General features: G+C 37.1%; 5 protein-coding genes across 5 annotated transcripts; all 5 read left to right on the forward strand.

The window, feature by feature from the left end:
• Nucleotides 1-10,394: 10,394 nt before the first annotated feature.
• TAAR1 (trace amine associated receptor 1) lies at nt 10,395-11,414 on the forward strand (the record flags this gene model as incomplete). Its single annotated transcript, XM_079147350.1, has 1 exon — nt 10,395-11,414. The coding sequence occupies one exon, from the start codon at nt 10,395-10,397 to the stop codon at nt 11,412-11,414; it is 1,020 nt and encodes a 339-aa protein (XP_079003476.1).
• Nucleotides 11,415-31,845: 20,431 nt separating this feature from the next.
• Nucleotides 31,846-32,766, forward strand: LOC306665912 (trace amine-associated receptor 2; the record flags this gene model as incomplete). Its single annotated transcript, XM_079147580.1, has 1 exon — nt 31,846-32,766. One exon carries the CDS (start codon nt 31,846-31,848, stop codon nt 32,764-32,766), a length of 921 nt encoding a protein of 306 aa, XP_079003706.1.
• Nucleotides 32,767-42,668: 9,902 nt separating this feature from the next.
• Nucleotides 42,669-43,700, forward strand: LOC306666578 (trace amine-associated receptor 3; the record flags this gene model as incomplete). Its single annotated transcript, XM_079148742.1, has 1 exon — nt 42,669-43,700. The coding sequence occupies one exon, from the start codon at nt 42,669-42,671 to the stop codon at nt 43,698-43,700; it is 1,032 nt and encodes a 343-aa protein (XP_079004868.1).
• Nucleotides 43,701-49,802: 6,102 nt separating this feature from the next.
• Nucleotides 49,803-50,846, forward strand: LOC306665697 (trace amine-associated receptor 4; the record flags this gene model as incomplete). Its single annotated transcript, XM_079147351.1, has 1 exon — nt 49,803-50,846. The coding sequence occupies one exon, from the start codon at nt 49,803-49,805 to the stop codon at nt 50,844-50,846; it is 1,044 nt and encodes a 347-aa protein (XP_079003477.1).
• Nucleotides 50,847-58,841: 7,995 nt separating this feature from the next.
• On the forward strand, nt 58,842-59,855 carry TAAR5 (trace amine associated receptor 5; the record flags this gene model as incomplete). Its single annotated transcript, XM_079148616.1, has 1 exon — nt 58,842-59,855. One exon carries the CDS (start codon nt 58,842-58,844, stop codon nt 59,853-59,855), a length of 1,014 nt encoding a protein of 337 aa, XP_079004742.1.
• Nucleotides 59,856-72,089: the final 12,234 nt, after the last annotated feature.

Genomic DNA, 72,089 nt, shown 5'->3' on the forward strand with positions numbered 1-72,089 from the left:
ACAAAAACTTCTCTGCAAGAAACATTTTTTGTTTTTTCAAAAAGAACACATGGTGCTCTATTTTATGGGTCCCTGAATATGCAAGACAATCTTTCATAGTTGTTCAAAGACATATCTTCCACATTAAACATTCTCCAGTTTCAACACTTTCCTTGCTCTGTATAGTGTGTTCCATTAAATTAAAGGATATGGTGTTCCTGTGAAGTTCTATGTCAGTCTATTTGCATTCCTGTTACCCATTACTTTGGAGCTATGGATCTGTAGGAAGAGATCAAACTGCATTTAACGTGAAGTTACATTCCAGATTGTGATAGCTTCAAGTGGAAGTACATACCAGCTGTCCTTCATTAGATTAGAGCACGAGAGCTACACCAAGCACGGAAGACCAGCACATTTCATCCGTCTGAATTTCCAGCAATGTTAGAAGGTCCACACTGCAGTTTACGACACTCAACCAGGGTAGGGTTTTACAAGATTTGCAAGTTCAGCCGCGGCTATACCTGTTGCTCTTTCAGTTGGGACTTGAAACACCTTTTTAGGAGATCTTGTGCTAACATTTATTCTTCCAGATAAGGGCATATTAATATCTGGAGGTTTTCCTTGTTCTGAACAAAACACAGTCAACTGATTTCCAGCACCATCTGCAGAGAGAGAGAGCAGCTAGGGACCAGTGTCTCAGAACAAATGTTTTCCATACTGGACTACTTAATAGACTCATCTAGTGTGTGTGACGTTTTTTTCTACGTGCTTTAAATTATTTGTTTCCTTTGAGCATCAGAGATTCATGGGGTTCCATAACATTAATAAGTTGCCTTGGCTGCCAATGTTTCCTTTATGATGCTCCAATGGTTACCAATGGTCAAAAACAACTCAAACTTTAAAAGTTTACAAAGTGTGAGTGGAATACTTTCTGTAGATTCAAAAATTTTTTAAAAATTCTCTAGAATAAATAAGAAATAATAAAATAATATATATGGACTTAAAGTTTAGTTTCAGTTTTGGCCCATGATACCTTTAAAACCTGCTCCCCTCCACCAAATCAATTAGCGCATCTGATGCTTTACTTATGAAATTTCTTATGAAAGCAAGTACAGAATAGCCATAGAAAGTCCTAGAGCAAAAAATGAAATCCTTGCATCAGTCATCATGCCCTATATCTTTGTCTCAAATTTTGTGTTATGTGGTAATGACAAAATTACCACACAGAAAATCAGAGTTACTTAGATACACACACAGTACAACACAAAAGTTCAAACAAGTCAACCAGATACTGTATTCTAGTTTCTGTCTGGATCAAGAACATTTGTTTGTTCTTGGTTTCTTTTGAAATATGAAGTGGTCCTTGTTAAGTAATAGTTAGCAGTGAGCAGTGAAATATGAACCAATAATGTAGCAGGGTCACAGGGTTTCTTTGAATTGCCTTTAATGAAAAAATGATTAATTTATAGATAAACAACAGGTGCACAAACTTGGAGGACAAATAGGTGAAAACAAAGAAAGCCAATTAGAAAATATGTCAAGAAGGAAAAAATTGATGAGGCTAACCCATGACAGGGTCTATTGGGGTCATTGTAAAATTAGGATTTATGGCCACAGGTTTCTCAGTGTATTTCAGAAGAGACAATTCTTTAATAACATTACACCAAGGTAAATTCTGTCCAGGCACTAACCCCAATACTGACATTAACATGAGATTGACTTGTAGATGAAGTCCCCCAAATAGGATGGTCACCATGACTGCTCTGGAAAGAACCAAGTAGGGTTAAAAACTCCCCCATCCACAGTGAAGAGGAGATAAACATATGATTGGTAAAGACTGTAGAAGTCAGAACCTAATTCTCCTGGTAGACAGCAAACAACAATGAATTTGGAAGAAGCATGGTTTCTTTTGTCATTCTCCATTCAAATCTCTCTCTCTCTCATTCTTTGCTTAAGCCTTACTGTACTTTCACTCACAATAAAATTCTCTCGATTGACCTTTTGAGTCTGTCTTTAAATATTCTTTTGTCAAAACACAAGAACCAAGATTGGAGCTTCAGTTCCCCATTCTGTCAAAGTCCCTACCTTGAATACCCTAGGTATTTAATATAAAAATATGGTAAATAACAATGAAACTATTGCAACAACATGATACATGATACTCATTCCCCCAGTCAAGACATCTTCCAATTAGACCACTCTTATTTTCCACTCTTCTCTCAAAGAGGAGAGTTCGTACAAATTTGTACTACAGATGGGACAAAACAAAACTGTGCTAGCAGGAATTTAACTCTGCACATTTTCTGCTGGGGGACTGCTTTTTCATTTCTATTTGGAGTCACATAAGGACACATCACTGATAGGATCTGCACTGTATCAGCTCCAGACTCTTCTGCTGTCATTTCCTGGAAGGGCTGTCAATCTCCTTGCAGCTAAGGACAAGGGTCTTAACCTTTCACTGATCTACATTAGAACAGAAGTGACTTTTCCTGGAGAGTTTGAGCATGCTCAGAAGCTCTTATTGCAAGGAGGCAAAACCCTGGTCTCTCCCAGGCTCTATTGACAGCTGCATAGTTTTCAGAAGACTCACCCCTCTATCACACCCTGCCCTGACTCTGTGATTGCCTTTTTTTTAACGGACACTGGGGGCCTTCTTTCTTTTAACTTTATGACTAATTTACACACCCGATTGCAAAACAGAACAAATTTAGCCTCTGTTCAACATCATCACCAAACATATTCTTGACATCTTCCATGAAATTTATTCCCAGTCTTCACTTGTCATACAAGAATGAGGTGGAACAAATGCAGTCCTTCTTGACTTGGAAGTTGTATTCTCCAGTCAAGAATCTAAAGTAAGTCAGAAAAGGGAGGGGGAAGTAAGCAATTTCAGCTGGTCAAATATATAGCCTCAGAGAAACTTTTTTTTTTTTTAATGTCTCTAACCCATCGAGGTTGTCTTCCTAAAAACAATCCACCTGACATTCAGAAACATTATTATAACTTTTTTAGTTTTTACTTGTAAGAGCAAAATTATTTCACAGACCCTATACCCTAGATATCAGTGAAAAAAAAAATCACCTACCTTGTACAAGTCCAGAACTCCAGATTGTTAATTCTTTGTGGCCTTATCTATAAGAATAGCAATAGTAGCTCAATCTTGTTAAAATAGAGTCACTCGTAGCTGAAAATATAAAAACTTGATATATCTAAGATTCCATATCAGCAGGATGAAATCTCACACATGCACATTGTGGGATGAGATCAAGGTCTTCACACAGGCAGGAATAGATGCAGCATATGACAATGCAGTTTCCCTTGTCCTCCAACCCCCAATGAGGACATATGGCTGCCAGACCCCAGTATTGGCTCTGAAAATGTATTTTGTGCTATTGCTTCTTTATTTCTAGGAGAATTGACAGTAAAATATATGTGCTTCTGTGATAATTTTGGCTGCTGTGTTGGGGATATCCTTTGTGGGGAGAAGAGAAGATGAGAGGAATCCACTGGAGAGGAGAGGTTATTAAAATTATCTGGCAGTTGTTTGCTTGGACCAGACAGTCATACTAGAAATAATTACTAATCTGCTTCTAGATCTATTTTCAATGAAGAGCCAAGATGACTTACTGATAGATCAGATATTTTGTTGCATCTGAGGTCAAGTCCTCAAAAGGACATTCAAGAATGGAGCTACCATCTTCTAAAAGTGTAGGGAAGAGGAGGCAGAGCTAGGTGTATGTAGGAAAGAGATCACGGGCTTCCTTAGACACATTTGGAGGCGCTAACCTCTAGCAAGCAGGAATTCCTAGTCCAGCGTTTAGTGGTGAAGTCAAGGCTGGAGGTTCATAGGAGACTCACCAGCACAGCGAGTAATTCAAAGCCACAAAACAGGAAGAGATCACCTTGGAAGTAGTTACAGAAGGGAATCAAGGCCTGAGCTTCAGAACAGGTGAGATGAAGGACCAGGAAGAGTGCCTGACTGGGGCCTGTGAGGTGTCAGAACTGTGATCTGGAATAACTTGATTAAGATTTGTTCTGCTAGAATGTTAATGTTGAAGACAAAAATGTCATCAAATTAGATTAAAAAATATAGGAAGAGAGGAATTGGAGATGGGGAGTATAAATGACTCAAAGATGTTTTTCTAATGAAGTGGAAAAACGGGATAATTGGGAGGAGATGTGGACTTAAAATAGTTTGCAAGGAGAACCACTGAAGAGACAGGGGAACTCAGGAGAACTGGAGGGGAGGTCTTTGAATGTCAACATCAAATAGCAACTCCACTTTAAAGGAAATAAAAGAAAAAATTTTTATTTTTTATTTTTATTTTTTTTTGCCTGAACCAAATATAAGTGACCATGGCATGGGAACATGGATTCAAGTGACCCTGAATGGCATATTTCACTGTAAAAGAGGTCCCTCATGAACCTTCATAGCCAAAGAACAAACCAAGTCACTAATCAATACATTTGGCAGATAGACTTGTAGGAGCATCAGGGAGGCAACTGTGGCAGAGTTGGAGAATCTCTTCTATAAGCCTCAGATGTTATAGCAACCTTAGCATCAGGGTTGGGGAGGTTAGAGATCTGCTAAGCTCAATGACACTCTCCTAAAGGTTTACCTAATAGTCACGAGGATGTTAGATCAGATGCAGAAGTTGAAAGTAAAAGGCTACTACAGGGACTAAGATAGCCCAAGGTGATTTTGGCCGGACCAGCAACATTCCATTTCCACAATCATGGTGCTCAACTCAGCCAAGATTAAACAGTCTGCCGGATCTTCAGGTATATGCAACTTCTTCAGAGAACTTCAGCTGCACAGGAGAGAGTTTAAGATAATGCCAGAAAAATATTGGACTCTAAACTGAATAAAGAGGTGAGCACGACTAAATGAAGAACAGTGAAAAAAAATGGCAAAATAAACTAATAGAGTCCTTTCCTTGGATTAAAAATTGTCGGAAGAAGAGCCCTAGTGGCAGTTGGTTGGGGGAACAGGATGTGGAACTTGAAATCAATCATGTAGATGGGTCTGGTTATTCATAAGGACATCCTCGGGTATGGTCATGGAAATGTGAGACAAGATGGAGGGAAGGACATGCTTGTTGGAAGAACAAGAATCAGTAACCTGAGAGTTCATTATCAGAAAGATCATTTAGGTGCAAAATAAAATTACTAAGAATTTTGGCAGGAGTAGCTTAGTAAAGTCAGGAGTTCCTATCTTCAAGAAATACAGAGCAATGGCTTGGAAATCTGTGGACTCCATACCTCCAGGAGAAGGTATAACTGAAAACATGAGATTCAAAGCTGGTGAGGAGCTGGAGGTTAGGAAGAGGCAAGGAATAGTGAAGATCTTCTTTGGGTACAAACACAGTGGGTACTGACCCTTCCACCGAGTATATCATATGAGGGGTACAGGGACTGCATAGTGAAAACAGCCATCATTGAGGTTGTGGGGGCAGAAGTATCCTGAAGGAAGAGTTTTAGCTAAAACAAAGAGAGGAATACATGTAGAAAAGGGTTTGAAGAAACAGATTGATGACCATGAGTAGCAGAGGGAATACTTGGAAGGGTCTAGTACATAACAATGCAGTGGGAGATAGGTTTAAATTAGGAGATATAGAGTGCACATAGAGTTAAAAGTATGAGCAATTAGGAGTATGTGGTCGATGGAACCAGGGACAAAAGGTAAGAAGGATTAGCTTTGACAGCCTCTGTTGGGAAGCTGGGGAACTTTACCTGTGAATTCCTGTTCTGTTAGACACATCTATTTTAGATTATAATGCCTACCAATAGATTTTTAACTCATATGCCCTTTTCAAACATTATATGATTATAGCATTTGGAGAGAACTATTTGCTTAGCTAGATAATCAAACAGAAATTGATTAACTTTCCATATTACTATTACATATTTAATCCAATAATTTGTATTGATAGATAAAAATCATTTCAAGCTAGCTAAATTTTTCAAGCTGGGGGAAACAAAACCACTATTTTGCTAGGTCCTTAGAAAAGCTTTCAACTAATAATGTTATAATGAGGCATTTATTTAAATGATAAATCATCTAAAAGCAAGTTATGATACTTCAAGAGTATTTAGACAATGATGTTCTTTAGGTTGAGTGGTATGTTGTTCAGTTTTCCATTCCTGAAAAAAAAAAAAAAAAAAGTTGCAGGATAAACAACTTAAAGTTTATTTTAACTAATAGTTACAGTGGTATTAGACCATAGTTGCTTGCTCACTGCTTTTGGGCCTGTGGCAAAGCAGTACATCAGGAGTGCTCTTGGTGGGGGAGATCTGTTCGCCTCATGATCCAGGTAACAAAAGAGAGAGAGAGAGAAAGAGAAGGAGAGAGAGAGAGAGGTGCTAAGGTCCTAATATCTCCTTTGAGGACATGTCCCCATGTCACCTAACTTCCTTGAACAAGGCCCCACCTCCTAAAACTTTCCATCACCTCCCCAGAGTGCCACAGACTGGTTACCAATATTTTAGCATATGGGCTTTTGGGGACATGTAGGGTTCAAACCAATCGGGTAAGACAAATTATTCTACTCAAGTAGCATTAATATTACCAAGAATTTCTAAGATACTATGCTCGTGGCTCAAGTTCTTTGTAAGTAAGATGAATAAATAGGATTTTGAAGCCACCTCTGAGTTAATTTGGTTTTTATTTGGGAAGTGACTGAACATTTTAGATCTACAAAGAACAAGGCATACAAAGTTGCCAGGTGGCTTTTTCATCTTCTATGAATTGTTTTCTTCTAAAATTGAAAATTTTATCTTGCTTCGTTTCCACCTTACATCTTCAAATCTTTATGTCTTTATGTCCCACTTCCTGCTGAGAGTCCTCATCTACTAAAACATCAGAGTAGAGATGGTTCTGAAAGTCAGTACTTAGGAAACACTTTTTAAAATTTTTTTATTTGTTCTTTTTAGTTATACATGACAGTAGAATCTCTTTTGATATGCTCATACAAACTTGGAATATACCTTATGCTAATTAGTATCCCAGTTTTGTAGAAGTACATGATGTTGAGATTCACTGTGGTATATTCATATATGTACATAGGAAAGTTATATCAGATTAATTCCACTGTTTCCTTCATTTTTTCACTGCTTCCTCCCTCCCTTCCCTTCATTATCCTTTGTCTAATTGAATGAACATCTATCCTTCCCTGACCTTATTGTGGGGTTAGCATTCACATGTCAGAGAGAATATTTGACCTTTTCTTTTGGGATTTGGCTTATTTCACTTAGCATGATAGTCTCCAGATCCATTCATTTACTGGCAAATGTCAAAGTCATTCTTCTTTATGGCTGAGTAATATTCCATTGTATAAATATACCATAATGTCCTTATCCATTTTTCTGTTGATGGGCATCTAAGTTGGTTCCACAGCTTAGCTATTGTGAATTGAGCTGCAATAAACATTGATGCGATTGTATCACTGTAGTATGATGATTTTAATTCCTTTGAATATATACTGAGCAGTGGGATAACTCAGTCAAATGGTGGTTCCATTCCCAATTTTCTGATGAGTCTCCATACCACTTTCCAGAGTTGTACCAATTTGCAGTCCCACCAGCAATGTAAGAGAGTACCCTTTTCTCCACATTCTCACCAACATTTATTGTTGCTTGTATTCTTGATAATTGCCATCTGGTTGGAGCAAGTTGAAATCTCAGTGTAGTTTTAATTTACATTTCTCTAATTGCTAGAGATGTTGAGCAGTTTTTCATATATCTGTTGACTCTTCGTATATCTTCTTTTGCCCACTTTATTGACTTTTTTTGGGTGTTAAGTTTTTTTTGAGTTCTTTGTCCTGGAAATTAATGCCTTATTTGAGTTGTGGGCGGTAAAAAACTTCTCCCATTCTATAGCTTCCCTTTGCTGTGAAGAAGCTTTTTGTTTGATACCATTCCATTTATTGATTCTTGATTTTACTTCTTCTGCTTTAGGAGTCTTATTCAGAAGGTTCCTAAACTGACATATTGGAGTGTTGGGCCTACATTTTCTTCTAGTAGGTGCAGGGTATCTAGTTTAATGTCTAGGTCTTTGATCTACTTTGAGTTGAGAGATAGGGGTTAAATTTCATTCTACTACATACGGACTTTCAGTTTTCCCAACTCCATTTATTGAAGAGGCCATCTTTTCTCCAATGCATGTTTATGGTGCCTTTGTCTAATATGAGATTAATTGTATTTATGTGGGTTTGTCTCTGTGTCTTCTATTCTATTCCATTGGTCTTCATGTCTGTTTTGATGCCAATACCAGGCTGTTTAGCCCTTACTTCTAAACAGCAATTTAGAGTTTTACATGGCTCTTCAATTTTTTTATCTTTTTGCATCTCTGGGGATCCAACTCATAGCCAATTCCTGCTAGGCATACATCCCTAGGTTTTTTGATGAAGTACATCCCTAGGTTTTTTGGATTTTTTTTTTTTTGTTTTTTAATATAGCATACACTTTTAATAGCATAATTAAAAGAAAGAAGAAAAAATGAGAGTCTAAGTTCTGTAATTTGAGTAACAGAGTTTAGTTAAATTTCATAGTAAAAACAGCCATCATTCTTTTAATTAAATTTTAGTTATAATTCAACTATTGTTTAGTTCAAATAATCTAATAGTTTTAGTTACCTGTTTGTTCTGTCTTGGAATGAGCCTGTATGTCTATTCAACTAAATCTTACACATCCATTTGTATGAATATGTTTTCTCCCAGGAATAGAAGATGGTAGTGAATTGGGGGAGAGGAGTTAAAATTTTATTAAATAGGAATTTTATACCTAAATATTGTAGTCCTCCAATTCTAGTTTGGGCAAATCTGGATTTCTGTGTGGTGTCGATCTAAACCAGAGAGAAGGGAAAGAGATGAAAAGAAAGACAGACCCTTGGAATTCTAAACTTGATGTCATTTTCTAGCATTTTCCATACATAGGGATGGTTGTAGGGCTTCACTGAGTGCCAGAAAATTACATTTTTCCTCTAAGCATTCCCTTCCTCTCCTCTCTTCTTTCCCTTCCTCCTTTCTCCTTCCCCCTCTTCTTCCTTCCCCTTGTACATAGAGAAATTGGCTTAGAATTACAGAATTCTGTAAAAACAAAAGGGACATTTTCAAACTGAGTCTCATGGATCTCTGAAGAAGAGTCCTAGTAGAAGGTGATATCTCTGTTTTAAAGAAGTTTTCCTTTTACCTGTTTCATACATTGGAATTTCATGGGGAAAAATGGTTTTCAGAGAGCTTAAAAAAACCCAGAAAAACAAAGAGAAGTCTGGGGCCCTACCTGCAGCCTGTGTCGAAGCTCTGCTCCCTGATTCTCATCTCTGGGCTCTTTGGCCCATGCTGCATCATTTCTCACCATTGGCTTTGGTCTACATTTTAAAATTCCTTAAGAGGTGGGACCACAAAATCACTTAACTATGGGTGTGGTTATTTAAGACATAAATTCTCATATGAAAATTGAAATCCCAATATTATTTAGTTCATCTTGAGTTGATTCCTTCTGCAGTGCAAAGAAAAACCCCACAGGTTAAAAAAGAAATCAAACTAGGAATTAAGACCTCAGATTACATTCCAGTTTTCATGGTTTTATGAACTAAATCTCAATTTCCTGCTAGGAAAATGAGGATAACAAAACATACCATGTCTTTCTTACAAGGAATGATGTTGATATTACAGGTAAATAAATAAAATGTTAAATGAAATAATGCCTGGAATACATAGAGAGTTGGTTTGCAAACTGGAAATAAAGTTATCTAATCTTCTTTCATTACAATCAATTATTAGAAGCAAGTTATAATGACCAAGGACAAAAGGCAGCACTAATGGGTCATAATTCTATGTAACAGACACATTTAAACATTTTTTTCTTTTCACCAACATATTTTAATTCTAAGTTTTCTGGCAATTTGTATCTGCCCTTTAGAATGTAAGCATCACCACAAGATTCTGGCTTTTTAGACAAATAGCATAAGTAAAAGAAAGGGGAAAAAAGGGAAATAGTGTGTAGAGGGGATTCCAGATCAAAGTGTAGGATGATAATCATTTGACCTCTGACCTATAAATGTGAAGGTTTCATATAGTTAAACCTAAAAACTCAGCTTTATGTTTTAGCAAAATGTCCAGCTCCAACTAGCCGTTAAAAAAAAAAAAATCATTGAATTGAAATGAACTTGGAAATAAAGCTTCCGAAATAATTATTCTTCAACAGGAAGCTGTAGGTAAGCGTGTTAAAAATACACCGAATCAAATTGCTGATGATTTACTCTTTTCTCTTTCTCTTTTTTTCTCCCTCCCAAGTTTCTGGGATAGGTATGTGCAAATAAAAGGAGAAGGAACTATAAACTGACTATGGATCTGGAAAAAGACTATGCAACACACAAAGGGAAGAATAAACTTGGTGGAGAGTTGTCAGGAGTGATGCCCCTTTGCTACAATATAATTAACATCTCCTGTGTGAAAACCAAGTGGTCAAGCGATGTCCGTGCCTCATTGTACAGCTTCATGGTACTGATAATTCTGATCACTCTGGTTGGCAATCTGACTGTCATTATTTCCATATTACACTTCAAGCAACTCCACACCCCCACTAACTGGCTCATTCATTCCATGGCCATTGTGGACTTTCTGCTGGGGTGCCTGGTGATGCCTTATAGCATGGTGAGGTCAGTTGAGCACTGCTGGTATTTTGGAGACATCTTTTGTAAAATTCACACTAGCACTGACATTATGCTGAGTTCAGCCTCCATTTTCCACTTATCCTTCATTTCCATTGACCGCTACTATGCTGTGTGTGACCCACTGAGATACAAAGCCAGGATTAATATCTTGGTAATTCTTGTGATGATCTTCATTAGTTGGAGCGTGCCTGCTATTTTTGCATTTGGAATGATCTTTCTGGAGCTAAACATCAAAGGAATTGAAGAGACATATTACAAACACTTTCATTGCATAGGGGGGTGCTCTGTCATCTTTAGCAAAACATCTGGGGTACTGGCCTTCCTGACTTCTTTCTATATACCTGGATCAGTTATGTTGTGTGTCTATTATAGAATATATTTCATAGCTAAAGGGCAAGCAAGATCAATTAATGATACAAATCAGAAACTTCAAATTGGATTGGAAGATAAAAATGGAATTTCACAAAACAAAGAAAGAAAAGCTGCGAAGACGTTAGGGATCGTGATGGGAGTTTTCCTAATATGCTGGAGCCCCTTCTTTGTCTGCACAGTCATGGATCCTTTCCTGAACTACACTATTCCACCTACTGTGAATGATGCATTCATTTGGTTTGGCTACTTAAACTCTACTTTTAATCCAATGGTTTATGCATTTTTCTATCCCTGGTTCAGAAGAGCACTGAAGATGGTTTTACTTGGTAAAATTTTCCAAAGAGATTCATCTAGGTGTAAGTTATTTTTAGAGTCAAATCCACAATAATTTTTTTTGCAAAGCAGTTGGTGATCCAATTCATGAACACAATATAACCAACCAAATGCACTAACTACATGAATCTTTTAATGATTACTTGAGTCAAAGTACTCAAGGTGAGCCAAGTTATGCTAATCATCTTCTATATGGGGCATCGTAGGTGAAATCTTAGGCATTCTTACAATACATACACGAGTTTTGAAAACCTAGTATTTATGGACCTACATTTAAGGATCTACATTTTAAAGAAACTTTTCTAAGACTAGAATTGTAGCCCACTGATAAAGTGCTCGGCTAACATGTACAAGGCTCTGGTTTGATCCCCAGCAACATGAAGAGATAGATAGATAGATAGATAGATAGATAGATAGATAGATAGATAGATAGATAGATAGGAAGAAAGAAAGAAGGAGTAGGAGGAAGAGGAGGAGGGGGAAGGGAGGGGGAGAACTCTTCTAAAGAACTTTTCCTGCCCGTAGATAAACTTCCATGAATTGACAGTGGTACCTAACTAAGTGGTTCAGTAGTGGAAACTATAAGGCTGTATTTGGGAATACCAATTGGAATAACTTTGTAACATTTGCATATAGGAATCTGTCATATATGTACAGTTGGCCTTTCATATATTCAGGTTCTGCATCTGCAGATTCAAGCAATCTTAGATCCAAAAATTTTTGGAAATAAAGCATTGTGCCTGTAGTGAAAACTTACAGACCTTTTTACTTTGTCATTATTATAGTTGTCAATATAGTAATTATTTATATAACATTTACACTGTATTAGGTATTGTAAGTTATCTATAGATGATTTGAAGTATATGGGAGAATGTCACAGATTATATGCAAATGCTATGCTACATTATATAAGGGATTTAGCATCCATAGATTATTGTATCTGCTGAAGATCCTGGAATCAATACCTCAAGGATACTGAGAGGCAACTGAATGTGTCTTTTTTGTGTACAAGGATTTTTATAACCATTTCCCTATCATTTACTACTTTGGTTTTTTCTATTTTTTTAAATAATAGCAATTAAATTATGTTCTGAAAAAATTTAACCTTATCTTAGGGTTATATCTTGCAGGGTGGACTCTGCAAGAGTCCAGAAAATATATCCAGAATAAAAGAAGTTCACTTTGCTGAATTCTGTGCTATACAGAAAATAAGCAATCATACATCATAGCAGCTAAACATGAATGATAGCAATCAGAATAGACATACCATGCCTACTAAAATGGTATCTACAAAAAGAAAAAAAAGGGGGGAACAAATAGTTGTCTTCCAAAAGGTGCCTTAATAGGAAATGGGAAACATTCTAAATTATAAACATTGATCTGCAATTGAGCTGTTTCTTACATAGACTTGATGTGGTTTGTTTCAGTTTATGTATCATCAGGAATTTGAATTTATTCAATAATAGCAATTTTGCTTAAGCAAGTTAGGGCAAAGTGGCCAATTTTAAATGAAACTAAAATGCACACTCCTCCCTTTATTTGTCTGTTCACAAATCTGATGATCTTCTGGGGATATATTAAATCTCTTCAACTATTACTATCTGTTTCAGCACTATATTTTGTCTCGTTGATATGGCCAGACTGTTTTTCTCATACATTTAAAAACTTTATGGGTCATCTTTTAACTTAGTATGTGGTAAGACAAGTTGCCCTTTAACACTTCTTTTAAAATGCTACTTTGAATTTATTCCCCTGTGAGGTCAGTGTGTCAAAATTTTGAAAGAAAAAAAAAAAAAAGCACTTTGAGAGTTTTTTATTCTTTACAACAAGTTCCTGAGGTTCTCTTAATTTGCTCCCACATGTTCCTCTAAGATTATTTCTATATGTTGAACAAATTTTGAAATCACTTTCTTTTATGTAAATATTATTGCCGGTATACAATAAAGTTTATATTGACTTCCCAGTTGACTTATTTAGGTGTCCATCACAGACAATGATGTTATCTATAATGCTGTTTTTCATCTCCTTTGCAATAATAATGATTTAATAATGATTCTTATGTATATTCCTTACTGTGCTCCATTAATCAGAATTTCTAGAGCAATTTCGATAATGGTGGTAAAGAGTCATCCTTATCATATACCTATTTTAAATGACTCAGGCTTTAATAGATTTCATGTTTATCTTAGAGCAAGATCATGACTCAGGTAATTCTACATTGTTCATTCAGCACCAGTAAAACCTTTATTGCCTATCTTTTTTTGTAGGCTCCTTTTTTTTTTTTTTTTAAATTTAATGCTCATAGTAATAAATAACCTAACCTGCAGAAAGGTTGGCTTTGTCTGTCCCTATTCCCTACTTTACTGTAGCTTCATTTCCTGAGGCAGAAGCTGTTTGGAACTTTTGGTCATCCAGAGTCTATTTCCCAACTGGAACTAAATTAGCTTTAGAGAAATTTCTCATTCCAACAGAATAGAATCTGCTGGAACTTTAACGAAGAGACTGCCCTCCTCCCTCTCCCTTTAAACACATGGATAACCCTAGGAAAAATTTTCAGAACTTTCTCCAGAATTGAATCATTAGCAAAAGGAAAAGGACAGTGATCTTTTACAGAATCATTAGCTAAAAATGTGGATTTTCATTCCTTCCAAAAGGTAAGGTCATGGTCAGGCTGCTCTTGGTATATTGTCAGAATTCTTGCTCCCCAGACTTTAGAGCTGCTTACCTGTCTTCCAGTTTCCAAAGGGAGTTACCCAACCTTCATGAATTCCAAGTTCCAAACAGCATTCTATGAATAGTTTTTGGTCGTATCCATGAAAAGGACCTTAACTTAATATATAAGAATATGGTAAATACCAATAAAATTATTTCAATGACATGATACATGAAGCTTTTACCCCCAGGCAAGACATCTTCCAATTAGACCTATTTTCCACTCTCCTCTCAAAAGAGGAGAATTCATACAAATTTCTACTACAGATAGGACAAAACCAAAATGTGCTAGCAAGGAAGTTTGTTGGAAATGACTTACTACTAATATTAATGATATCTTCAGAGATCAGTGGACTGGAAGTTCCATCTTGAATTTAAACTTGGTCCTTGAAGTCAGAATTCAGTAATCCAATCTTTGCAAAGTAATAAATATTCACCAATCCACTGTGGATTCTGGTAAGCCACAGTCTCTGTTTAGTTGTACACTGTCACCAAGAGCTTGAATATTAAATGTGGAATGAGATATGAAGAATGATTTCTGTTTTTAAATTTAGCAGACTATGAAGAGTACCAACAAAACTATTCTTTAGTACTTGGGATAGGCACTGAAATAATCTAGATGATGTAAGAATCAGAGTGAAATATTCTTTTGCTTTTTGCTTTGTTTTTCAATTATAATTTAATTTATTTTACTTTTGGTTGTGGTACTGGGGATTGAACCCAGAATCTCATACATGCTAAGAAAGCACTCTGCCATTGAGCTACATTCTCAACTTTGCTTTCTATATTTCTAAAAGTGATACATATGCATTTTCCAAAGTTCATTAAGTATGTAACCAACTGTAAGAAAGATTCAAAGAAATTAAACTTGTCTTTGACATGTCCTCACATTTTTTTCATATCCCTGCTTTTCTTAAAATTCCTTCTTCTTGTCTCTAAGCTGCCAGTGAGTTTATGCTGCTCTGACATTCCACCTGGCTCCTTCCATTGAAGCTGGTTCTGTTGTGAGTCACATCAGCCTCGGCATCTGTTTCTGTCTTTGATCTTTCCCAGGAGGAAGATATCATTGACTCACACAAATTTAAAATTCCTCAGCATATTTATAAGTTTAAAAGACATAGAAGCTTAAAGTTAAGCCACTCAATAATTTGCAATGACAGGTATTCCTCTTAGTAAATGTATAAGTCAGATAAGCAATAACTGAGGTGATAAACCACAAAATGTATTTATTGGTCAATGGTTTTACAATATGATATATAAAGTAGTGCTTTCAACCCTGGTTACTACTGGGGAGGACCTAGGTCAAGAAAATGATCCATACTGAAGAGGACGAACCCGGAGGAGATGACATGGGTTTACATTCTAATGTCAATGTTTATCAGTTATTCAGAGTTACTTCAGAACCCCAAACACTGGTTTACTCATGCACAAAATGAGGATAATGATGTCACTTGCCTCAGTAGACTGTTGGATATTAGATGGGAGAAGCTGCCTAGCATGGGACCCCACACACAAAAACACTCCACAAACACACTTACAGCATCATTCCTGGTCATTTTATTGGCATGTGGTATTGTGGTGCTCACTCAGTAGATGCTAAGGCACTGCACACAGACAAATTGACCAAGGAAGATATTATTTATCTTTAAAACAACAACCAAAGCAGAATTTTAGCATTTTTTCCTAATAAATGACATAATTGTATGAATTATGCAAAAAGATAGCCAAACTTTTTCAAAATTCGATGCAGAAAGATGTAACCTGGTAAGACATTTATGCATTTTATTCTATGATGTTATTGTGTGTTGAGAGACCATGGGAATTTTTTATCTCTTTAACAAAATAATTTATATAAAATGAATATATATACACATGTAATCTATATAAACACTTGTAATTATATATGATAATGGATGATATAATTATAAATTTTCTATATTGATATCTGTCTGTAAAACAACTATTATCTACCTAATGAACTTGAGTAAAAATTGTATAACCTTATAACATGCTGATACAAAGCCCTGAAGCACCTGACATTAAAAAAAAATCCTCTGGCTTTGGCACCAGACAAGTATGGATTCAAAGTCCAGCTCTAGTTATAGTTCCCATATTTTCCCTCCTTTATGCCTTTGCTTCTCAGCTCTGTATGCCTGAAATGCCTCGTCCCCAAACCCATGGTGTAACTAACTGACATTACTCATTCCAAGAGACTTATCTTGAGATTACCTGTCTGGGAAGCCATTTTTAATGCCCTCAGGTAGGTAGGTCTCTTTGAATTCCCAACATATCCCACACATTCCTCGTCAGCACACTGAGTACATTATAGCGTCCTCTACCCCCTAGACTGTATCGCAAAAGTTAGGAACTATGTTTTATTTATCTTTGTATTCCTGAACTTAGCACCACGCCTGGCATAGAGGGCACTACATACGTCTTTTTTAGGTGAATAAACAAATAAAGCATAATAAGAAGTCCAAGGGGTACAGCTAATAAAAGATAGCAACAGAATTTGGGCCTCAGTCTGTCAAGCTACAAACTCTACCTCCTTTTCTATTTTAGAAAATGGGGCCAACTATGAGAAAACTATTGGAAATTCAGTTTTATCCTGTCATATGTGCCTATACGATCTTAATTTTGACAATATGTACTTTTCATTATCAGAAAAATATTTTAAAAGAGAAGTTATTAAAACATATCCTGAAACTATTAACTAGATTTGGCTTAAGGCCTTCTAGCAGGGATTGTGCTTGACACATCAAAATTATTCAGGGTGATTTGGCTGAAACTCAGAAATCTGCAGTTTGAATCAATAACTCAGGTTCTTTGAAATAAATACATTTCCTCTAAGAACCATTGATTTAGAGCTTCAAGAAAAAGGGATTCTAAAGTGATTTTTCAGTGTATACGGTAGGGTTAAAATTTAGAGGAATAATGGACACTACAACACAATTAATGATGAGCTCAGAAGCCCTGACTGTGAGCTCTGTGGGCAGAACCTTATAAAATCATAAGTAAAGTTGTAAGAATTGCTAAAAAACACAGTCACAATTCAGTGGAAACAGGAAGCAAAGACAACAAACCAACACAAGCGAAACAATTCTTGCTATTAAGAAGGAAGTTGGCCTGTACAGCATTACTCCCCCTTTTGACAGAAAAACTTAATTTATTTGGTGTAGGTAATTTACTTATAGTTTTAAAATTTGAAATTACCCTGTAAAGGACAAATGAAATGAGTGTTCAATAAGGGTTTTCTTGTATCATCAAATGAGGGCTGAGGTGTGGTGTCAGTTGAATGGTTTTCTTGAGCCTTCACAAATCTTCCAGATATGAGACTCCTTGGTTTTGGCTCTCGATGTCAGTTCTGTAAACATATTTACATCAGATAAGAAGGTCAACCAACTAAGGCGCCAATCACTGTTTTGCTTCTTTTACATCAGCTAAAGTTTTCTTTCTGAGATTTACATTTGGTCTTTGCTTAATAGTTTGAGAATTCCCCCAAGCACTGAGTTCTTCAAATAAAATGCTGTGATAAACATTTTCCTATCTCCATTAAGTGAAACTCCCTCACCAGGGACTTACAAATGTGAGTTATTTTCCATCATGACCAACACCAAATAACATGTGTTAATGATGCCCTCTGGTCTCTATTTACTCAGAAGTTTGATAAATGAGAACAAAGTGTGGGTGATGTTGCTTACACTTGCCTCTTTGAACTTGGGACTTAGGTCAAACAAATTGCAGCTTCAACATGTCAAACTATAAATGAAGTGCAGAGGGCATTGGTAATTAGCCAATCAACACATTTAATTACTTTTATTTGCAATTCTCTCAAGACTACTTTAACAAACAGAAGGGTTCACAGTTATAACACATGCTTGAAAGGTGTTGATAACTGTTTTTAAATGGTTTAAAGTTTTATTCTTGTTTGTATAGTCTCTTAATTATAATAATTTGACATTACTTTTTGTCTTTACAAAAAAAGGAGTTTTAAATAAATATGGAAAAAAACATGTAGCAGAACATATGTAAGGTATGAACGTTTGACATGAAATCAGCATAAAAATTCTTTCAGTTTACTCATTTTAGGGAAAATAACATTATTATTGTTGTTGTTATTACTTTTCTAGTTGATTTGAAGTTCTTTGCATATTCCTGATGATTATTTGTTGTCAATTAAATGTGTGGCAAATGTTTTCCCCTAGTTAGTAGCTTATTTATTCAATCTCATATGATAACTGTTACTAAGCATAAATTCTTCACTCTAGTGTAGTCAAATGCATTACATTTCTTTATGTTTTATGCTTTTTGTGACTTAAGTAAGCCATTCTGTTTTAGTTAGCTTTTTGTCACAGTGACCAAAAGACCTTACAAGACAAATGCAAAGACAGAAGTTTATTTTGGCTTATGGTTTCAAAGGTTCAGTCCAGTAGGCCGATTCTATCGCTCTGGGCAGCAAATGAGGCAGAACATGGTGGTAGAAGGGCATGGCAGAGGAAAGAAGCTTAGAACATGGCAATAAGGAAGCAGAAGCACAGAGAGTACTCTGTTCACCCAGTAACCCGCCTCCTCCAACAACATCCTACCTACCTACAGCTACTGTCCAGTTAATCCATATCAGTGGATTAATCCACCAAACAGTTTATACCTCTCATAGTCCAATCACTTCACCTCTGAAAATTCTTGCATTGTCTCACACATGAGCTTTTGGGGGACACCTCAGATCTCAACCACAACACTTTACCATGAGATGGTAAAGTTATTTTCCTAGATTGTATACTAAGAGTTTTATATGTTTGTTTGTCATTTACACTTGCATTTTAAATTCACCTGGGTTCTGGAATTGAGTATTTTGTAGGAGCTGGTTTCATCTACTCTTTCCATATAACCAGTTGCCCCAGTACCATTTACTAAAAAGTCTAACCATTCCCAATTATTTCTTCTTTCTGATATAGTAATTTAATTTCCCACACATAAAGAAAAAACAGTTTTGAGCTATTTGCCATATCATTGATCTATTTACCCCTTTACCAGCATCTCATTTTCTTGATATTATAATTTTATATTCCAACATGAAATGAGGTAAAGGAAAACTCCTTTCATTCATTTTTTTATTTCTCCTCTTCCTTGTTTATTTGAAAAGTTTAGGTAAGTGAGACACTTTGTAATTCCCTATAAATTTTTGAGACAACTTGTCAAATAGAAAGCACGTACACATAACAATAGCAGACCTTAAATTATACTATCACCCTATAGTTACAAAAACAGCATGATAGTGACACCACAACAGACATGAAGACCAACGGTACAGAATAGAAGACACAGAGACAAACCCACATAAATACAATTATCTCTACTAGACAAAGGTGCCAAAAATATATATTGTAGAAAAGATAGCCTCTTTAACAAATGGTGCTGGGAAGCCTGGAAATCCATATGCAGCAAAAAGAAATTGAACTCCTATCTCTAACCCTGAAAAAAACAACTCAAAATGGATCAAGGACCTAGACATTAGACCAGAGATCCTGTACCTACTAGAAGAAAAAGTAGGCCTGAATCATCATCATGTTGGCTTAGGACCTGACTTTCTCAAAAAGACTCCTACAATGCAAGAAGTAAAATCAAAAATCAATAAATGGGATGGAATCAAACTAAAAAGCTGCTTCTCATCAAAGGAAACAATCAAGAACATGAAGTGAGAGCCTACAGAGTGGGAGAAAGTCTTTGTCATCTGTATCTCAGGTAGAGCATTGATCTCAAGGATATATAAAGAACTCAAAAAACTTAACACCAAAAAATAAATAAATGGGCAAAGAAACTGAACAGACACGTCACAGAAGAAGAAATACAATTGGTCAAGAAATATATGAAAAAATGTCAACATCACTAGCAATTAGAGAAATGTAAATTAAAACTACACTGAGATCTTATCTCACTCCAGTCAGAATGGCAATTATGAAGAATACAAGCAAAAATAAATGTTGGCAAGAATATGGGGAAAAAGTTATGCTCATACATTGCTGGTGGGACTGCAAATTGGTACAACCACTCTGAAAACTACTATGGAGATTCCTCAGACAACTTGGAATGGAACTACTATTTGACCCAGTTATCCCATTCCTCAGCATATACCCAAGTACTTAAAATCAGTATACTACAGTGACAGGGCTACATCAATGTTTATAGCTTCTCATTCACAATAACTAAGCTATGGAACCAACCTAGGTGCACTTCAACCTAGGTGTCTTTCATTGTGTATATATACAGAAAATGTGGTATATATACACAATGAAATATTACTCAGCCATAAAAAGAAATGAGCTGGGTGTGGTGGTGCAGGCAGGATGATTTCAAATTCAAAGCCAGCCTCAACAACTTAGCAAGGCCCTAAGTACCTCAGTGAGACTGTTTCTAAATAAAATACAAAATAGGGCTGGAGATGTGGCTCAGTGGCTGAGAGCCCGAGTTCAATCCCAGATACCCACCGCCCCCGCCACAAACACACAAAGAAAGAGAGAAATGAAATTCTGGCATTTGCCAGGAGAGGTATGGAACTGGAGACTCTCATGCTAGTGAAAAAAGCCAATCCCCAAAACCAAAGGCCAAATGTTCTCTCTGATATGGAGATGCTAACTCACAATAAGGGGCAGGGTAGGAAAAAAATAGTAGCATTTTGGATTAGAAAAAGGGGAAAGGGGGAATGAAGGGAAAGGAGGGGGATCAGGAGTGGGATGAATTGGACTTTACTTCCCTTTGTTCATATATGTTCATGTTCACACAAACACACATAATATCTCTTTTTTGGGTGATGCTGGGGATAGAACCAGGGGTGCTTTACCACTGAGCCACATCCCCCACCCTTTTTACTTTGTATTTTGAGACAGGGTCTTGCTAAGCTGGTAGACGGGTGTCAAACTTGAAATCCTCCTGCCTCAGCCTCCTGAGTAGCTGAAATTATAGGTATGAACCACCAAAGCTCGGCTCTCTCACACAATATCTTAATTGTACTATGCTTACCTTGTAATTGTTAGGTGTTAAGGCGCAGTTATGGTTCATCGCTAGCTCCCAGAAACACTCCACAGATACAGGTTTCACACAAGGAACTTTTATTTTGTGCAGACGATTGATTCACATCTGCACGGGGGGGGGAGGGAAGAAAGAAAGAAAGCGCATGGCGCAAGGTTTCTCTTAGACATAGGAATTTCGCGGGCTGAGAGGAACCAATCCGGAGGAGAATTCTTACAGACTGACTGATGGACCAATGACATATTAGAATGTAACATGGGAGGCAGGAAAATTACGGCAGCGTAAGCCGGAAATTCCTGTAACATGAAGAGGCGGGCAGAACGCAGATTGACAGGTGATGAGGGAAGCCAGATTCCTTACATTCCCCCATTTCCTTTTTTATAAAAAATAAAAAAATCTTGCTCTCCAGTTCTTTTTGAAGCCTCTCTCCTTCCTGCCTAGGTGACTGGGGTTGGTTTTGCAGGTGAGATGTAAAAAGTTCATTCTCCTCCCAGGCTTCCAAAGGCAGATGATTTTCATGGACTTCATTTTCTCAATTTGATTGATCCCCTATTTCTGCATTAACTGCCTGTCCCCAATTCTGACTTCATTTACCCCTCTAATACTAGGAACTCCTTCACTGCTGTAGGGAAAAGGGGTGATGAGACTGATCTGACTTCTTCGAGCTGGAAGTGGGCAGCGTGGGGCAAGCAGTTTGGAGGTTCCTCTTTAGAAATCAATTGAGGGGTTTATGGTAGAAGTCCGGTTGCGGGGAGAGCAGGCTGTAAAGGCACCTGGGGATAGGTGCTTCTATGGGAGAAGAACAAAAAGACATGAGTACTGAAATGACATTGATACAATTTAAATGTTGCAGGATCTGGAACATGCTAATGCATATTATAAAGATGACAGAAGTCAATAATTCCTCACCAGGGGGTGGAAGAACTGAGAAGTTGTTCCCATAACAAGGCCTAGCAAAGGCTGGAGAGGACAGGCCTTTATTTGGGAGCTTTAACATTGTCTAGGTTATCAGGAATGTGAACACACATTTAGTAGAGATCTCTATACTTCTGTTACTAGCAAACATAGATTCAGCCTACCTGTGTCTGTAGGCCTTAAACTGACTAAAAACTTCTGACTCTGGCAGTTTCTCTTGATAGTTACTATTATTTTAAATGCCCAAGAATGGCTTTTTAAAACCAATATACTTTGGTTTTAACTGATTTGTTAGGTGTTTAAGATCAAGCTGGTCAAAGTGACCTGTTCCTGTCTGTTAAAGATGACGTGGCTTTCCTTGAAAGCATCAGGGATGTCTCCCTTTTTTCCATGACCCTCCTCTGCAGCAGATGCACTGAGTGGCTTTTCCTTTAGCAGCCTCATCAATCTCCTTGGTCAGGAGGTTGTGTGACCCAGAGTTGCAAAGCTGCTTGGAGAAGTCCTCTTGTTCCCTGGGTTCAGGCTGACTTTGAGGGCAAGACCCAAATATGGACTCTTCTTGACCTCTGTATTTAATCTCAATCTCTAAGTTTGATCTTAACCATCAAGCAAGACAGTCTCACTAGTCATAAAGTAAGAGTACTGGGCTTTAGCTTTAATGTCTATAACTTTACAGTTATTTACCCCCTTTTTATCTAATTGGGGTTTACATTATCTATTCTGTAGGCGGTGGCTTACTATTCCAAGTTAATTTACAATGTTTCCTCTTGAAGCAGTACTTCTGCAAAATATTGATCAGGCAACAATTAGAGTTTACAAGGAAAATACAAAATGGAGTCATTAACAGTAAAACATTCAGTTTGTGCAATAGCTATTTTGAATTTTGGCTGAGTTAAACTTTTGAACACAACTTTAAATGAGTTAAAGTCAGGAGCCATTGTAATGTGTAGCAGGGTGGTGAGGCAGATCCTTTCTCAGGTAACATGGGGCTTTTCAGTGAGGGGCAAAGGAGTATATAAACACAGATTTTGAAAATTAAGCTGAAATCAGATGGAGCTCTGTTCTCTGATGGAAATGTGGATCTAAAGAGTTATGTCAGCAATCTTTATATGTGTGTAAGGTTAGGTTATATATACCCTATTGATGACAGGTTCTATAATAGAACATTAAATGATAGGTTTACCATTACAGACAAGTTTAATTTGGAGAACAGCAGCTTGATAAATTTTCTGCTTTAAAGGCTTGTATACCTGGAAAATATGAACACATTTAATATACAAAGAATAATGTTTTTAAGTATGTTACTCCATGGAATAGCCTTATAAATTAATCAGATGTCCCTAACAAACACATTTGAGTAATCCCATACATATTGCTTATTGTAGAAAAACCAAGACATCAGACAAGTGTACCAACAGTATTTGCCGTCTCTTTCCTGTTGAAGAAAAGTCCTAGAAAAATTGATGTTAGACATTTTATAAACATTAATATTTTATTAGTGTGACCACCTAGAGACTTGTGAGTTAATTTTAAGGACATTTTACTTTTATTAGTTTACCCAATTTAAATTGAACCTTATTAAATCATGTGACTTAAAAATATTTGGATCCATTTCTAAAATTTTAATTTTTATGCGTGCTTATATTTAACACAAAAGCAAAGGCCTTGTAATACTTATTTCCATTGCAATGTAATGGATGTTCAAAAATAACTCTAGAGTTGGATAAAAAGAACTGATCAAAAATTATTAACCTAGGTCTGTAGGATCAAAATTGTGAGCTCAAAAATATAGCATTTAAGAAAAACAAAGTCCTGGAAGAAAAATGATAATGGTTATTAATTAAAGCATGAGAAAATGAGAAGGAGAGAAAAGTTGAAAGGGAGAAAAGTATTCTGAGTTGTAGCCCAGGAGAAATTTAAAATGGACACTTTTACACTTTTTTTTTTCCTTGGGTTTGAAACTGGCTTCCTACTGCACCTTTCTTCATTTACATTTCAACGTAACCCTTGACTGAGATCTGAATCTGAAAGGGGCTAATATGTTCTAGCAGAAACTTGATGCTTAGGTCCTTTTAATTTCTTGAGCCTGCAGGGAGAGCTAAGAGAGAAAGAAAAGATTTGAAAATAAGGAATCAGCCAAGAGAACGTGTTCAGGTTTTACTCCCTCAGCGCTAGCCACCTCCCGTAAGGAGCTAGAATGTGTGTACGAGACCACGTGGTGGGGGGACTTGGTGGTGGGCTGAATGGCGGAGCAGAAGGAGAAACAGAATGAGGCAAAGGAGAGGAATGAACAGGAGCTTCTGCAGTAGGAGACCTGTAAGGACATGACTCATCAGCTGGATTAAACTTAGAAGGGAAAGGATTAAAAGGGGGAGAAGCAGCAAGAAAGAAAGGAAAAACAGGAAGCGGAAAAGTTCCTTTCCATTCACCAGGTTGCCCACATATATACTTAATTATAAGTAGTACAATTAGACATATAATTTTACCTAGTATAAAGCTAGAATTTAGAGTGTCATAAATAGACCATTCTGACTTACTATCTAAAGGACAATTTAGCTCTGATTTAGGGAATAGGTGAAGGGGTTTGAGATGATTTAATAAGCATCTCAGGGGCGAGTCTGCTGAGCTGGATGTCCTGAATTCCATGGTAAGCTGAGACCCACCTGGCTAGTGATTTTGGCATCCCGAGATCACGGTGCCAGGCAACGAGAGGTTAGAACAGAGGCTTGGTGGTCAACAAAAAAACCAATGTTTAACCAGGCATTAGCCGAGAGAGTTTGGAGACCTGATCAGGATTTTGAGCGAGATGGAGCAGGAAATAAAAGAACTTCAAACCCTGAGAAAGAATCTCAGCACCATAAAAACCAGGAGTCCACCCAGCAACTAGGACCAGCTATGGGGACCAAGGAGATACCCCCACACCTCGGCAGTCTGGTGGCGGGAGCTGCGGGGCAGGCGGCGGAAGCCTTGAGCGGGAAGCCCCAGGGCAGCGGCAGAGGGAACCGCAGGAATGGCTGCTTCTCAGATATGGGGGTGGGGGTGGGGGTGGGGGGGCGGCACTATGGCGGGAGCCAAGGGCGGCTGAGATGTGTTTAAGTGGTCAGAGCCTGCCTAAGGGGAACTCACCAATTCTGGAGCCCGGTGTTGTATGCAGAAAAATGGGCATCCAGGTAAATGGAAGGTGAGCCTATATCCACGGGCACCGGGGCTTGCTATAGGATGGGATTCCGCCTGCTTTGAGTCTTCGGCACCAGATGTTAGGCGTTAAGGCGCAGTTATGGTTCGTCGCTAACTCCCAGAAACGCTCCACAGATACAGGTCTCACACAAGGAACTTTTATTTTGTGCAGACGATTCACGTTGTGGGGAAAGGGAAGAAAGAAAGAGCATGGCGCAAGGTTTCTCTTGGACATAGGAATTTCGTGGGCTGAGAGGAACCAATCGCGGAGGAGAATTCTTACAGACTGACTGATGGACCAATGACATATTAGAACGTAATGTGGAAGGCAGGAAAATTACGGCAGGTTAGCCGGAAATTCCTGTATCGTGAGAGGCGGGCAGAATGCAGTAATGATGTAAGGTGATCCAATTCCTACATGATGAAATGAAGTGGGATTAATAACATAGGCATTGTGACATAGTGTTAGACTGCTACATAACATAAGAGTTATTTGAACACAAGCACTATAATATCTCAACTGTTAATCTGATTAGATTTTAATTTCTTGAGCCTGCAGGGAGAGCTAAGAGAGATGGCTACAAGGGACTAGCAGTGGGCAGAGTACACAGCATGGATATGCTAGATAAAGGACATGCAAAGAGACAATATGAGATTTCAATATGCCACTCAGAACAGCACATAGTTTAGAATTTATGAATTGTTTGTTTCTGGAATTTTCCATTTAATATATTTGAACCACAGGTAACTGGAATCATGGATAAGGAAGGACTACTGTATTTCAGTTTTTTTGATATATTCTAGTAATTGTGAACTTCAGAAGGAAAGGGTACAAAATTTATTCCTCTTGCTCTCTGTATGTTGTTTAGCTATTAAAAACACATTTAAGTTTTAATCCTCCCCTATGGCTTGTCTCTCATCTATGTAATTAATAGAGAATGCTGAAACGATTCTTCACAGAATTAAGGTTTGTCCAATGTGACTTACTGTCTCTACCAGAGAGAGAAGTTAATAGCAACTTTTGTGTAGTAATGTCTCTTGCTATTTATAAATTAAGTTCTAACTTCCTGGTAAACCACTGTGCTAATATTTGTGCTAATATTTGTGTAAATATTTTGTAAAACACTTTGATATATATGTATTTATGCCATAATATAACTAAATATGCTGTGAAATAAAAACAGATTTTTAAAAATTCTTCTTTTTCTTCTTTAAACAGAGCTACTGGGAGAGGGTGAGACAGGAGCATTTACAAATTTTGTGAGACCCAGCACAAAATGAAAATGTAGAGTACCTTGTTTGAAAGCTTTTAAGATTACAAGTAGGAGACAAAAGAGAATTCAGCTAAGTGTCAGCTCTTTGAAGCTCTCTTCTTCATGAAACTGCACGATTGCACACCCACAGAGTGACCCTGGGCCACACTGAGGTCACCAAAATAGCTATAATTTTAATTCCAGTAGGACCCTGATATCTTCTAGTGACCAGTGTTGTATTTCCTCTGTAAGGCTGTCTCATCAATGGAAAACAAACTTTCACATTTCAGAAAAGACAAATGAAAATATAGGTACTTACACAACATAGGAGGAATAGACTTAAACCAAGTAGCATCTGAAAAGATTTTGGCATAATAACGGGAGTTACTTAAAGATATAATATTGAGGCCTGATTCCTCCATGTCTAAGAAGTTTGATGAGATAAATTATTTTAGTGACATTCATGCCAAAAAAGAAAAAGAAACCAGTGGATAGTAAAGCCTCTTCTCTTAGTGTCTGAAATGTTAGACACAGTATAGACTGTGACCATCCCAGGTCATCCTAAAGAGCTGGAGGACACACATCCATTTTTCTACTTAAAGCACTGGTCCCATCTGTGTGTGGTTGGGATTATGTTTGGTAATGCCATCTACGACTCAGCAGTTCAGATTTGGTACTACAACCTTTATGTAATGGCAGACTTAGAATCTATGATGGGGCAGGTGAGGAAAATCTAGGTGAGCAGGGACTCCTGAGAGGATACAAGGGTGTGTTAGATTCCTTTAAGTTCTTCAACTTTACAATAGCAAGGCGTTTTTTTCCATTTTCAGATCCAATTCCCTTGAGATTAGTTGTTAAGTTACAAAACAGCACAATTAACATGGTTCAGGTCTTCTATTTTCATATAAATAGTCATAGTAGATAAAGAAGAGACAAAGATTCTTCCATAAGGAGTTAACAATGGCAGCTCTCACAGTGCAACAGGTATGTGGAGAAAGGATTATAAAGGAAACACCTTGTTAGCTCTTCTTGAGGTTTTTTATGGAAGTAAATTGTCACCCTATTGATGAAGTAGCATTGTTGGTGACTCTTCCTTTTTCCAATTGGTCACCGTGCAGAGAGAATATGTAGGCATGTGGAAGATTGTTGAAGGTGCAAGACTGAATATAAATCTGTAATGAAAGGCAGATTCTTTCTAACATGTGAAGACTTTCAACAGTACGCGTGTTTTTTGGGAAGCATATTTAGAATACTGTAAAGGATTACTTCTTTAAATGTGACTGAGTAATGTATTTATTGCAGGTGTTCATAGGACTAAGTGAAACATAGGGCTAAAGCAGTGACCTAGGCATTTTACAAACAATACCACCCACTTACTTTCTTGAGAAGAATATTTTCTGACCAAATGTATTCTTGAATGTGTTTATTTCAAACAAGGAAGAGAGGTAGGAGTCTTTGATAATGCTTATTATATATCAAGCATTGTTCTAAGACCGTTCACATGTATTATTTAATGTATTATATTCATTAACATTAAAATTTGCTAAAAATTGAAAAACTAAAAGAAATCAATTGTTAGGGAAAGGGCAAAATAATTTTAAGGCAAGCAGAAAGAATGATTAGCAAGAGAAATGAAATTTAATTCTTAAAAATTAAAATGTCCATGTTAAACTTAAAAGTCTTTAAAAGCGATTATAAAGCAGAATATTTAACAAAGGTATTAATCAAATTTAATGACAAGGTAAAATGAAAAGAGATTACAACTAGAAAAATCAGAAAATCTGTGTTATTGTGATTATGGTCTTACACTTTAATCATTTTCATGGGGAATTTAGAAAAATTCTTGTTTTTATAATTAAATAGAATACAGTTTAGATAAAATAGTTTTTATTAGTTGATTGGGCAAGAAATCGATTATAGTCCAAATCTTTAACTTTCGTGCCTAAGCTTCTTGTAGAAATACAACAGTAATGGAGAAATTGTCAGACATTTCATTTAGTTCTACTCCAATTTGCACATCTACACATGCTTTCATTACATTGTTTAAAATATAGGAAAAGTGACAGTGAAACAATATAGGCTTGAAAATCTTGTTTTTGCATTAAACTTTCTAAGGGTGATCAATATGAAATATGTGAAAGGCAGGATTAATAAAAGGCTTAAACCTATGTGAGATGTCACTTCAGAAACTATGCCAAAAGCCAGGCACGATGGTGCATACCTGTAATCCCAGTTACTTGGAAGGCTGAGGCAAGAGGATCCTAAATTCGAGGTCAGCCTCAGCAACTTAGCAAAACCTTATCTCAAATAAATAATTAATAAAGGACTGGGGATGTAGCTCAGATGCCCCTGGGTTCAATTCCCAGTATCAAAAACAACAACAAAAACTGTGTCCAATATACAAAGGAGAACGGCGATGCTTAGAAAGAATTAATAGTATTTGAAAAGTCCTTCAAGTAATTATCTAATATGCTCCTCCCTGATCTGTGGCAAGTGAATGAGGAATACAGGTATATGCTTAGGTATCAGATTACATTTCAAAAAATTTCATTGTAGGATGTAAAGTTGATTGGCTAATAAATGTTGCTGATTGCTAAACGGGAAATGAATCAAACTCTGTACACTATGATTTGAGACTAAGAAGGATTGAGTAGGACTTTTACAAAGTGGGATGATAGGATGACAGTTTTATCAGTCATTAAGCCAGGACAAGGAGTTTGAAATTAAATCGTACAATGTACTACTGTTGTAGAGATGCCATGAGCACAAAATTATTGTGTGTATGCCATTTTCATGATCAATTTATTATTTCTTTTACTTTCTAACTTTCTAAGAAGTAAAGTGATTTTAAAGTAAACCAACAAAATTTCCTTTGTGTCTATGCTTTTTTTTTTCTTTTTTTCTTTTTAGCTGGGGGTTGAACTTAGGTTCTCACACATGTCAAGCATACACTCTATCACTGGGTTACACTCCCAGCCCTTCCCATGCTTTTTAAGGAGCATACCAAAGGTAACCAGAATTTTCTTTCTTTTTCATAGTACTGCATTTTTCCCAGTATTTTCTGCTGTGGTGATGCCTAACAGCCAACAGGTGGTTAACATGGAATAATAGCAAATGGCAGAAAACTTGGTACCAATACAGAGGAATAATTCCTTACCTCTTCTTACTTTTTTTTTTTCCTTTTCCCTATGAGACTATTAGGAGGAACAGAATGAAATGTTGTGAACGTACTAGAAACTCCCATTTTTAGCTGCTAAAAAATGAATATAGTTTGAGACATAGTTGTACACATTTTAGAGATTTCTGGATAAAAATGTTTTGATGAAACTCTTTCAGGAATAAGCCTGTTCTTTCTGTCAACAGCAGTTAGAGTGCTTTTGGGTAGAAACTTTAAAGACAGTTTGGTAGTGTTCCTATTTTCTGGTGTCTGATCCCCCAGGTCACAGCTATAAAGATGGCTTCTTGCTCCATCTGTAGTTCCATTGCTAAAACATGTCCCATCACACATTAGGCCATTAGTTCTCTGCAGGTGGGGATGATCCTCAGAGTAAGAAGGAAAAAGAGGATAAAATTGCCAACAACAAACTTATCCCTGGGAATCAGTTGGAGAAGACTTTTAATATTAATTCTACCCTATCTCTCCTATAGCTAATTAACTATTTTATTTATTTATTTTTAAATCTCTGTTCAAATTTGATGACAGAGTGGGCAAACTCCTTTGACTATATAGGGGTAAGAACACTGGCTGAAAACAATAGTGAAATTAGAAACACCTTCTTCTCTCATCCTTGCGTTCGAGAGATCTTTGAGCATTACTTTTTGAAAGGTCTCAGACATTTCCTGTCCCCAGAGGAAATGCTTTTCTCCTACTGTTTGAATTCAAATCTCACTCACACATTGAGATCCAGTTCAAAAGTCACTTTTGTACTGGAATATTTTTGTCTAGTCCAGACTGAATTTATCTTATTCAGTTATCTTTAGTTGTACATTTTGCCTAGATCTTTCTTTGGTTAATTATCATTGTTGCTTTTAACTGAGGTTCAGAATTATTGAGGTTTTAAGAGTTGTATTTTATCTCTTCAACAGTCTCAAAGATTCTTTGCAGTCAGGGACTATGTTTACACTTTCTGGTTCATTTCACTGTGTCTTATATATTGAGAGCATTCAATAGATATTTCTTGCTCAATTTGTGATTGGTGCTTTTACATTACACAGAGTGACTCTTGGTTATCTGTCAGTAACAGGTGAAGTCTGACAGATATTAGGTCACTGAAGGCCAAAATCAAACACTTCTCTGCAAAATTAATAGTTTTACATTGCTTATTGTTTTTTTCCCAATGTACATTTTAAAAAGAAAGTATTATAACTTGTGAACATATTGCATCCCAAAGGTAGGTATAAATGATAATCGGTCAATTTTTTATATTTAAACTAGACATATTGGGCAGAACAAAAGGGCATTGCTTGTTTTTCTTATGGCGGTCTGACTTGCTTTTTGAAAGCTCCTTAACCACCTACCTGCTCATAGCCCTCTGTGTGGATCCTGCACAGGAACTTACCAGACTGTCTTTATGGCCTGTTGACTATTGTACGGGCTGTGAGTAGCCACACTAGGGAGGAGCACTGCTCACAGAAGTAGAAGTGGTACAGCTTTGCTCTCTGCCCACCTCTGACTTATCTGCCCTGGCTGGTGGGATGCTTGTCAGGGCTTCATGATTTGCTGAAGAAGACCCCATCAGATCATCAGGGTTCTTTAATGGTAACTCCCATTGAACAACCTTACCATGAAAAATCAAAGCATAGTGGAAATGGTGGAACATATGAATAAAACTATTTCCAAACAATAATCTGGACCCATAAGGCAATAAACCACAAGCTAATCAATGTGATTATGTATTTCAGATTTATTTGAGGAAGAAGTGCATGTATTGCCTAACAACTATTCTGTTACATAAAGAAGATCAAGTATGGTTACTTCCATAATAAATTTGTTCCTTCTCCTCCTCTTCCTTACCCTCCTTCCTCTTCTTATTTTCAGACCTTGAAATAATAAAGTATTAAATATGTGTGATACAACTTGAATTGAAAGAAATACAAATTATGATCATTTAAACCCATTGGGTTAGAATTATATAAAACTACAGACAATTGTATAAAACTACAGTCAAATAAATTAATTAATGGGAAAGACACAAGTAACATTCCAGCATACTTATGTTTCTTGAGTCCTACGTCTTTCTTGAGGTTTTATATGAAAGCACATATAAAATGCATAGATTACTTTGTCTATTTTCTGATAGAATGCTGTGTGCTCTCACTTTCCTGAAGGAAACATTCGATTGTTCTGAGTATGGAAACGGATCTTGTCCAGAAACAGAGAGGTCCCTGGGCACGCGGGCGGCCATGTATTCTCTCATGGCAGGAGCCATATTCATCACCGTGTTCGGCAATCTTGCCATGATAGTTTCCATTTCCTACTTCAAGCAGCTTCACACACCAACCAACTTCCTCATCCTCTCCATGGCAGTCACTGACTTCCTCCTGGGACTCACCATCATGCCATACAGTATGGTCAGATCGGTGGAGAACTGCTGGTATTTTGGGCTTACGTTTTGTAAGATTCATTATAGTTTTGACCTGATGCTTAGCATCACATCCATTTTCCATCTTTGCTCAGTGGCCATTGATAGATTTTATGCTATCTGTTACCCTCTACGTTATCCCACCAAAATGACCATTCCAGTCATTAAACGGTTGCTACTTCTCTGCTGGTCAGTTCCTGGAGCGTTTGCCTTTGGGGTGGTCTTCTCAGAGGCTTATGCTGATAGAATAGAAGGCTATGACATCTTGGTTGCTTGTTCCAGCTCCTGCCCAGTCATGTTCAACAAGCTGTGGGGGACCACCTTGTTTATGGCAGGTTTCTTCACTCCTGGGTCTATCATGGTGGGGATGTATGGCAAAATTTTTGCAGTATCCAGAAAACTTGCTCGTGCAATCAATAACTTGCCAGAAAATCAAAATAATCAAATGAGGAAAGACAAAAAAGCAGCCAAGACTTTAGGAATAGTGATGGGCGTTTTTTTGTTATGTTGGTTTCCCTGTTTTTTCACGATTTTACTGGACCCCTTTTTGAACTTCTCTACTCCCGCCGTTTTGTTTGATGCCTTGACCTGGTTTGGCTATTTTAACTCCACGTGTAATCCCTTAATATATGGTTTCTTCTACCCCTGGTTTCGCAGAGCACTTAAGTACATTCTGCTAGGTAAAATTTTCAGCTCACATTTCCATGATACCAATTTGCTTACTCAAAAAGAAACTGAATAGACTTATTTATGGATAAGTGAATTAAAGCAAAAGGATTGGAACTTTGAAGAATGAAGTTACTTAAAGGGCGTGTGTGTGTGTATGTGTGTGTGTGTGTGTGTTTGCATACACACACATTATTTTTGTTAGCAAGAAAGGCTCCTGATTTCTAAGACTTGAGGAAAAAAGGAATCTTCTCTTTGGACTAAGATCCCCCTCCAATCCTTCAAACATCCACTAAGAGAGGGGAAAAAAGGAAAATTATAAAGCTAAATAATATGTGGAAAAGTGAGGAACGGAAGAAAAATGATGCACAAAAATTTGTTTGGTATTCAAAATGGCCTGAATGCAGACTGAACTTGAAAAGAGCTCACCCCTCTCACCACTATACACACATCATGAGATAGACCTTTAATGTTTGTTTCCAGTATCCAATCAAGTATATTTTGAAACACCAGCAATTAAAAATTATTAGCAGGCAAGTGTGAACATAAAGATTTCAAAAATCCATATATTGTCAGGAAGCAATATTTTGTTAGATGAGGGTTAAACTTTTGCTAGATTTTATTATGGTGAGATTACATGTGTGTGTATGTGTGTGTGTGTGTGTGTGTGTGTGTGTGTGTTTTAATAAAAGAGAACTGGAAAAAATGTGTAACTAAGGTCACAGATTTCATACAAGCATTCATTAATGTATCATCTTAATCATAGAAGTTGTCAATTTTCTATCTTACCAGCAGTAGAATTCTGTTCAATATCTTTCTTTCTTTGTGTCCCACCCACATTTTGTATTGCCATTCGACATGCTGATGTTTAATAAATACAACATAACCATCAGATAACTTGTGCTTTGAATCCATCATTCTTTTTTGGTTAATATCTACACTTCTATTTTTCAGTAATAGAGTAGTGGAAGGGGAAAACAAAGAAGAAAAGTAATATTTACTGGGGGCTGTGGGTACTAGAAGCTTTATATTCATTATTTAGTAATTAAGTTAAGACTCATGAATACCTGGTGGCTGCGATCAGTGATGTGCTGGCAAATGTTTAATATCTGACTCTTGAAAAATTAAAAGACAGATGAAGGAAGAAAAAAATACCTCTGATTTGTAGAGTTGGACAATTTCTGTAGTAAACAAACAAAAATCTCCCCTTATAACTGATTTTAAGCTATGGCTCTAGTGTCAAATGGCTCTCAAAATTCCTGAAAAGTTAGCAACCTATTCTTGAAAGTGGACTTAAGTGGTCCCAGGGTACTCCTGTCTGCAAGCAACATTCTCAGTGAAAAGCAAATTAGCATAGAAGAAAAGAGATGAATTCGAATCCATTACCTGCCTGGAGGGCATCGCCTTATGAAGTTTCACTTTCAGATATGTGTGCGGGTGTGTGTGTTTCACTGAAATATTTGTTTTTCATTTATATCGGTGAAAACATTAGGACTGTTTTACATAAATGACCACAAATTTGCTTTGTTCTTAGCTCATTGTTTCCAGTGTCCAATCAAGTGTAGTTTGAAACGCCAGCAATTAAAAATTATTATCGGGCAAGTGTGGACATAAAGATTTAAAAAATCCATATATTGTCAGGAAGTGATATTTTGTTAGATGAGGGTGCATGAGAACGGTGACCATGCAGCAGTCAACTTAAGGGTTAGTTTTGTTAAAATACAGCCACCTAGGGATGGGTGTGTCACATGCTCTCCATATTCACTGCCTCTGTATTCTGACTGGCCTGCTGGTAGGCTGGTCCTTCCTTATAACCTACAGTGGGGAAGTGAAAGAGTCCAACTTCTTTGAAATGAAGAAGAGACATTGCAAGCACAAGCTAAGGGAAGGAACAAGTGATCTTCTTACAGGAAGAGAGTAATTAAGCCAGGTACAGTCATGGAAGCTAATCTGGTATATTAGCTGCTATTGAGACAATTGGGTCATGTGTCTAAATGAAATGATAAAGTTTATGCTATTTTGGTATTTAAAGACACACACACACACACACACACACACTCACATACACACACGCACACATACTTTGATCCTTTAAAAGATCCATTGCTAAAAACTGAATAGAAGATTTTAGCATTATAGTAAGACAGAATTAAAGTATTCTGAATTAAAAATTTTTAATTTACTTCCTGACTCATGGCTTGAGAAAATAAAACCAAACATCTTGGTGAGAGGTTTACCTGTTGTCATTGGTCAGAAAGGGGTTTGCCACTGTCCCTTTTACAAATGACCATGTTTGTGATGGTGGCTTTGGTTTGTGCTGGAGTTTACAGACAAAATAAAAACTTGACAACACTGTGTAGGCCATAAACTTTCTTATGATGCTTCTTCTATTCGACCTATTTATATGCTTAATTGTATCTGCTGTGATGCTGGGGATGGAATTCAAAGACTTTGTCCATGCTAGGCAAGCCTTCTGCCACTCAGCCCACCCCCACCCGTGTTGGTATTTTGAGGGACCATTCACAAGGCCTCTCTGTAAAATTCTGCTCAGGTACATTCAAACAGCTGCTTTCCTCCATTTCTTTCCACTGCACTTTTCAGTATGAAGATTTCGTCTGGTCATCCTGCCTCGTCCACTGCTTTTTTTCATCCCTTCTGCTTTTGTTTACCAGGGCTGGTCAAGTAATCTCACCTGCACCCAAAGTTTTACAGGAAGTAACAGATGAGAAAACTGAATCCAAGTGATTGTGTCACTTAACCTGTATTATACCACTCGTTATAGAAGCAGGATTAGAATCCAACTCTCTTAACTTCTCCTATAGTGTTCTTTGTTTATAAACTAGGGGCGTCTTTTCATTATTTGTGACACCTTGTTCCTTCTTTCTTTTTACTTTTAACCCAGGATTTTGTTCAAACAGGTACAAATTACTGAAGTAGTAATAAATATCTTTCCCACGCCAATATCTTCTCATAAAAAGCACAAGTAGAATCCTTTTATGAGTTAGACAATTATTCCTCCCTGGATATTAGCCAACACTTAATTTAGCCTACACGTTTTTAAATATACAGAAGTTTTGGTACCGTATCTTTTCCAGAATGAAGACTATATGACCATGAAATCATATATGAGATTTTGTCATCGTTCATTTGGAAAATATAAAAGAAACTGAAAACACTCTGGGACATTAAAAACACAGAGAAAACTCCCTGGAATTTTTCAATATCTCCCAGGAAAGAAAGTTAAGAGAATAATTCTACTGGGGTTCTGAAGTTAGTGCCTCTGTGGAGTTCCTGGATCTGCCTTCTACACTCCAATTTTCTTAAGAGCAGAGGCAAACTTATTAGAACAGGTATGTTCATCCTCTACACTAAACTTTCTGGAACTTCCTGATAGCACACCTGCTATGTCACCAAAAGAGATTCCATGATTCACAACTAACTTTCCAGGAAAGAAAAGGTACTGAGTCAATAAAAAGAATCAGAAATGTACTATCTTTTTTCATTATTACTGATTTATCCTATTCTTTGAAATAAACAACAATAATTACATTTTATAAGTAACCAGAAATTGTTACAAATAGGTTGTAATAGAAACAGAAGAGTTTTTTTTTCCCTAAGTGAAAAATAATTATTATGATATTTCAATGAAAGGTCTTGAATTTTCCAACAAAATTTATGTGAAATGTTTTATAAATTTCTATGTAGTCGCATATAAAATATTTTCGGAAAGTACAAAACTATGCCAGACATGATTCAGTAAGTGTAAGCTACTTAGATTGTTCAATAATGTTAAAATGTAGTTTCCTCTTTGTATTATATCTTAACAAAAATATCTGTTACGTACTACTTAAATCCTTGCTAGATGCCACATTTAATTTTTGGTATTTTTTTCTCTTGCAAGCAGCATTTTCTTAAAATACTGTATTACTTTTTGTGCCACAAAACTATTCCTTCATTCTAAATACAAAGAGTGCCCAAACAAAACATTCAGATTTTCTGTGATCCAAAACAATTTTTTCAAATTCAATGGGTGTTCAAATACCATATGTATCTTGGAAAGATGTACATTTTGGGATAGGTCTGAGATTTTTTCATCTCAAAGCCATTCTGAGGAGATGAGAATGTGGTTGGCTCATAAACATAATGTCATTAATATGGGCTTTAATCAGCTGAAGTAATAAATTTTCTCGCTGCCCAAATAGATCAGAAGTAAATTGTCACCCACTGTTAGAGAAGGTAAGGGATGGAGAGGGTTCTCTAAAACAGGAGCAAAAGACTTTTATTTTAATGCTAATTCCAGAATTTAATAGCAATGGCTACTTCAAGACCTTAGTCATTTCATATACCTGGAGTCATTGGGAGGATGCAAGAAAAAGATTCTTATCAAGGAACTTAGAACTTTTAAGACTCCCAGATTTCTTATTGTTAACTGAGTTTTGTTAGTAATACTTTGTTGGGGGAGAGGTTTTGTTAGTTTTATCTAAACAACACTTGCTGTTTTTCTAATATGTTAATCTTTCCTAATCAGGGTTAAAGAATATTATGAGAAAATGTCTATTAATTAAGCTTACATGATGTATTGAAGTTAACTTGTAGTTAATTCAAGTCATTAATGGTAACCGGCCATATACATGGCTCTTTATTAAGTGTTGCAAGTGTTAACAGACTAATAAGATATTAATTATCACATCCTATTGAGAAATGATATTTGTACTGAGTCCTGATGTGGGCAGAGATGAAGGGTCTGGCAATTATATGGAAGAAAGGGAGTAGGTCAAGTTGTGGAGTGCACATTTTCAGGACAACACAGAGACCACCATGGTTAAGGTAACTGGGGGATTGGAGACTGAAGGAAGGTGGTGTTAAGTAAGTTTCCATGAAATGGATGCTAAAATATGCACGTGGAGCACATGCAAAGCTATGTGGTGACCCTCGAGCCCAGGTGAGCTTTCCCAGACCCTCTCTCTGTCCATCACAAAACAGTAAATATGGTCCTGATAAAGGATGCATTTAGATCAATTTCTCTGGGTCCCCTGCCTCTAACTCATTGTCTGATACTTAGATTTAGCTATTTAGATATTTTTCTCTTGTGTTAGTTTTTATGCTATAGTTTATAGCTAATTATATGAAAGAGGATACATGGTTTTAATTCTCACTCACCTTTTTGTCCCTGCTCTCTGAGCTAGAAGTTCTGTGTCTGTATTTACTATCACTAAAAACGATTTTCCTGTTACTGTTTGTTTTTTGTTTTTGTTTTTTTTTTTAAAGATCAAACCTGCTTTTATTTGTGATCATTAATCAGGCAGCTTCTTAGCTAAAGATTTGGGAAAGGTGCTCCAATGAACCAAGCAGAAGAGGGTTTTGGGCAGAAAAGGGCTGAAGCAGAGAACAAAGAATTGGTCATTTCAAAGTTACTTTCTTTATAGGGTTAAAACACAAGGGATGTCCTTGTCATGCCTGCTGAAGTAAAGTGGGTCCCTTCTGTTTGATTGCTGTAAACCTCCTGGATTTTCTTTTTTGAAAATCAGACTGTTTAAAATTCGGTCTGATTATGTGGCACCTGGCATGAGTGACTCCAATCTGGTTTGGTCTGGTGTGTTGGGCCTATTTCAGGAGCCCAGTCCAAAGCACTGGCCTCCCATAAATGTCATTTAGTAGTCCTTGGCACTTTGTCCCTCAACCTGGAATACTCTCCCTGCCTGTGGCCACACACTGCCTCTTCAGTCTTTGCTCAAGATGTCACCATCTTGGTGTCCCAAATAATGACACCCACACACATTCCCTATCTGTGTCTCTACTTTATTTATTATTTTTTAAATTTATTTTTGTTGTAAACAAATGGGATACATCTTGTTTCTCTGTTTGTACATGAAGTAGAGGCATATTATTTGTATAATCATACATTTACATAGGGTGATGGTATTTGATTCATTCTGTTATTTTTTCCTCCCCCCCTCCCACCCCTCTTTCCCCTCTATACAATCCCTCCTTCCTCCATTCTTGCCTCCCTCAGGAGAGGCTAACACACCAATGTTTGATAACAACACTGACACCTGTATTATTTGGTGCCTTGTAAGTACCACGTACGAATACTTACATCATCTGTTGGGATCATAGATTATAAGTTTTCATCTCCAACTGCAGTTTATATTACATTCATATTTTTAGACTTCAAAAATCAGATTTTGTGCCTAGAGTTTGCTATGAAGTCACCTGTGCCTCCTACTTAAATGAATGTATCCATCCTCTCAAAGATTCTCTTCAACATGCTTTTAACTCCATGATATAAACTAACATTGCAAATCTGACATTTTGCAAAGGTATGTGACTGGAGATATGCCAACCTTATCATTCAGGGGTTGAAACTAAAACTTAGGAGGAAAATTGAAAATAGAATAATTTTTCAATCCTATTTGAAAATTATTTGAAATCATTAGAATTTGAATATGTTTTACTTATACAAAAGACAATTTCCTAGAGTCTACTTGGTTCAACACAATAGATTGAATCAAATAATTTTTTTCAATAAAAAAAAAAGGGGGACATGAAGGAGGTGTCAATTCTTCTGAAAGAAAGCAGGGAGGAGAGTGGGAACAATGTCAATGGCCTCAAATTCACATAGGCAGCTTCCAAACTTATGTGCACATTGTGAAGAGTTTATTTTCAAATCAGTCATTTAGAAATAAGAATATAGTTTTCCAGGGAAATTATATTTGTTATATATGTTTGTTATATATATGTTTGTTAAAGCTGGTCAATGTGGACTTCATGAAGTGCTGACTATATAGATGCTATGATTTTCAGATAGCATCTCTGATCGTTAAATCTAATAATAAAGTGCATTTCTCAGGATGAAACTGAGGCCCAGGGACATTGAACAACTTGTCCAAAGTAAAAAAGATAGTAAGTAGTGGAACAAATAACCCAACACAGTTCTAACTTCAGAATCATACAATGGAAATTAAGATAGCAAGGGGGGTTAGATCTGTACCACAAAATAATTCTTTGTAATATTTTACTTGAGGTCTTCTTCAATTTTAAAAATATATGATTTTTCCTTATATAAATGGTTAGTGCCTATAAGATCAAATATATAGTGGAAGGTTTGATATCATGCTGAAATACCTAGTAGAATATCCCAGTCCTTAACAAATGAACATTTGCTTGTGTGGAGTGCTTAGTGAGGCTGTTTCAATGTCATGGCTGTGATCATTAAGATCACAAGGGTAACTGGGGCATGGGAGTCTCCTAGGTAATCATATGCTTCAACTCTGTACATGCGTGTTCACAGATTTAGGTACTATACAAGTTAATTTGTAAGTGTGTGCTTTCCCACATAGTCTTTTCTTTTAGTTTGGAGACTATGTGAATTTCAGCTGGAAAAAAATTTCTAATTCCCCTAAGTGGTAGGTAAGACTGAAAAGAGCCAGTATAACCCCATCCTAACATGTTCATGGGACAATGAAAACTGAACTATGTCACCATGACCTCTACCTCCAAGTACTTTTAACGGAAATACTCAGTAGCTTTTTCTTCTACTAACACCTTCACATCTCTTCACATCTTTTCAGTTCTCTTGTCTGTAGTGTAAAAGATCAGTAGAATATGACCATGCCACATCTCTCAGCTCTGCCAATCTATAAATGCTATTCTGGGATGGGTTTCTTTATAGCAACCTCAGAAATAATATAATCCCAGAGGGTGTCATCATGAAATATGCTCCTAGAACTAGTCCATTCATCTATGGCAAAATTTCAAGTACATTGAACCCATTTCTTTTATTGAAACAATGCAGATATTTTTTAAATGACCAAAATCTACTATATACTTATACATTTATTCATTCATAAATACTTACCTAGTATCTGCTATAGCCACCAACCTGGTACTGAGAATTTAAGAGTGTACCAGACAGACGAGTTCCTTGTCTCATAGTGTTGTAACAGAAAGACATACCTTATCAGATGTAGTTTTTTTGTTTTTTTGTTTGTTTTTTAGTTTATTTTAGGACATAAAGTCAAGAAAAAAAATGTGAGCCTCTGTGTATTTTAACATTCAGCATTCAACAGTTTTTTTTATCAAGTGCTGTCACTTGTAGGTCAAAATGGAACCTCACAATCTTTCCTTGATGGAAACCACAGAAGAAAGAGGGGGTGAGAGGAGTTGAAGAAGATCCATAGTGGAGGGAACACAACCTTACTATGGATCAGACAGGCACCAGGGCTGAAAGTCCCATTCAGTCCCATTCACAGACTTTATTCCATGTCTCCCTTTCTTCTTGTTTCTCTGCTCTTCCATTTTCTGATTATAAGAAGTTGATTTAAAACTAATAGCCTTTGGTTTGCCAATGACCCACTAACTGTTAGAACTGGAAAGGCCTGGAAAGCACATCTAGCCAGCACACCTCATATCCCGGAGCTTCCCGCTGGCTCCAGTACATTTTGGACTAGAAGAACTCCCAGGGCAAGGACCTTTTCCTACTGGCTCTTTGGAAATCAGTGATGAAACTTTTAACCAGAGGAAGCCCAAGACTCGTGTGGAAGGATCAGCTCAAGAAGCTATCCTCCTAAGATTTTCTGAACAGAAGTCTTCCTGTGGGAATAGGAAACTTCTCTGGTTGCCATCATATAGTGTTTATACTTTTTGTTTGTTTTTGGTCACAAAGGCTTCGTTTTTCCATCTCTCAAAGAGATTGACAAAATCAAAAGGAATGAAGGGAACTTCTAACACCTTCAGGTCCAGGAAAGGACCATTTTTTTGCTCATCCTTGGAGTTGTGTGTGTGTGTGTGTGTGTGTGTGTGTGGTCCTTCTTAGGGATCTTAAGGGGAAAACTAAATTGAACCTGTCTAAAGAGACAAATTTCCTCAACGTATGCTGCAGTTGAATCTCTGGTTTGAGAGAATCTGATGTAGGTTTGGAGTGTACTCTATTTCTAATTCACCACAATTGGACTCACTTTCCTGTAATCCACTAAGTAGCCTTGATGTTTTCTCACAGGCACAGCAGTAAGCCTTTCTTAGCAGTAAGTCTATTAGTCAGTGGTTTTTCACGATGACATGTATCCCAGAATAAATAGTAAACCAAGTGCAATAACTTATCGAAAGTTTGGATTTATGCATTACCCATCTTCCTCATTCAGCCTACAGTGACAAGCAGCAGTTACCATGAGGTGTGGTTAGATATGAGCATGAAGTTTGTGTTTCTCCTGGGTCGCTCAGGGATGAAGCCTGTGGCATGACTCCAATAATTATAATCTCATGTAAGCTATAAGATTAAAAATACAAGAAGGTAAATGAAAACGGGAAAAAAGGACATAAGAAGAGAGAAAGGGAGTAGAAAATAGAGAAATGATAAAACATTGGCCCTGGTGCATGACTTGCCTCATAGGTACACAACTTTCAGCAGCCATGTTGAAAAGTCATGTTTTATGGCCTGTATATTCAACAGCAATCTGCCATTTCCAATTCCTAAAATATATGCAGATTTTTTGCAAATGAAGAATTCAAATTATGAAAAGAATGTACAATGAAAACTTTGTGTCTTCACTTAGATTTTGTTTATTAAGTATTTTTGTGGTGAAAGTGATGTTTGCTTATTATAGTTCAGGAGTTAATAGGAAAGTGGCTGCCAAAGGTAAAAGTCAACCAAAACCTTCTGAAAATCTTTCAATACGTTACCAGGACTAAAAGTCAATAAACAATGCCATGTTGATTGAATGTATGGATGGAAAAAATAGAATAATTAGGAAGGAAGAAGCAGTTGAAATTTTTTATTTTTCTAGTACAAGAACCAATTCAGTAGGCAAACACAGTTGATACAATTTTAAATATTTGAAATAAGTTATAGTTGAAGTGAATTAATAACAGATGATTTCAAACTCTATTATACTCTTAGGAGCTGAACTTTGCTGGAATCATTTTCAGAAGAGAACACACTGACTCATCCTCTTGGAAAGAAATTTGAAGTGATAAAGCACCATGGATCTAACTTACATTCCCAAAGACTTATCCAGTTGTCTCAACTTTGGCAATAAATCCTGCCCTCCCACTCATCGCTCTTTTTACGTCCGAGTGATAATGTATTCAGTTATGACTGGAGCCATGGTTATCACCATCTTTGGAAACTTGGTTATAATGATATCCATATCACATTTCAGACAGCTTCACTCTCCTACAAACTTTCTGATCCTCTCCATGGCAACCACAGATTTTCTGCTGGGTTTTGTCATCATGCCATACAGCATGGTGCGTTCAGTGGAGAGTTGCTGGTATTTTGGGGATGGTTTTTGTAAATTCCATGCAAGTTTTGACATGATGCTAAGCCTAACCTCCATTTTCCACCTCTGTTCCATTGCTATTGATCGATTTTATGCTGTGTGTGACCCTTTACACTACACAACCACAATGACAACCTCAATGATAAAGCGATTGCTAGCATTTTGCTGGTCCGCCCCAGCTCTGTTTTCATTTGGTTTAGTTCTATCTGAGGCCAATGTTTCTGGTATGCAGAGCTATGAGATTCTTGTTGCTTGCTTCAATTTCTGTGCACTTACTTTCAACAAATTTTGGGGAACAGTATTGTTCACTACCTGTTTCTTTACTCCTGGCTCCATCATGGTTGGTATTTATGGCAAGATTTTTATTGTTTCCAAAAGACATGCTCGAGTAATCAGCAACATGCCTGAAAATACAAAAGGGGAGGTGAAAAAAACCTTATCTAAGAAAAAAGACAGGAAAGCAGCTAAGACCCTGGGTATAGTCATGGGGGTGTTTCTGGCTTGTTGGTTGCCCTGCTTTCTTGCCGTTTTGATTGACCCATATTTAGACTACTCCACTCCCATAATCGTGCTTGATCTTTTGGTTTGGCTTGGGTACTTCAACTCCACTTGCAATCCCCTCATTCATGGCTTTTTTTATCCATGGTTTCGAAAAGCTCTTAAGTACATTGTGTCAGGGAAAATATTTAGTTCCCATTCGGAAACTGCTAAACTGTTTCCTGAAGCACATTAATGAAAAACCATTACAAAAGTGAATAGAATACTGAAAACAAGATTGTTATTACTTTGTCCTGCAGTCTATACCCCAGATTGCTGCAAACATTATTTTTTGAAATTTCTGTAATCCCAGTTCTATAACCTGTACATGAGCTACTTTCAGCATCTTGGACCAATCAATGTGCGCGTCATTTATTGTTAACTCTGTGCCCAATGACATGGTGAGGAAAATGTACAAAAGAAATATAGAACATAGTTTGGAAAAGGTTCAACTAGATTTACATCCAGGAGACAACCAAAGACCAAAACAAATAAAGACATGGTTTTGTTTCCTGTCTGATTCTACTTTGCAAATTCAGAAAAGGGAAGATCCTTGTGACTAGTATGAGCTTTTAAAAAATGTTTTACCTGACATTGACATGTTCCTCTAAAATATCTTAAAGGGTTTAAATGCTAGGTACCCACCCCAGCCTGTTTTCAGGCCTCTTAACCAGCTCTGAACATGCTGGGTTAAAGGGTGATTCTTGCCCAGGGTTTCCAATGGCACTTTACCAATGAGAAGCACCCTCGAGAGATCAGTGGATGGAAAGAGGGTGAAATCAGGATACCTTTCTGCAAACCACAGTCATGCCCCAGGGAAGACTGTGTTCCTCTAAGAAAGGCCAATTGGAATCTTTTTCCATGGAGCCACCCTCTCAGAGTTTCAGTAACTGCTCCCTTCCTCTGCCACTCTGGTCTAGCTGGGGTTCCCTGCCATTGCTGCTCCTGGGTACAACCCTGATTTTTGCTGGTTTCCTTCAACCAGCTTTCCTCATACACCTTTGCAAACACACCCTTTATTAAACTCTCTTCAATCAACCAGGGTGATTGCTCCATCTGTTCCTGTTGGACACCTGGTTAACATAATTAGACTCAAGTCTAAACCCAAAATTCTTTGTTCACAGAGCTTGAAGATAATTTTATACAATATTTTTCGTGCTCTTGCATTTTGGCTGTGACCCATCACATGAGGTCAGGTGTGGAATTTTCCTTTTGTGGTGTCAAGGAAAATCTCAAAAAGTTTTTGATATGATTTTGGATTCTTTGAATTAGGGATGCTCAAACCATAATCATTTTTCCTTTTTCAAATTAATAAGTTTTGTTCCTACTTTTAGAAATAATCAAGTCCTAGGACCCCACAAGTCATTTTGCCCTCCACGGAGCCCTTGGAAAGCTATTAAAGCAGCTCATGGAGACAGTGGTCCAGTGGAGAGTTCAGGCTTTAACTGTGGCCACCCCAAAACCTGTGCTTCATATTTCAGCAGGTTGAAAGGTCACTAAGGAGTTATCTTCATGCTAAATCATGTTTTTTAGATGAATACCATTGAAAATTTCAGTTCTTTCCTGGGTCAAGCAATTAATAGATTACAAAGAAGATACAAAAATGTTTAAAAGATTGTTAAATTATAAATAACAGTGAACCAGCTCTTTTGGTAAAATAATTTATACCAAAATAACCATATCAACAATGATGATAACAATAGTTTACCTGCATAAAGGAACTTGCCAAACTCCTGGGGAACCGGCAGTAGCAAGGTACAATTCTTACGTCCCAAGTCTGAGAACCCCTTCCGAGGGAATCTTGCTTCAGGCAAGTGTAGTGCTCTAGTACAAAGAGTATATATATATGGTCAATGAAAACTAAAATTCCAAAGGAATCAAAGTCAGCATACAATATAGACACCCATAGACCGGTCTTCAACAAGGCACTTTTCATAATAATGAAATCAGCCTACATGCCCATCATAAATAGTGCATTAAAAAATTGGCATATATACATAGTGGAGTATTTCTCAGTCACAAAGAAGAACATGTCTTTACCAGGGAAATGCATGGAACCGAAGAGCACTATGTTAAATGAAATAAGCCAGACTCAAAAAGACAAGTATCTCATGTTTCCTCATATATGGAATCTAAGGAGAAAAATAAAAGAAAATAGAAGGGGAACTATTAGGGAAGGAAACCAAGGGAAGGGAGAAATGGGATAATAGAGGGGAGTAGGGAGGAAAATATGACCAAAGTACATTATGCATATACTTGAAAATGCACAAAGAAGTCCATTATTTTTACAACTAATATGCACTAATAATTATACAAATGGTTGAACAGAAATCTCATCATCCTCCAATTCTCCAACCATCCCTATTCACCAAAGTGTTTAATTTTATGAAGAAAATTCTCCAAAGATGCAATAAAATTAGTCTTCTGAGTTGACTTGTTTTGTTCGTTTTTTTGTTTTTGTTTTTTAGTACTGATGATTGAACCCGGGACCTCAAGTATGCTAAACACATGCTCTATCACACTCAGTCCCACAAATTGATTTAAATACAAATAATTTGATTCTATTTTTTTGTAAATACTTAAGCTTTGGTGTTCTCAAAATCACTTCATATTTAAGTACAATGATTTTGTGATCTTGATGAATGATAAATTTATCAATGTAAATTATTTGAAATTTAAAGTATAAGCTATGACATACTAATGAAAACACCTTCCCCAAATGAAAACAGAGCTGGGGCGGACCAGCAAAATGTTAGCAATCCCTTTATCCCCACAGAGGGATGTAAGCTTCTACTTTTCAAAATGTTTTGCAACATTTTTCTTTTTGCTAGAACCTTTACTTGGAAAGGAACCACAGGTTGAATTTAAGGAACCATAGGTTGAAGTCACATTCCTGACATATATATATATATATCAGTAAAGGGTAAAGGTATCAGGGATTTGTTGAATTTGAACTAAATGTTCTCTCTCCCTCTCTTCCTTTCCTCCCTCCTCTTTTTCATTTATTTATTACTTTTTTTTTTTATCATTCCCCACCTTTGGCCTTATGTGAAGCTCATCCGCATTGTCCCTTTGAAGTCATAATAATGAGAGTACAAAAAAAGATTTGCCCTCACAAAGCCAATTCTCTGGTGACTTCCTGTAATTTCTGTTAGCAGCACAGTGAATATTGTAAAAGGACACGCCTGTCAAAAGCAGGATGCCTGGTAACACCACCTCGGGAGATGTATTTTGTGCTTAAATACTGATGACCATGCAGCCTGGGGGAGCATGGTCCCTTCAGGAGTGTGGAGCTGAACCTTCTTGGGAGGGAAATGTGTGGAAAGGAGATCAAAGGAGCCCAGGTTCATTTGCCTGGTAAGAGACTGTAGTACAACAGAAAACGTTTTGTTCAATTATTTTAACTCCAAATTACTTGATTTAACCAAACAAATTCTAGTAATCTAAAAGAAAAAAAGTTTTAGGAAATGGGAAAATGTCATATTTTTTTGCATGTTAAAAGAAATTAAATTTAAAATATTGACCTATAAGAATAAATCTAGGTTATTCATTTAAAAAGTCACTAGGATTCTAAAATGACAATAATAGGAAAAACTGCAGATAGAAATTTATTTCACAAATAATTCCCCCCTTATCTAAGAAATTACTGTGCAGGATACTTGTATTAGAGTAAAAGCCAATCATTATTTTTGTAGAGATAGTTCCAGAAATGGAGAGTCTGAGCTCTCCATGTGACCAGTAGAAGAGGAAAAAAATCATGCCTGAGTATGATGTGTTGTGTCTTCTCCTAAGTTTTTTCATTTATTCGCAACACATTATTGAGTTGTTGAAGAGTTTCTGATTTAAGGGGAAGACATGTACACTAATATACTTTTAGGCATTTAATACCTGAGGAAAAATCATTACATTACTCCTTTTCTTTAAAATTCCAAGTATTTTTTTTAAATATAAAAAACCATTAAAAGTATATTATTTCTGTGTTCTGAGAAAACGAACTAATAATTTTCTAAGTTTTACTGTGTGATTGTGTGCAGTGCTATAATTAAGTTAGTCCTTTGTTGCTGATATTTGGGGAAATATTGATAAAGAGAAAAGGGTATAGCAATATCCCTTGATGAAAGTGAGATGCCATAAAGGGTTGAACTTTATTTCATATTATTAAAAAATTATGGCATGGATCCTTTTTGAAAATGTCTCCAAAGGCAAGAAATCACAAATATGTCAAGTATTAAAATAGTAAACAAAACCTCAACTCCACTTAGCTTCATAGCAATTTCCTTTAGCAAAGCAGTAGGCCAGTACTTATTCTTGCATTTGCTTAACTTGTTTTTGTAATTCTGGGCTCAAAGTTCAAGATAGATGTTTAATAATAAATCTTATTTTTGGCATTTCATAAATAATTCATCCATGTAATAATTTTAAAATACATGTGTGTTCTGCTTTATCTTTTCATCTTAATCTAACACTTAGCTGTTTAAATATTTCCTTAGTATTTTTATCTATGCAAAAAGACCAAGAGAGAATACTGTTACTCTCCAGAAGTGGTGCATTCCATGTTTTTGAAAAAATGAAGTTCACTTGATAAATTCAGGGAGTTAAATTATATAGATACTTCAGGGAATTAGTTTTCACAACTAAAATTTGAATCTTCAAGTACCATACAATGAAATATTGCAGAGTGTTCTGTCTTTTTTAGGGAATACTATGTCTATGGATCTATAGCAGCAAATCCTTATGTAATCTTGTAGTGATGCTTAGCTAACTTAAAATAATTTTTAAGTGACTTTAAAAATAGAGAGAAATTTAAATCACAAAAACAAAAAAATACAGAATAAAGTTAATTTATTAAGTAAGGTAATTAAGTGTTCAAGAATGAATTATTTTCAGTCTCTTAGAGCTTAAGGACCAAAGTGATAAGTAACAAAATAATAAGTGCTGTGTTAGGATCGATTGTACAATTTTATGTTGGTACAATTTAAAAAATCTGAAGAAAAATACTAATCTGAGAAATTAAATTATTATATCTAGAGCTAATAAACAAAATATGCTATAACTGTAAAGTTTCAAGTAAAACACAGACATTGGAAATAACTATTGAGCTACTATAGCAAATGGTGGAAATATTATTTTCAAAGGTGTTTATATTCTCGTTAATATGTTGTTCGTGTAAATCTGGTGAGGACATGCTTGTTGGTTCATTTCCCCAAAAGACCAGTGAGTTAGAGTCTATTAGCTAGTCAAAGTTCATTTCTATGAGCAGTTGTTGGTTCTCACAAATGTTTGCCATTGGTCATCAGAATTATACATGTCCCTGGAAAAACAAATCAAACACTGTCATACTGTGGGTGAGTCAGTCCCATTAGTTTTACATTATAGGGACAACAGCATAAAGGATACAAAATGACAAGTTAAACAAAAAGACCTCCTGTATGTCAAATCTGTTACCAATGCAAAACTTGAAATCACTGCAAGAGATCCTCAAACCTGAATTTAAATTTGCCAGTGCATCTGCTAAGCGAAAGGAAACAACCCATGTGATTTATAGAATCTATCATTTGGGTTATTTTCCCCTTTTTCAGACATGTTTAGTTTACTATAATATTGCTCTAAATTCTAAAAGCTATATTCTTAACATTGGAGAAAGAAATAGTTCCTTAACTGAATAAAATACATAAAAAGTATTAGGATCAAAAGCATTTGCAAATACCCACATTTTTTTTTTTAAAGAAGACAGCACAATCTTCAAATTATAATTCTGGTTTAAGCTACAGCTTTCTGAAATAAACTACAGCTTCTGATCATTCTTGAGGGGCTTTTATCTGGAAAACTGGTTAATATAAGTGGGACAGGAAAAATTCTTGCTCTGAACTTGAATTTGGATCCTAAGAGTTACCTATTAATGCAACTGAAACCTGCATCCACCTATACTGCTTGTATGTTGGGTGTCTAAATATCAATTCAGTTTTCTTTAGCTCCTTTTTTCTCAAGGAGTGGTCCTTGGACTAACAGCATTTGCCTCTCCTGAGAGCCTTGGAGAAATGCGGACTCTACCTTCTACCCCAGAATCAGAATCTGGCTTTAGAAAGATCCACAGGTGATTCATATGCATGTGAAAAATTGGGAAGGGAAGCTCTTGGTCAGTGGGGATTTCAAATATGGATTGGAAGTGCAGATTACCTGGGCTTGTATAGAAAGTTGTCCTGCCAATAACTTTTATTGTTTTTCTTCTTTCTTTCACAGAAAGAAAGGAAATATAGTACTTTTAAAAAAGATTCATAATACCACCAGGATAAAGACGATGAATTCACCTGACTCTTGGAATCCTCCAGAAGTACAATTTTGCTTTGCTTTCATTAATAATTCATGCCGTAGGAGTGAGAGGTCCATGCCCATTGTCTGTGCTATGTATGTGGTCATGGTCAGCGCTATCGTGCTGACCATGCTGGGCAACATGGTCGTGATCATTTCCATCGCTCACTTCAAGCAGCTCCATTCCCCCACCAACTTCCTGGTCCTCTCCATGGCCACCACGGACTTTCTACTAAGCTGTGTGGTCATGCCCTTCAGTATGATCAGGTCCATCGAGTCCTGCTGGTACTTTGGAGACCTCTTTTGCAAAGTCCACAGCTGCTTCGACATCATGCTCTGCACTACCTCCATTTTCCACCTCTGCTTCATCTCAGTTGATCGCTACTATGCTGTTTGTGATCCTTTGCACTATGTCACCAAAATCACAATGCCTGTTATAGAGGTCTTTCTACTTATCAGCTGGTCCATTCCCATATTTTTTGCCTTTGGCCTGATATTCTCAGAATTAAACATAATTGGTACAGAAGATTTTGTTGCAGCAGTCAACTGTACGGGTTTGTGTATGTTGATATTTAACAAGCTCTGGGGGGTGCTGGCCTCCTGTATAGCTTTCTTTTTCCCTGGCACAGTCATGGTGGGAATTTATATACACATTTTTACAGTAGCCAGGAAGCATGCTAAGCAGATTGGCATGGGTCCTAGGATGAAAGAGGTTGGCTCAGAAAGCAAGACAAAGGCAACATCCAAAAAGGAAAGCAAGGCCACCAGGACGTTAAGCATCGTCATGGGGGTGTTTGTGTTGTGCTGGCTGCCCTTTTTTATCCTAACAATCACAGACCCTTTCATTAATTTTACAACCCCTGAAGATTTGTACAATGTCTTCCTCTGGCTGGGGTATTTCAATTCCACTTTCAATCCCATTATATATGGCATGTTTTATCCTTGGTTTCGCAAGGCATTGAGGATGATAGTCACAGGAATGATCTTCCGCCCTGACTCTTCCACCCTAAGCCTGTTTCCATCTCATTCTTAGACACTGCTCCCCATTTTTGAAGATTCTTTTCTCGCGGGGAATCTTAGATGTTCTTACATCCCAAAGATAGAACCACCAACTGACTCAACAAGGAGATTCTTCAGATGGTGTAACGGACTTCTAAGCATGAGCAGTAAATCTCGTCTTCCTGGTATACAAAAGAAACACAGCTCATTTCTGAGCTCCTGGCAAAGGCATCTCCAACAAAAAGAAACTCTCTCCAGTCTTCTGATTTCTGAATTTCCAAAATTAGCAATTTAGAATCTCACTCTATTCGCTCACATAGATATTTTTTCCTTTTAACTTGTGAACATCTGGGGAGAAGATATAGTTGGGCTTTCAATCATTGACAGCCATGTAGTATATCTGAGTGGATCTAAATCTCCCTTGAGATTATTACTGCTGCCAGGTGCAGTGGTGCATGCCTGTAGTTCCAGGGGCTCAGGAGGCTGAGGCAGGAGGATTGTGAGTTCAAAGACAGCCTCAGCAAAAGCAAGGCACTAAGCAACTCAGTATGACCCTGTCTCAAAGAAAATACAAAATAGGACTGGGGATTTGGCTCAGTGGTTGACTGCCCCTGAGTTCAATCCCCAGTACAAAAAACAAACAAATAAAAACAAACCACTAGAGATTATTATTTCCTATTGGGGGAGTGAGAGAGCTGGAACATGTGGTAGGCTGGGCTATGGAACATGTGAGTGACAGGAGAGGGAAGAAGGAAGCAGAAAGAACTTCCAACTACAATTTTATTTGTTCTGGCTTAAACCTTTTTTTCAGAAAGAATTGATGTGAGGTTCACAATATTGATAAAATCTGATCTACATTAAGTGAAAAGGATGAATAAGGAAGAAGTTTAAGAAAACATTCTTTATCCCAATATGTACTTTTGAATTGAATATACAAGTGTCCTGTGTGTATCTATATAGCAGATATACCTGTCTTTTAGAATGTGTGTCAATGTGTGAGTATGTGTGTGTATGTGTGTGCACACACATATAAATTGTTCACCAAGACTAAACTCCACGCACAAACCTGAGTTTTAGGGTCATATCTATTGTCTCCTTGAATGTCTTCTCCCAGTCTTTTTGCATTCTCTACTTCCTCCTACCCATAAACTTCTTTCACCAAATTTTGTCTCTTATAATCTTGTTTTCATCTTTCATAATAATTCTTATAGTGATATCAGAATAATTGGTTAGATAGACTCTGTTCTCTGACCTGGCCAGATGACATCACACCTCTGCATAGGACATCTTGATCTTGAGGTTTCTAAAGTTCATGGACTTAATGAGCCTTTCATGAATGTGCGTGTTGTTTTGAATCTACCCCCACTCTGGCATATCTATTGAGAAACTACTCATTACTCTAAAACACTTTTAATAAAACATCTCTTCTCAATGGAGAATTCCCCAGGACTCTCTTGATCTACATGTTCTGTTGAACATTTTAGCTTCTAGAGGTCAGTATTTGTAATTTGATGATTTGAATATAGCATTTTTAGGTACTGAGATGTTCATTAAATTACTGCTATTCTCATGTTATAGTAGTTGAAATAAAAGTTGAGTTTGGAGGTGTTCAGCAGATGATTTATCCTCTAGTGATTGCAGAAATTTAATCCTTTAGGAGATTTCTTTTGACTATTCCTAAGGCAGTATTTTTTTTTTTTTTTTTTTTTTTGAAGAGTCAAAGGAACAGGAGGAGCTCTCAGGCTTCAGGTCAAGATAAATCTCACTGAAGGTCTCAAAGAGGTAATAGGTCACTTATGGCAGGAGCATTTTGCAATTCACTTTCCAAGGTGAGTGTCCTTTCCCATCTGGAATTTAACAAGAGATTCATTCATTCAACACATACTCATCTTCTTAAATGATGCTCAAAATAACACAAAATATGTGACAGTCACATATGGTTTGAGGACAGCATTTTCTTTCATCTACTAGGACCAGTAAAGTGAGAAAAAATGAAAAGTAGATGGAAACCTTTGAGTCATAATCATTTTTTACCTTAGTAAAGGACTTTTACGACTTACAAAGGTGTCCATGCATTTTATTAGCTCAATTTTTTTTTCTCAGAACAGCTCCACATGCTCTTCCTAAGCAAATCCAAGGAGAAATGAAGCATCCGACATTATTGCTATTTTAACTCTCTTTCCAAAGCTCATATAAGTTGACCAGAGTAACCATTATCTCAGGATGATGATGACTATGATAGGTACTCTGGCTGTGTGTTCAAAGTCATTCAGGAGCTTCACTTCTGCTTTCCAAATCTCACACATGTCCCTTTAATGTGGGATCCAGAAAGAAACTGAGCAAAAGCAGTTTCTAGCTTAAGTTGACACAACACAATTTGTCACAGGAAATAAAATGAACAAAAGGGAAGAGCAGCCTCTTTGTATGGGGATAGAATAAGCTCAGCCCCCATTGCACAGAGATGAAGCCTCAAGGATGTCAGGAATGGATTGAGAAGTACCTTATGTGCCCTGCTGACAGTCTCCATCTATTCAGTGAACAGGAAGCATTGAAACAGGTGGGAATTTTCAGTACTAGATTTTCACTCTCTTCTCCCTGCTTCATTATAACATTTGGTTCTAACAGACATATGAATGAAGAGATGCACACTAAATAACTCAGTGTGAGTATAATATGTGATAATGTATAATATTATCCAGGATATAATATTATCCTACCTCTCCAGGACTATTGCCAAGATAGGAAGTGATTCCATATAGCCTGTGTTAGTTTCCATAGAGTTTTACTACAGATTGATGAGCATAATCTCTGTGGGTTCTAGGATAACAGACATTATTTGTTTAAAGGAAAGAGAATGGAAGAAAAAAATATAGGAATAGGAACTGGCATCTGGGCCAGTCTGTCTAGTAGTCTCACATCAGGAAATATTGTGGACACCACCTCGTGGAAGCAGCCCAGTCGTGTCTGTCGGTCTGTGAAGTCAGAAAAAGCATATTTTAATCTCTATTAATGTATAGATAGCAATGCAGAAAAATGATATTTGAATCTCTTGTTGTCAAGACAACTTTATTATAAAACTTCTTGCCCTATCTTTTTTACTCCTCAGTCCATGCTCTCAAAACCACTTTCAAAATCTACCATGCTTCATCTCAATGACTCTTCTTCCCTTTTTGCCAACTAAGTAGAGTCTGGGACACTCGGAAGTATCAGAGTTTTATTTAAAATTTATATTTAGTTTCATTTTAAAAACTTGTTATTTAGTAAGTATCCACCTGACTTCACAATTTCAGGTTACCATAATTAGTGTAGAGTATCATAATTGATTTTGTTAAAAGTTGGGACAAATCCAAAAGCAAATTTGGTTTCTAAAATTTGGTAGCAGCAATCTTGACCATAAATAAAAATTAAATAGCCATCTCATTCCATGAAACTTTTTGAAATCATTATTAAAACAAAATTTGCTAAATATACAGAGGTACATTCCAAATTAGGAGGTGCTGTGATACTCAGACTATTTTACATCAGTAGTCTGGGTACTCCCATTTGTGGATTTTATTCACAGACAATAATTCAAAGAGTGCAGTATACTTGGCTAGAGGACCTGGAGCAAAGCTCAATTTCTGAGCACACATAAGAAACATGCATCTTTCTTGGAGCAAAACTAAAGATTTTTCTCTCCCTTTGATTAAAATCATACAGACTTACTACAAAGAACAAAACAAAACTTCGAGTACTAAAGAAAAGTACATTGAAGGTAGTAACTCCAAGACAGACCAGAGAGAGCTACTGTCAGTTTCCCCTCCTTGTATAAATGGGCCCATAGAGATATACATGTTTGTTTTTGTTATACCTGTTTTCTTAATATCTGTATTTTGTACTCAATCATATATCATGAATATATTGGTTAACAGCAATATAACTATATCATTAGCTTAGTGATTGCAAAATATCTTGTTGCATTGATTATACCTTAGTTTCTTTATTTCATCCCATATTAGAGAATGTTCAGATTATTTATATTTTTTACTACTATTAACAGTATTCCATAGAATATCCTTTTTTGTCTTTGTGTGGTTATCTTCCTGGGATATATTACTTGAATTGGTACTGCTAGATCCAAGATTCATAATAACAATAATTTTTATTTCCACCCCTTGATTCAAGAAAGACTGAAGAATGATTTATGTGAATGATTATAACAAGGAGACTCAGCCAAATTCATTTCTTTTTTAATTTTTTTTTAATTTTTACAGGCTCCATTTTGATTCATTGTACACAAATGGGGTACATCTTTTTGTTTCTATGATTGTGCACGATGTAGATTCATACCATTCGTGTAATCAGACATGTCCATAGGGTAATGATGTCTGTCTCATTCCACCATCTTTCATACCCCTCTCATTTCCCTCTACATAATCTAAAGTTCCACCATTCTTCTCTCACCCCCATCCCCCCACCCTCATTATATACCATCATCCACTTCTCAGGGAAAACACTCGGCCTTTGGTTTTTGGGGATTGGCTTATTGGCTTATTTCTTTTTCTTTATTTTTTATTTATTTATTTTTTTTTTTGCGGTACTGGGGATCGAACTCAGGGCCTTGTGCTTGCAAGGCAAGCACTCTACCAGCTGAGCTATCTCCCCAGCCCTGGCTTATTTCTTAATTTTTTTTTTTTTAAAGCAGAGCAAAAAGGGAAATGAGACTAGAAAAGGTAAGACAAAGACACTTGATCCAGGAATGGTTCCAGGCCATAGAGTTCAAGTTTGGTAAACTTGAACCCTAAATCCTACCTCCAGACCAATGCTTTTGCTCTTACCACCACCCTCTCTGTGCTTCCTCTCTGCACCCTTGAAACCCCTTCCTGGTCTCCACTGTTTACATGCTACCTCTGGAGACCACCGACCCTTACAGTCAACACAACTCTGTTAGAGCAACAGCACAACAATGTCTAAGTCAGGTTGCCCACCACGTCTCATAACTTACCTGGTACCTGGGTGGTAGGAGAAAGCTGCTAATTAAAGTCACACTGTTGACCAGTATTTTCATAGCATTCTTACAGTGCTGGCTTGTCTAGGGTGTGATGAATCACAGTCAATGCATGTTTCTTGTGTGACTAATATATGCCAGGCATTGCAACAGGCATCAAGCCCTGTTGATAAATAATACACAACTCCTCATCTCATGAAGAATGTAATTGATAGGACCCTGAAAAGAAACAAGGTTTTAATGGCTGCTAAACAGTAAGGAAGTACAAGAGTTAAAGAAGCATCTAAGTAGGACATGGAGCGCAGACTTTGGGAATCAAGGACCAATTATTTCAACATGAAGTATAGTGCAGAGGAGACTACAACACAGTGGGGAAATTTGAGAAAGATTAGCAAATTTCTATATTCAAGACACTTGCCAGCACACTGGGATAAAATATGAATTCCTTGAGGATGATTGCAAAAGCAACGTAAAAGAGAAAATTAATCAAACATCAGATATAAGGTATAAATACAGAGAGGATGCAGAATAAAGGTGACAGGAGAAATCCATTTTTATTAATTGCATACTATGCTCCGGGTAATTGGTATAATGTATTTTAGTTAATCTTCTAAATATTTTAATGCCCCTTATAATTTGTAGATTAGATCTTTTGATTCTCAGAGAGGTTAAGCAACTCTTCCAAGACCAAACAGTTCATATGTTAGGAACAATATTCAGAACCAGGTTTCCCTCTCTATAAAGTCCCTGTTATTTGCATTGTCTAATGATTATATTTTAGTCAGCTTTTTCGCTGCTGTGACTAAAAGGATCTGACCAGGACAACTTCAGGAGGAAAAGTTATTTTGAGGGCTTCTGGTTTCAGAGGTCTTAGTCCATAGAAGGCCAGCTCCATTCCTCAGAGCTCAAGGTGAGGCTGAACATCATGGTGGAAAAGTGTGGTGGAGGGAAGCAATTCACATGGTGATCAGGAAGCAGAGAGACTCCACTGGCCAGATACAAATATATACCACATAGCCATGCCCCCAGTGACCCACTTCCTCCCGACACACTCCACCTGCCTCCAGTTATCACTCAGTTAATACCATCAAGGAATAATTCACTGATTATGTTATGGCTATGGCCCAATCAATTCCCCTCCAAACCTTCTTGCATTCATACGTGAGCTTTTGGGAGGATATCACATTTAAACCATAACAATTACCTATGTCTTTCCTTTGTCAACATTTAATTTACCTTTATTTAATTGCATCAATTCTACTAAAAGTGAGTAGTTCTGTATTCTATACATAAGTTCTAAAATTGCTTACATTAAAAAAAAGAATTCCCACCTTATTGGTCCTTTGACAGTGATTGACTCATAAATATAATCAGAGTCAGTTCTTAGAAACTTACTGCTTGTCTCAAATGCTTCTGAGGAGGTATGGGCTTCTTGAGGGTCCTCAGCTAGAATTTCTTCCCCTCTGGAATATCTCCTGATAGCCTTTCCCTCCCCATGACCAACATTTAGAACCCTTCCTCAAGAAATGATTTGCCAAGAAGAATTAATTCTCAACTCTTGCTCATGTTGAGAAATTCACACAAAGAATTCTAAAGTAGAAGGCATTTATGGAACTTACTGAAAATGAAATAAAATAAAATAGAATTCAATAAAAATTGACATTAAATAATCTAATTGTATATAGTTGTGGATAGAAACTATCCACACACAAGAAAATAGAGTACCTTTGAGAATACACCAGAATTCATGAGTGAAAAAAATCCATTGTCTTTAAATTTCATCTCTAAATTTTCAGAGTAAATAATCCCATGTTGAGAAAGAAACCTGAACAACAGAGGCTTGTGACTAGTGCAAACTAGGTCCCTTGGTATTCCTCCACTGCCCATTTGTATCACACTACAAGGGGAGCTGTGTCTATGGAGAGTATAAATCATGAACTGGTTGCACATCTGTCATCTGTGGGGAGAGAGCACTCTACATTCCTTATGTCTGCCTGCTTACATGGAAGATCTTCCTGTTAAGTGACTCTGACTCCTACCTGTGTAAGTAGTAGAAACACTGAATTCAGATAATTAGAATTTGTTTACTGACTAGTGTTTGTTACACAAAATACTTTCTCATATCAGATAGTTCTCCCAAGATGTGTAAACACTGTGTATTATCTTTATAAAATGTGCAGCATGAAAAACCAAAACAGGGCAATTTTCTATTCTTTTGGTTATTTGCCTGCTGAATTCTTCTTTTTGGAAAAGTTGACCTCATTAAAAATTTTAATTAATTTTAGTTTATTGTTAGTTTAGTTGTTGAAGAGAAGTGCTAGAATTTCCTTTTCCTCAAGCAATGATTTCTTAATAAAAATTAATTTGTCACTTGGTTCAGACTCATAACTAAATCTCACTTTACATTTGACAAGTACCTTATTAACATGGGAAAGACACCCTTTCAATAATTTTACTAAATTATTACTAAATAATTTGGTAATAATTTAGTAAAATACTAAATACCATCACATAATCAGTTTTTCCTTGAAGGAATATTTAGCTTATATTCCTTCTCTTTTCATAAGGATCTTGTCTATACTAGTCAGACAAACAAAGGCTAGCAGAGGTATATCTAACAAAACCTTGATCCCTATGCTACTTTTGATTTTCAGTGCACTTTTTTTTGAGGGGGGTACTAAGTATCAAATGTAGGGGTATTTTACAATTGAGCTACATCCTTATTCTCAGCTCTTTTTATTATTATTTTTAATTTAAGTCAGGATCTCATTGAATTGCTAAAGGTCTTACTAAGTTGCTGAGGCTGGCCTTGAACTTGTAAGCCTTCTGCCTTAGCTCCTGCATCACTAGGATTATAGACATGCACACCACACCCAGCTTCCAGTGCACTTTTGATTCAGTACTTAGAGAAACTGTACTAGGTTCAAGTGAGCTTTAGTTTCCTCTTCTTGCTCTCACTTTCTGATTTTTTAGCAGAAGAACATTTAAAAAAAAATTTTGGTGGAGAAGGTGGCCAGTTCCAGAGAAGACTAGACCCTATCAATGAGAGCTGTCCTCACCCGAGGTGCTGAAGAACTCCCTGCGGCATTCTGCTACCAGGTGAATGGGTCTTGCCCCAGGACAGTCCATCCTCTGGGTATCCAGTTGGTCATCTACCTGGCCTGTGCAGCAGGCATACTTACTACAGTCCTAGGGAACCTGTTTGTGGTATTTTCTGTGTCCTACTTTAAAGTACTTCACACTCCCACCAATTTCTTACTGCTCTCCCTGGCCTTGGCTGACATGCTGCTGGGTCTTCTGGTGCTGCCACTAAGCACTGTTCGCTCTGTGGAGAGTTGCTGGTTCTTTGGGGACTTCCTCTGCCGTCTGCACACCTACTTGGACACTCTTTTCTGCCTCACCTCCATCTTCCATCTTTGTTTCATTTCCATTGATCGCCACTGTGCCATCTGTGACCCACTACTCTATCCCTCCAAGTTCACCATCAGGGTGGCCCTCAAGTACATCTTAGCAGGGTGGGGAGTGCCAGCATTTTATACTGCCCTCCTGCTCTACACAGATTTTGTAGAAAAAGGACTTAGCCAATGGCTGGAAGAGATGCCTTGTGTGGGCAGTTGCCAGCTGCTGTTCAATAAGTTTTGGGGTTGGTTAAACTTCCCTGCATTCTTTATCCCCTGCCTCCTCATGATCAGCTTGTATATGAAGATCTTCGTAGTTGCAACTAGGCAGGCTCGACAGATCAACACCTTGAGCAAAAGCTTGGCAGGGGCTGCCAAGCGTGAGAGAAAAGCTGCCAAGACCCTAGGCATTGCTGTGGGCATCTACCTCTTGTGCTGGCTTCCCTTCACTGTGGACACTCTGGTGGACAGCCTCCTTAACTTTATCACACCACCACTGGTCTTTGACATCTTTATCTGGTTTGCCTACTTCAACTCTGCCTGCAACCCCATCATCTACGTCTTTTCCTACCGGTGGTTCAGGAAGGCACTGAAACTCGTCCTGAGTCGGGAGATCTTCTTGCCACGGACCCCCACTGTTGATTTATACCAGGAATGACTCCTTCTGTGAAATTCAGACAGGAATCCAGTAGGAGGGCCTTGTGGGAAGGATGAGTGGCACTGAGGCTGTGGGCTGTGTGGTGTCATGAGTTTGTAGGCAGCTTCCACGGTTTAAGTGCAGGAGAGCCAACTTAATTTGGGAAGAGATGAGCTTCTCCTCTTATTCTGTGTTCTTATAGTAGAATGAATAGAAGGAGAGAGTTAAGTCATCTAAAGACCTCCTGGATAAGCCATGATGCTGGGAAAATACTTGGCTCCTAAGCCCTTGCTTCTTTGAAACAACTAAGATGCAAAGGTGGAAGGACCAGAACCCCAAGACCTGCATTTCTGAGCTCTTGGTTCTGCCACATGAAGCAGCCAGGTGAGACTTCAGCTAACTTTGAATCCTCCATCCCCCTGCCACAGAGTGTCCTCATTCACAAAATTTTGAGTTTGTACTATTTTCTCTATAAAGTCTCCTAAAGCTAAAATATTTCATAGTATAACACTGGGAAACCTTGTTTGAATCATAATTTTACTTCATATTTTTAAGTCAATGTCAAGAGTTTGAAATATCTCTTTTTCAAAATGTTCATTTTAGAATTCTTGTCCTCTTGGAAATCAACCACTAAACAGAATTATAAGTCAGAGCTATTTATTTTAATGATCATTGAGTAAATATATTCTGTTCTTGAAGGAATGTTTTCATTTATTTAAATTACCATAACTTGAAAAACATATGGAATATTTTATTAAATGATAATTAGCTATATCTCATCATTTTAATATTTACTCCTTTAAATTTTTATCATACCGGTTAGAACCACTATCTTTCCACCTGCACTACCACATGGTTTTCATTGGGAAAATTAGTAACTGTGTCACATACTTCTCAGAATTGGACAAAATGAGTCTCAGCAGCCATCACCAGCAATGGTAATAGATCTGTGAGTAGGACTAACATTAGAAATCAGGAAGGACTAGCATTAGAGAATCATAGAAATACAGAGACATGAATGTCACAGCACAGTTCAGTGTCTCTATCACCAAGGAATCAGGCAGGATAGAGAACAAGAATCAGACCTGAGGTGAACAACCATAATGGGGAGCCTAAGCTGATGGGTGGACAAGCAAGTACCTGACCCCAGGACTTGAAGTCCAGCTCTTCATCATTTTGATGAGAACAGGGCATAATAAGCTGTACCTAGAAAATCTGTTTAAGCCCTTGGACAAATGAAAACCTGCTTTCCATATGAATTCCCTGGAATCCTGGTGTCTGAGCAGAACATCTCTGGCGATACAATTTATGGGGTTATTGTCCCTCTCCCTTACTAAGTGAGAGTTAACTATACTTAAGGCAAATATTCTTACTTACTTTGTGCTATGACTCTTTTGACACTCTGGTTAAGTTCATAGACCCTGATCTCAGAATAAGACTTTCAAGTGGAAAAAATTGTTTTTAAGACAGCATTGTAAAGGAAAACAGTTACTTTGAAGTATAATTATCATGAAGCAGCACAGGTCATTAGTCAGATCCAAGTCTAGAGATCTAATCCTGATCACCCAATTGATATCCATGTCATTTAGGGATGGTGATAACATCTGTGCATTCTTGTGCTTCTGGATGTGGTCTGGATCCCACACTGGACTGTGTCTTATATCTCCTTATCCCAAGAACCTAGCACAATGCCAGCCACGCAGCAGGTACTCAATCAATATTTGTTGAATGAAAGATCTGCAAATTGGGAATCAAAATCTTTTAAATGCTTTGAATCAAAATATTTAATATGTAATTTTGTGAATTCCTAATGCTCTGAAATCTGTAAAATCTCTGGTCTAGTAAATGCTCTATATTCTTCAAAAAAGAAAAAAGAAATACAGTTATCATAACTAACATTCTAGAAATAGCCAAATCTGTAATGTAATTGTGTGCTTCTTTCTGAAGTCATCAAGTAAGATCTGCTGGCAAGTGCAATAAAATCACTGTAATTCAAAATACTGATGGGCATAAGTGAAGTTGCACAAAATCTGCAATGATACTGTGATATGAAAATATCGATTTCTACTGATGACAAAAATCAGACCTAAAATCACTGTATTTTTTGCCTACTTTCCAAGTGGAAGGAAGTTCTAAAATTTCAGAAAGAAGTTAGTGAATATAAAGATAGAGTATTTTTCCCATACAAATTCATTAACACCCTGAATTAAGATTCTCTTTTAAACACAAACACCAGGACATTCTAACAAGCATGATGACTTTGGGATCAGATGTGAACACAAGGCAGTGACAGTCAGACCTCACTGTTAACTGTGACAGGCCGATGCCTGAAAAGACTCATCTTCATCAAGAGCATGGCACTGGTAAACAAGTGGACAAGCACAGCAATTTCTTGTTCTTTTCAGGCTTGTTTAGAATGTTTTTGATTTTTTTTTTTAATTTCTTGCTCTGTAATAAATATCATCAGAGTTTCAAATTCTAGGATGAATCCTTATTTTGTATGAACCTAACCATTATTCTCTTTTCTCTAAACATCTCTCAACTTAATTATATTGCTTTCTTTTAACTCAGTCAAACCCATTATAACTCATCCCAGCTGGCAGCATGAGTGAATATATAATACACCTGAGTGTATGTGAGTTTGTGTGTGTCTGAACATGCCAGTGTATGTTTATGAGTAAGTTTATGTGTGTGTGAACAATATGCCAGATATCATATAGACAAGGGTTCTGAGCAAGGCAACTTCCATCACTAGAGGCCCTTTGTATTGTTTCTTAGTGTCTCTGTTCTATACAGTTAGTCCTGCAAGATGAAGAATTAAGGGGTGATCTGGGAATGGTGACATGGACCCATCAACCTAGCTGGTGGGTTTTGTTCCCAGAGGCTACCAGAAACCCAAACAAATGAGCACTAGTAATGGATTCATTCACCTGCCTGAGTCTTTTCAAAGAGACTTTGTCATTGGGAGTCAAATTGCAGTCATTTCCTCAATGATCCCTCCACAGAATGAAAACTTAAGTGTTTTTAGTTCTTACAGATTCAATGGGTAAGAGGTATGCACACGTAGCTCAGGCAGAGAGAGAAGGAAAGGACTGTGGATGGACCAACAATTTTATTAGGGTACAAGGCATCATCCCAACAAGGTTTGCCATGAGGAATTTTAATTGGTGGACTTAAAGCAAGCAGGCATGAGTTGCAGACCACACTGTGTTTAAGAGGTGGTCACTGTGTCATATCTGCATAGTTCATGTGGGGCATGGGGGTCAGTGGAGTCAATCAAACAGCATCCAGCTGCCCCATAGGAAGTGGTTACTAGGGACCAGCTGTATAAGACAGAAATCTGAATGGCCACATGGAGGAAATGAGGGAAAATGTGTACAATTGGAAATTATGTCAAAGGTAACTAGGCCCTTCTTCTGGTATAGAAAAGTCCAGCTTGCATTTAGAATGGGTGCTCAGGCAACATTAAATTATAAGCATTTGTTCTAGCAGAAAAGTTGACTAACACAGGCAAAAATCCAGTGGGCTGTCTCATGCTGCCCTCTGGCTATTCAGTTTCTGTTTCAATCTTAGTTCAACACTGAAGTATCTGCCAATGTTTAAAAGTAATCATCCTCTACTTCCACATCTTGACATCAGCTATGTGTTTAATATCAGTCATGGGGAATAGTTTCAATTCACAGGCAAGCTTTCCTAAAAACATGGATGTTCCTATATGTCTAGTCAATTCTTCCCACTTTACAGGCTGCAACTCCTACTGCAGGACTGAGTCCTGAACAGAGAGCCTAGGAGTCCTGAGGGCCTTAGACATGTTGCCAAAATCTCTGACTCACCTCTCCCCAGCCCAAGGTTCAGAGAAGTGCAATATGATTTGAAGTACTTAAAATATGATATATTTTAGTCTCTCAGCTAGCATTTCTTGAGAAGCTATTATATGCAGAGTGTGTCGCTACTCGGCTGAACCTGAAATTCCTGAAATGTCAACACTGCACTCAAAAAGCATTCAGTTCAAAGGGATAGAAATAACTACAAATTAAAAAAAAAAAAAAAAAAGAACAAAGGATAAGTTCAGTTCTCAATAAAAGTACAAAAAAGAGTTACAGTAATCAGAAAGGAAGTAGTTAATTATTTTGGCATAAATCAATATTCAAGTGCAAGGGTTAAAGAGTCAGATGGGTCTGGCCAATTTCTCATTTAATCCTTTCCTTCTCCTGTAATCTTGGGCAAGCTACTTACTTCATTTGTGCTTCAGTTTTCTCATCTGTAAAAGGGAGCTAATGATAGCTATTCCCCAAGGTCTGGACAAGAAATGAGATAATTATGGAAATAAAGTGACTGTCAAAACACTTAGCACATATTCATGCTTCATTAATTGTCCCAGTCGCAAAGAATTAAAAGAGGAGTGGCATTTAAACTGAGTTTCAAAGATCAGAAACTTCCCAGCAGGGGGGAAAGATAGAGAAATACATTTTAAACTCAAGGAGCAGTATAAAAACTAATATAACTAATAGCTAATATTTTTTAAAAATCCTACCCATACTGAACTTGAATATTCAAAACACACCCTTGCAAAAGCAAAAGAACAAGGTTCAGAAAGGTTAAGAATATTGCCAAGGGTTGGTGTGTGGCTCAGTGGTAGGGTGTAGTAGGTAGAGTGCTTGCCCTGGGTTGGATTACCTGTATCTAAACAAAAAAAGAAACTTGTCCAACAGATATCACTTGTAGACTCTCAAATGTGAAAGCTGAAAAAGTTGGTCTCAAAGAAGAGAGTGGAATAGTAATAATTAGAAGAAGGAGGGAATTTGGGTTACAGGTAGATAAGAGGAATAGGTTCTGGTGTTCTACAGCACAGTAAGGGAACGGCAGCTCACAATAACCAATTACATATCTGATGAAGAATTATAAGGGAGGAGCCCAAAGGCTCTGAACAAAAAAGAAATGATAATTACTTGAAAATGCTAATTACCCTAAGTTGATCAGTACATGTTGTATGCATGTATTGAAATAGCTCACTGTACCCCATAACTGTGCACATTTATTGCATGTTAATTAAAAACCAAGAGTAAAAAAAAAAAATGCTATTCTTGTTCATAGAGTCAGCAAAGAATAGCACTGAGATTGAACTTCCCACACCCTCCAACAGTGCCTTTCTTGGACACCATCCTACTCTTTTCCAGGAGAAAAATTTGAAGGACTTCTCTAGGTTGGGTCTTTTTGGATCTGGTGAATGTTACTGAGCTGAATAATATCATGTATTGGAAGCAATACAGTTGATGCATTTTTATGGTTTTATTTTCCTTTTAAAACAAATCCTCTTTATAAAAACAACAATTAATTACATATGTGCACAATTTGGAAAATACAAAAAAAGATAATGGAGGGGGAAATCATTTCCCTAATTCTCACTTTCTAGAAAAGACTGGTGTCTGTTTTATATATTCCTCCAGTCTTTTCACTCAAGGAATGCCGCTTTAAAATACAGTATCTTGATTGCATTTCTCTATTTATTTCACTCTGAGTTCATGGTAATTTGTGAACCTGATACTTTGTTGATACCTGGAGAGGGTTCTAGTAACAGGTCCGTTTAAGGATCACAGACAGTTCAGCGTGTCAGGGGTACAGATAGACAGGCCTGAACACCATCTTAGCTAAAAGAGATTGCAACAAAGGCGTTGTGTTAGTCTCATATTGCTGCAGTCACAGATTTCCTCCACTTAGAGGTTTAAAATGAAACAAATTTATTATTCTGTAGTTCTGTAGGTCAGAAGCTGGAAATGGGTTTTATAGGACTAAAATCAGGGTATCCACAGAACATTTTCCTTTGAGAGACTCTGGAGAAAAGCTCCTCTATGTCTTTTCCAGTTTCTGGGGCATTCTGGCATTCCTTGGCATGTGGCCATGTCACTCGATCCTCTGCTTCCATCCTCCCATCTCCTCTGACTGATTCTCCCCCTGTCCCTCATAAGAACCCTTGTGGTTGCAATACGCCCACGTTGGTAATCCAAGGCAATATTCACATCTCCAGAAGCTTAACTTTAACACTTCAGCCAAGTCCCTTGGCCACATAAGGTAACATAGTCAAAGGTTCTGGGGATTAGTATGTGTGCATCTTTGCAATGATTGTCCTGCCTACCAAGGCACCCAAGGTTTCTCTTATATTTAATCCAAGATCTTATGTTTCCACTATCAATATCATTAATATCTGTATGGTTGAGGTCACACATTTCCATATGCTCTTGACCTAAAATTATGACTGAATTCCTTCAACTTCCAACCACATACCTTCAATTCCAGCTTTGAGGAAAAAAAAGTAGAATTAGCCTGAAAGAACGGCACACCTACTAAACAACACTGAGAAAGCAGAGTTTATAGCAGGGAGGTGTGTAAGTCCAGTTTCCTTGAGAGTGCCAGCTGAGAAACAATCAGTAGATCAGATGACAGGTACAGATGTATTTGACTTCAGTCACCACACAGTTAAGTAATGGGATCCCATTCCATGGGCCTGCTGCTGCTCCAGTTCAATCCAGGCATTGTTTCTGCATTCCTTTATTTTAGAAACCAGACTCGGGAGGTACGTCCTCCCTAGGTCTTCCTACCACTCTTTCTCGTGGGTCCTAGGCAGCTCACATTCTGCTTTTGAAATTGGCACAGGCTGCCTTGGCCTATGGCCCTGACTTCCACTACAGTCCTCCTTCTCTCCCCTAGTGTTCAAACAGCTTTACCTCATTCTTGGGGAGGCCCCTACAAAGTAGGAGAACTTACTTGGTCAGACTTAGATCGTTTTCTTCCTAATTTACTCTTTAGATAGTAAATGTAGTGTGGCATTTGCAAGTTTACATAGAGTATTAAACTCTCAGGGAACAGATAATTCTATCCGACTCCACTGTCTGGTATATTCTGACACTTCTAGGTCCTCTTGAGCCAAGTCTTGGGAGCATGCTGGACCTGTCACTCATCGGTGCTTTCTAGTGGATTCCTTGCCTTCTTGGAGTACATCTCTCCTTTATTCCCTTTGTTTGGATCTTAACCCTGAGGACTAGGATTTTCAATTCAGTTCAAAGCTGACTTAACTATGTTCCGTGTAACATCAGCTACCATGCAAATAGACTCCCCAAAGCTAGTCCTGACTAGAACTGTGGGCACACAGAAAGTCATACCATGTTACTCACATGTCCTTTATGTTAGGCTTTCTAGACTGAAAGAAAATTTAGAGGCAATCTATTTGAATTTTGTCATTTTACATTGGGGTCTACTCTTTGTCCAAAGTCCCACATGTCTAAGTGACAGAACCAGGACTCAGGACCAGATTCCCAGGATTTCTAAAGTATAGATAGCACACTTTCTACTACCTCAGGATTACATAGTAGGTAAAAATAGGAACATCATACCCGACCAACCTTGTCTCCAAATACCAAATTCCAGCTGAATGGTCTGGTCCAGTCAGATTTCTACAGAAATCTGAGGAAGGAGTGATCTGGGTAGATGAGATAGCTTGTGCCAGGCTCCCAAGGCATCTGGTAGGACATCTGAGGGGAAGGGGAAACACATCTTCCACATAGTGAGGTGGAGGAGGATACAATTGGATGTGGTTAAAGAGTTTTGCAGGGGTAAGACTATGGGAAGCCTCACAGGTCACAGCAACAGAGTTAGAATTCAATTCCAAATACTCTAGGAATGAGACTTTGGGCTGTGGATTGTGGACAGACCATAGAGACCAAGGACTGATGCTGGGACCAAGCAGGATCTCTAGGACCTGGTGGTTGCGTGGATACACTGCTGTCAAGTCAGGCCCAACTTAGCGTGAAGTAGAAAAACTTCAACAACCTCTGTGACTTTAACACAAGAAAAGTTTATTTCTTGCTCACGTGAAGTCCACCATGAATCTGGAGTACTATCCTGGGCAGCTGTCCTCAACATTTGTGATACAGAGGGCTTTGCTTTCATGGCTCCTCCATCTTTTCAGCAAGAGACCTTCACTGCCTCAACTGGAACAGACATTATCAGAGCTGCCTATGAATAGCAGAACCGAACAGGCAGCCCCACCTAGTGGCTGGGAAAGGTAGGGGAGCAAGTGGAAGGAATGGAAGGTCATGCTGTGTGTTAAGGCATATTTTTCAGGATTTGGATTTGGCACAAACTGGCTTAAACACATTAGGGTTTATTTTATTAAGTAATACTGAGGTTGAGATGAAGAGATTGCTGACTTTGGCTTGGTGACTCAGCACTTTAGAGTCAAGGGTGCAATGATTCCCTGATAATGTTTTTACTGGTTCCTGAGTGGCCCCTTGGAGCTCCAGCCAAATCTCACATATTCCTGGAGGTAGGAAGGAGCAAGGAATGGGGAGAGAGGGCTTTCCTGGAGCCTCTGTGAACAACTACAGCTTCATCCATGGAGGGAAGTTCCTGATGCCATGGAAAAAGGAGAAAACAGCCATCAGGTAAGAAATAAGGTCTTCTGCCATGAAATAATTAAGAAAATGACATCTAACAAGAGAAAACAGAAATTCTTGACAAATCTTCTCAAATGAATTTTCTCTACACAAGAAAGTGATCTGAGAGAGATACAGGATAAGAGAAAATAGCTAAGGTTTTCTTAATAACCTCTCTGAACTTTTCCTCAAACTTCTGCCTTAGTATTACTATTTTTCCAGCTAATGAACACTTATTCAGCACTATATAGAAACCACTGCGTGGGTAAATGCATGAGACATGAATGAGACATGAGAGTGAATGAGACCCAGTCACTTCAATACATTTCCTGATATTTCCCCAAAGGCTGGGGTGACGAACATCACCTGACAGTCTCATTTTGGGATAGACACATCTTACTAGAGTTAGAAAGGGAATCAGCACCAGGGAGAGAGTTAAAGATTCACAATGGCCAGCTAACCAAAACCTTATCCAAATCGAACTAAGAATAATTAAAATCTCATTGGAATATAGCAGTTAACCCAATAGCAAGTTATAAAAAAATTGTGAGAACAATATAATAATTCTGATTATGAATGTCTTTTATTCTCCTTCAACCTTCATTAATACTTATAAGCAAAATGGTGAAGTTGTATTACTCTAAATAAATTCAGATGAAATAATTTGTTTAAGTCAAATTTAGCATATCAAAATATAGCATATCAAAAAAGATTATTTTTTTGATGATGAGACTTTAATCCGTTTTAAGTGGAGTTTATAACACTAAGAGATAGTTGTTAACAAACGCAGTAACAAATGGACTTCTGATTGGTATGAGGCATTATTCTGCTATACACATTTGTGTGTGTGTTTATCCTCAGTGCATAGCAAAGATGTTTATATTGTCCTTAATGTACATAGTATGAATTTTAATGAGGAAGTTTAAAAACAAAATTTTTCTCCTCTTTCCCCCAAAATGCCTCCCCAAGAGGGCCCTCCTCTACCAGATGGCTAGATACAGAGCTAGGGCGTGGAGGGCCAGAATTCTAATTTTTAAGCCCTGGAAGGCTTGAATCAGGTCTTATGATTCATTTTTATTTTCTGTAGGGTAGAACTGTCCTATAGAAATATATTATGAACTGTGTATGTAGTTTAAAACTTTTTTAGTATCCAGCTTGAAAAAGTTAAAAATTACATTTAAATTACATATTTTATTTAACCCAGTATTTAAAAATTGATGGTTTCAACATGTAATTAATATAAAAATTTATGAGAGCTTTTACATGCTTGTTCTACTAAATTTGTGCAAATCTGATACACATTTCGTACTTACAGGCAACCTCAATTCAGACTAGCATTTTTCAAGTGCTCAATAATCACATGTTGGTAAGGCTGTTCATTGGGTGGTGTAGTGATAGGGCCTAAAACAGTATCTTGATTGACCGTGGCACTTCAACACAAACACTGTGCTTTGAACCAACTGGTCTTTTGATGGTTCATTTTGCGTGCTTAATTATGCTTGATATGCCAACAACTTTATGCATTTCATAAAACATTTACTTCGAGTAGGAATTTCCTTTCTATTCTCTTTAAATGAGTGATCCCTGCTCAGGTTATACTCTGAACTGTCCATGGAACTTTCTCAGATTTCTCAACCCTTAGCATCCTATCCCTCTTCCTAAGTCACACTGTATTGTGTGTTACATATCATATAATTTATCTTATACATCACAGTTGACAACAAACACATCATGAGTATTATTGCACCGTGAGTTCTAAAACCATCTTTGCCCTTTAGAAATACACATTGAACTTCAAGACTGGGATCCTAATTAGAATGTATACTCCATGTATGTATAATATGTCAAAATAACTCTACTGTCATGTATATCTAAAAATAATAAATAAAAAATCTAAAAATTATATAAAAAGATATATACGTCGAAGTTTGTGGATTATAGTTTAAAAGAACAAGACAAAATAAGGAATAAATTTGATAAGTGCGAAATCAATGCTACAGACCAATGTTTCCCTGGGACAGGAGTTCTGTTATTTAGCCTTCCACCTCAAAGAGGTCTTCATGGTTAAACAATTTTTAGAATGCATATTTAAACAAGGTCAGATGAGTTTTTGTTAAAATGGCTTCTAAGAGTCTTTAATAGAACTTTGGGTAGTGGTATACTCTAAGAGCAGGGTATAGCATACAAACTTTCCAAAACATTGTTGGTACAGAAACTCTTTTCCTTGGAATGACTTTATGTAATGACAGTTTTATCATTTTTATCCTCATTTTGAATATGTTGGATCAGAAGACAATGAGAACTACAGGAGTCAACTTGAGAGGTGGAAGGGTCTGGATGCTAACACCAGTAAACTTTACAGGGGGAAGACTCTTCGGGTGGTTGTTAATTGTTTAATCTCCATATTCTCTGAAAATTATACTTTCTCAGTTTCTTTTCTCATGCTATTGCCTCAGCCTGAAAATCTCTTCCCATTCCTTCCTTCCTTCAAAAATCTTTCTTATAACTTAAGGCCCAACCTAAATGCTACTTCTTTAATTTGTCTCCCAGATCTTCCATTCAGGTGTGAATTCTCCTTTCCTCTGCACTCCTTGAATGTGTCTTTTACAATTTTAATTCCCATGAATCACAAGACATAATTATTAGCACCTTGCTTTTCCCCACTAAAGATTCTACATTCTCTGTTTTCTATTTCTAATCACACTGAACCCAAAACTTGGTACACACTATTCTTCAGGGACATTTGTGGAGTGGAGAGATGAATGAATTTAAGGAATGTGCTTTGTTGTCTGCAGGTAGACGTGTTGGAAACTTCATCAAGGAAGAATTGTATACCCTGTGTTTTAAAATATTTTTTATTATGGAATAGTTTTAGATTTGCAGAAAAGTGGCAAAAATAATGCAGAGTTTCTAATATACTCACACTTTAATGATAATTAAAATCATCATTTTAATTAGTATAGTACCTTGATAACAAGCTATAAACAAATGTCAATACATTGTCATTAATATATTAATAAAAGTGCATTCATTATTCAGATTTCCTCATTTTCCCTGATGTCCCTTTTCTGTTTCAGCTTCCCATTTAAGACATCATAGCACATGTAGTTGTTACATGTCCTCAGGTTCCTCTGGACTGGGACAATTTTTTATTTTCGATGACCTTGACAGTATGAGGCTACCAGACATGAATTTTTGTATTCCTTAATGAGGATTCATCTGATGTCTTTCTTTCATATGTTTTTGAATGGGGATCATAATATAAAAGGTCATTCTCATCACATAACATCAAGAATACATGCCATCAACACAACTGCTCACCATTGATGTTAACCTCCATCACTGCTTGAGCTGGTGTTTATCCTTTTAAAACCTGTCCACCATGACCAACATTGCTTCTTGCTATAGAGTCAAAGCTTATTAAATGTCATTACCTGCATCCATGGCTCTGAGGACTGATTTCAATACGATGTAGGCTTGCAACTCATGTTTGGTAATTAAAAAAGAAATGGATGGATATAGGAATGTTTGTTGTTGATTTATATTCCATGGGTCTTTTAAAACTTACAGATTCTCTAATCTGATTAAGCTTTTTAAAGAAAATGACAAAGAACTAGAGACGGCACTCAAAAGATAGTTCCCTTCCACGAACAGGTGGTAGTCAATGTGTATAAACAGAAGCTTGTAATACAGGGTGTTGACCATCCAAACCATAGTTTCCAGCCATGGTGAGGGAATATAATGACACAGAAGGACAGTAACTTGTTAGACAATCACAACAACCTGGTCAAGGTGTCTATATTTGCAAATTGCCCACACACCTGAG

The sequence above is a fragment of the Sciurus vulgaris genome (genome assembly GCF_902686455.1).
Source record: "Sciurus vulgaris genome assembly, chromosome: 7".
NCBI classification, from domain to species: Eukaryota; Metazoa; Chordata; class Mammalia; order Rodentia; family Sciuridae; genus Sciurus; species Sciurus vulgaris.